At 41.9% G+C, this 68,595-nt stretch overlaps 8 protein-coding genes across 11 annotated transcripts; 3 read left to right on the top strand and 5 right to left on the bottom strand.

Moving 5' to 3' along the window:
* Positions 1–3,915: 3,915 nt before the first annotated feature.
* mylpfb (myosin light chain, phosphorylatable, fast skeletal muscle b) lies at positions 3,916–6,944 on the bottom strand. The gene is made up of 6 exons (XM_071546896.1): positions 6,899–6,944; positions 6,113–6,211; positions 4,660–4,840; positions 4,321–4,399; positions 4,164–4,212; positions 3,916–4,050 (listed from the first exon to the last, which is right to left on the bottom strand). Exons 1-6 carry the CDS (start codon positions 6,899–6,901, stop codon positions 3,949–3,951), a joined length of 513 nt encoding a protein of 170 aa, XP_071402997.1. The 5' UTR covers positions 6,902–6,944; the 3' UTR covers positions 3,916–3,948.
* A 2,167-nt stretch (positions 6,945–9,111) lies between these two features.
* Positions 9,112–12,776, bottom strand: LOC139667448 (sesquipedalian-1-like). 2 transcript variants are annotated; one of them, XM_071546905.1, is made up of 4 exons: positions 12,690–12,776; positions 12,051–12,162; positions 11,146–11,449; positions 9,112–9,737 (listed from the first exon to the last, which is right to left on the bottom strand). In XM_071546905.1, exons 2-4 carry the CDS (start codon positions 12,129–12,131, stop codon positions 9,307–9,309), a joined length of 816 nt encoding a protein of 271 aa, XP_071403006.1. In that variant the 5' UTR covers positions 12,132–12,162; positions 12,690–12,776; the 3' UTR covers positions 9,112–9,306. The 2 variants fall into 2 exon arrangements, with proteins under 2 accessions (XP_071403006.1, XP_071403005.1); XM_071546904.1 differs by lacking the exon at positions 12,690–12,776 and adding an exon at positions 12,609–12,679.
* A 505-nt stretch (positions 12,777–13,281) lies between these two features.
* Positions 13,282–22,989, bottom strand: LOC139667442 (zinc finger protein 107-like). The gene is made up of 9 exons (XM_071546898.1): positions 22,934–22,989; positions 22,366–22,571; positions 21,306–22,255; positions 17,973–18,168; positions 16,864–17,780; positions 16,045–16,070; positions 15,332–15,457; positions 15,015–15,205; positions 13,282–14,830 (listed from the first exon to the last, which is right to left on the bottom strand). The coding sequence occupies exons 1-9, from the start codon at positions 22,984–22,986 to the stop codon at positions 13,890–13,892; spliced, it is 3,606 nt and encodes a 1,201-aa protein (XP_071402999.1). The 5' UTR covers positions 22,987–22,989; the 3' UTR covers positions 13,282–13,889.
* LOC139667438 (rho-related GTP-binding protein RhoG-like) lies at positions 18,742–19,995 on the bottom strand. Its single transcript, XM_071546891.1, has 2 exons — positions 19,952–19,995; positions 18,742–19,584 (listed from the first exon to the last, which is right to left on the bottom strand). The coding sequence occupies exons 1-2, from the start codon at positions 19,965–19,967 to the stop codon at positions 18,983–18,985; spliced, it is 618 nt and encodes a 205-aa protein (XP_071402992.1). The 5' UTR covers positions 19,968–19,995; the 3' UTR covers positions 18,742–18,982.
* Positions 22,990–23,802: 813 nt separating the features above from the next.
* On the bottom strand, positions 23,803–28,003 carry pkmyt1 (protein kinase, membrane associated tyrosine/threonine 1). The gene is made up of 8 exons (XM_071546906.1): positions 27,926–28,003; positions 26,988–27,437; positions 26,208–26,445; positions 25,731–26,010; positions 25,482–25,588; positions 25,214–25,386; positions 24,790–25,010; positions 23,803–24,517 (listed from the first exon to the last, which is right to left on the bottom strand). The coding sequence occupies exons 2-8, from the start codon at positions 27,360–27,362 to the stop codon at positions 24,175–24,177; spliced, it is 1,737 nt and encodes a 578-aa protein (XP_071403007.1). The 5' UTR covers positions 27,363–27,437; positions 27,926–28,003; the 3' UTR covers positions 23,803–24,174.
* Positions 28,004–28,367: 364 nt separating this feature from the next.
* LOC139667447 (elongin-B-like) lies at positions 28,368–32,923 on the top strand. The gene is made up of 4 exons (XM_071546903.1): positions 28,368–28,454; positions 29,273–29,407; positions 29,726–29,834; positions 31,817–32,923. Exons 1-4 carry the CDS (start codon positions 28,452–28,454, stop codon positions 31,927–31,929), a joined length of 360 nt encoding a protein of 119 aa, XP_071403004.1. The 5' UTR covers positions 28,368–28,451; the 3' UTR covers positions 31,930–32,923.
* A 470-nt stretch (positions 32,924–33,393) lies between these two features.
* On the top strand, positions 33,394–45,499 carry LOC139667444 (transforming growth factor beta-1-induced transcript 1 protein-like). Of its 3 annotated transcripts, XM_071546899.1 has the most exons (12): positions 33,394–33,743; positions 36,203–36,253; positions 36,733–36,890; positions 38,185–38,246; positions 38,993–39,129; positions 39,226–39,307; positions 39,933–40,017; positions 41,161–41,343; positions 42,445–42,618; positions 42,738–42,819; positions 43,675–43,823; positions 44,551–45,499. In XM_071546899.1, the coding sequence occupies exons 1-12, from the start codon at positions 33,731–33,733 to the stop codon at positions 44,815–44,817; spliced, it is 1,443 nt and encodes a 480-aa protein (XP_071403000.1). In that variant the 5' UTR covers positions 33,394–33,730; the 3' UTR covers positions 44,818–45,499. The 3 variants fall into 3 exon arrangements, with proteins under 3 accessions (XP_071403000.1, XP_071403001.1, XP_071403002.1); XM_071546900.1 differs by lacking the exon at positions 36,203–36,253; XM_071546901.1 differs by lacking the exons at positions 33,394–33,743; positions 36,203–36,253; positions 36,733–36,890 and adding an exon at positions 37,818–37,930.
* Positions 45,500–46,113: 614 nt separating this feature from the next.
* Positions 46,114–53,667, top strand: patl2 (PAT1 homolog 2). Its single transcript, XM_071546912.1, has 19 exons — positions 46,114–46,137; positions 46,599–46,752; positions 46,835–47,106; positions 47,213–47,275; positions 47,362–47,415; positions 47,504–47,668; positions 47,784–47,858; positions 47,993–48,141; positions 49,283–49,357; positions 49,452–49,575; positions 49,769–49,886; positions 49,981–50,087; positions 50,176–50,229; positions 50,313–50,452; positions 50,690–50,846; positions 51,006–51,146; positions 51,300–51,397; positions 51,482–51,622; positions 53,634–53,667. Exons 1-19 carry the CDS (start codon positions 46,114–46,116, stop codon positions 53,665–53,667), a joined length of 2,145 nt encoding a protein of 714 aa, XP_071403013.1.
* The last annotated feature ends 14,928 nt before the right edge of the window (positions 53,668–68,595 follow it).

The raw sequence follows: 68,595 nt of genomic DNA, 5'->3' as shown, positions 1-68,595 counted from the left end.
ACTCGACAGGTTGCTCCAGTGACAACAGAGCTGAAAGAGAAAAAGAAGAAGAAAAAGTGGGTCTCTTGGCTCTGTGGCCTCTTCAGGCGCAAGAGGACATAGACAGACACACACACACATTGGACTGTTGTATTATTGTATTGTATCGTATCCCAAACATCTCTCTCTGTGACCAACTGAGAAACCTCACAGGATGAGGAGCCATGATTTGCCTCCATATAGTGCTTGGCTGTGGCATATCACCATATCACCAGTTGGATGGCTGTTTTGTGTATTTTTTACATATTATGCAGAATAAGCCTGATTTGCTGATGCTGATAATTAATGGTGAACATTGTGTTTTATTATTGTATTATTGTATTGTATAATTGTGTCGTGGTTCACTAGATTGTAAACCTACAGTGAACATTCACATCACAATATACTCCCACCTCAACATGTAAAGGTGATATGATGATTCTTCTTTTTTATATATATATAGTTTTTAACTTCAGAGCTTTATTTCTTTAAATAAAATGATGCCTGAATATCTGCTGTGCCTTGAACTTTTCTGTGATGTTTTGGTCAAATTGGACCATTTCATGTTTGCTATGTAATAACTACCACATTATTTCTCATGTTTACAAAAGGCTTCATGATAGTTTCAGCATTTTTAAACACAAAAACCCACTGTCACCATTCTTCTTGGGTTTAGAAAATAAATACGCCAGATTCCATATATACATGAGTCTCTGTCACTCAACTTTGACCCAGAACTTTTATTTGCAATGCAATAACACCAAACCCTACTCCATACATATCGCAAATGTCTGTGGTGACAAAGGGTCCCCTTGTGCCTCCTGTTAGTTTAAATACTTCAGAAAGTGTCCCGTTTACTGTAATTCTTGCATTTGGATGTTGATACATTATTTTTAACCATGCAATAAACTTTTCATGAAATCCAAATTCTTCGCACGTTTCAAATATAAATGAATGTCGAATTAGTTGACAATTTTGGTCCTCTGGCACTTTGGTTAAATCTAAAGAATTAAAATATAATTTCAGTCCATTATCATTCCTATCTGTTCCTTTATATAGATTTTGGTAATATTTCAGAAAACATGTTTGGTACTGAGTTTTCATCCTTAATTTCAGAAATTATAGTTCTCTCCTTCTGTTGTTTTTTTGTTTTTTTTAACTTAAATGCCAAGAGCTTTAATGCCTTCGGACTGCTATCATAATACATTTGTCTTGTGAAATATTTTTATCTTCTTTTTCTATTTCAATTTTTTGCTTTTGTTACTTTTTCTTTTTCAAAGCGGCATATGCTATTATTTCCCCACGTATTGTGGCTTTAGCAGTTTCCCACAATGAAATGGGTATAACCTGTCCATTGTCATTATTCTGAAAATATTGTCCCATCGCTTGCCAAATTTTTTGATTTATCCTTTAGTAAAGAGTTATTTAATCTCCTTCTCTTCCCTCTTTCAACTTCCAAATCTAGTTTCAACTTTACTGGGGCATGATCAATCATATTTATTGATTCAATTTCACATTTTTTAATATAGTACTGTGAGAAAATAAGGACAGAGTGAGTGAGGGCGCTCTGCACAGAGGAGGCCCACTCCTAACTGCTGTTGTCAAAGCTCACCAGAGGGCGACAGTGTTGGTCATGAAAAGTTGTCATTGTGTGTGTGTGTGTGTGTGTGTGTGTGTGCGTGTGTGTGTGTATACTATAAGTTCAGTAGCAGGGCAGCATGGTGTCGTGAGTAGGGAAACTCACACATTCACACCTGGCCAGTACAATAGCAATGTACTGTTGACTACTGAGCAGCCCTGCTGGAGCAATTAGATGTACAATGCCTTGCTCAAGGACGCTGCTGGAACAGCAGCTGTTGAGTCCGGGGATTCAAACTGGCGACCTCCCTGGCACAGGCCTGCTTGTCCAGCCTATAGGCTACCTATGATCCCTTGGTGTTTCTGGCTGACAAAACACTGCAAGACTACAGCTTATAAAATTGCGTAAAAATTGAACACCTCTGTGACACAGTCTCAACAAAAACTGTATGTCATGAGATTCACAAAGTTGGTATTTATGGCAGGGTTTCCATTCATAAACTGCTTATTTCCAGCTTTTATCCAGTCTGAATGCACCAAGACATATAACCTGGTGTAAGGAGTGCAAAACCTGGATCCCTGAGCAATGGAGAAAAGTGCAGAAGGAATTACGTTTGGATAAAGCCAAAGGACACCTTGAACCTACAATGTCTGTTGCCAGCTGTTCAACATGGTGGTGGATCTGTATGCTATGGACAGCTATCTACTGGGAGTCATAAGGTCTGATGATTACTTTGTATTGCTGTATTATGGCCAAGGAATATGAGGTTACTTTACAGGACCAGGTGCAAACACTGTTCCTCATCATGTTCCCATATTCTAAGATGATGATGCCTCCATACACACTGATGTACAAATTCCAGGATGAAGTGCAGCGTACAAAATAGACTTTTCACCTCCTTCACCATTCAAAGAACTGGAGTTTTTCTTCCTTCTTAAAGAACAGCCCAATATCCCGCCATAGAGTGTTCAGAACTTGTATGACAGAAATCCATGGACTGAAGCTGTTCTTTATTATTGATATTCATATATTGTTAGGTGTCTTGATTAGTTTGATTATTTTTTACTGATTACTATCTTAGACATAAAGATCCTTTTTTGGAACTTGAAATAATGGTTAGGGATGATTACAGTTCAGTCTCTTAGTGTGAATAAAATAAACCCTTGGAGAAAAAGTGATCCAAAAGTAACTGAATAAGATTATATTACTGAATGAATCATCCAATAGTTTCTATGTATTGCCACATTTGAATTGAGTAATCAGTTATTTTTAATTATATTTTGAAAGTAACCTTCCAGACCTTGATAATGCTTCACCATATGCATAGTACAGCCAGTGTGCAGTCAGTGCTCTATAGTGCTCTCCACTGTCAATACTCAAGCACAACCAGCCGTGCTGTTACCCACACCCCCACTTAAACCAGCAGACACAGTGTAGTACGAAAGATATTGGTTTTTATTTGTACTTCTTTATTTGTTACAGTGGAGACATAGACACAGTCACGGCAACAGGAGAGAAACAGCAGCGAGAGGGAGGAAGAGCGAATCGAAGCAAAGATGTTTTCCTTTTGCCTCTTTCTCTCCTGCCTCCCTCTCACCGTCTTTCGCTACCTCTTTCTCTATTTACAAGATTTACCGCTTTAAAAAAAAACAAATCATGCTTTCCTCTGTCCGCTGCAACCCTTTCTTTTATACCTATAGGTATGAGCAAGGGAGAGAGAAATTAAGAGAGAGGGGTAGGCAAACTATTGTAGTACAGTACTCCCGCTCTTTTACTTTGTTCTCCTTTCTAATACAAAGATAGGGACAAGTCCATCAAATACTCCATGTCAAGCTGAGACTAACAGACCGCCGGGGTCAAGTTGCCTACTTGTTTCAAATAAACGACTGTGCATGCACCACAGCACCCAAGAGAAGTTTTGACTGACCGCTGTGCACACTGGACTGCATATGCATACACGATGTAGGTATGATGCATGCACTGCTGGCCTCAACTCAGAGAGACAGAAGTGAGTGATGGGGGAAAAGGAGGAGGACCAAGAGGCAGGGAGAGAGATAGAGAGAGGAGCTGTTTCGATATCACAAGATTATTTTTATTGAAAATAATCCCATGTTCCCCTGTTGGTACTCACACACAAACACCCCCGCAGCCTTCCCTTTCTGTCGCTCGGTATCTCGATAAGGGAGACAAGTCTTTCGTAGTGAGCGGGCGAGGGGAGAGAGAGAGCGGGCCGGGGTGCCGGCGTGTGCAAGCAAGCCACGGAGTTGGAGAGGAGGGGGATGAGTAGATGGCAGAGGGGTGGGGGGTTGTAAGGGGGTTGGATGGAGGTAGAGATCTTGAGAGAGGTGGATTTACTCCTCCTTCTCCTCTCCGTGTGTGATAACGTAGCAGATGTTCTTGTAGTCTACGTTGCCAGCCACATCAGGGGGGAAGGCAGCCCACAGGTTGGTCATCTGCAGAGGAGAAGAGGGAGAAACAAATGAGCAACAGTCGCCACACCCAGAGATATAACTAGGATGGTGGTTACACAGCCATTGTTGAGTGAGATAGACAAGGAAAAGCTCACCTCCTCAGCGGTGAACCTGTCGCACTGGGTGGTCAGGAGCTCCTCAAGGCTGGAGAAGAAAAACAGATATGAGACAATGTGTTTCATGTTTGGACCATGCTACGATGAGTTCATAGAGTGCTGTGATAGAAGGCAAGTCAAAGGCAAAAGCCCTTACAATTCCTTCTTGATGGAGCCAGTGGCCTCGGGGTCCAGGACCTTGAAAGCGCTCACGATGACGTCCTCGGGATCAGCACCTAGGAACAAGAGGAGCGCTCTCAGTTAAGATATAAACCAACAAAGGTAAAAGAAAAGTTCACATTATATGAAGCGTGATGTGAAATGAATTGCTGTAAATACTGAATTGCAAAAGCAAAAAGGGTGTGTGAAACATTTAAGTAGTTAAATATACACCCAATATAACACCTAACATTACTAAATATTTTACAAATTAACACAAGCAGTGGTAAAGCAAAGGAAAACTGAGCTGTGTAAGTTCAGGTGCGTGTTGACCTACCCTTCAGCTTCTCGCCGAACATGGTCAGGAAGACGGTGAAGTTGATGGGGCCGCTGGCCTCCTTGACCATGGCTTCCAGCTCCTCATTCTTCACGTTCAGTTGGCCCATGGTGGCCAGCACGTCCCTGAGGTCGTCCTTGCTGATGATGCCATCTCTGTTCTGGTCAATGATTGTGAAAGCCTATCCAGGGAGAGAAGAGGGTGAGAGAAGAGGGGGGTCAATAATGCAAGAAACACACGGCTGATGGATGGTAATCAATAAGAGAATCAAACGCCTGCTCAGATGACATTCGTGAGCCCTTTCTTCCTCAAAGGATTAACTGAAATACAACTAATTAGAATTGTGGAGCTCAAGGCGCCCAGATTGTTATTGAGTCCTGGTCACAAGATTTGCTCGTGACAATCATCTGAAGGAGCTGGTCTGCATGTGTAAATGTGAAAGGGTCTTCCACCTCTCTTTGCACATAGCTGATCGCTGCACCCAGTGAAACCAAAGATGGCATTGGGAACCTTTTGGGAGTTGGCAGCTGGTGAGCCACTTGTCTTTCTAAGGTGTTAAAATGGTCTCGGAATGTGAGACAAGCCCCTTGCGACATTTAAGGAGACGGTATCGATTACAGCTGCCACCCTTCCCTCCTCCCTCTTTTTTTGCCTTGTGACTAATTCTTCTGTCCCTGTCCCTCTTCACCTCCAAAGCTCAGCCACTGTAGCTATTGTATTCTCATATATTTGCTGTTTACTGAGGTTATGCCCCAACAATACTCCTCATAGGCTACTTAATATCTGATAGTGACAACAGGTAATTTTGTAGTTGAGTGCTAAATCTAAAATGTCACAAAATACTTTCTTAGGGGCTGCAAAACATATTTTTCTTCCCAATTTATTCTCTTTTCCTTCCCTAAATAGACTTAGTGCACTCAGGTATAAGGACCTCTACTAAATTTCTATTCTTTCTCCCTTAAGCTGCTCTTTTTCCAGCTTTGATTGGCATTTGTGTCCACCAGCTGTTGGGCGGCATTCCAGTGGGGTCAGAGAGAGAGAGAGAGAGAGAGAGAGTGGTGAGAGAGAGAGGCTCAGGAGGAGATGACTGACCGACCCCCAGGGAGAGGTAACTGCTGTCATCGGTAAAGCTCAGATTTACTGTTCTCTCATGCTGATGGGGACATTTTTGCTGTCATGTTGCCAATCTGATCAGGTCACTCACATTACCTCCATAGTCAAATGATACATGGAGTCACCAGTTATATGAGCTTCACAAAATGCCCTTTCCTTTTCTCACATGATCTAGGATCTTAATTATACAGACAGTCTTATTTTTACCACAGGATTTCTGCTAAATGTCATCATGAAATTTAACTGAAGCCGCTTTCCAAAAATGAAATCCCATTGCCTCATCCCTGTTACATGGTGTGGCTGGTGTAAAGTGTGCGTGATGTGGTGGAGAAAATGTTACCTCCTTGTACTCCTGGATCTGGCTCTGCTCAAACATGGAGAACACGTTGGAGGATCCACCCTCACCCTGCTGCTGCCTCCTCTTAGCCTTCTTGGGTGCCTGGGAAAGGATGGAAAGTAAAAACACACTTTTAACATACACCAACCAAACAGATTTCACTACAAGAGGCAGTTATCCTGGCTAACTCTGTGCTAAAAAGACTGCCACAATAATCAGGAGGGATGCCCTCTGTGTGATCAAAGAATAAAAGGACACAAAGGGAGTCCCAAACTGCTGGTTTCTACATCCTCTACTTGCTCAATGTCTTGCTCATTCTGAATTAGATAAAGTACAGAGCGATGCAAAACAAATATGCCTCGAATAGCTATGCAGCTGTACTTCTGGCTGATGCCGCTTTGATAATTTGCTGAACTGAATCACACTTTCTCAACACAAAGCTTTTGTGGAGAGGAAGAGTACAAAGGTAATCTGTCCATTTTGACTCTATCACCCAAAGTAGGCTATAGTATTATGTAACAGGTTTGGGGCCTTTAACGAAGTGATCCCCAAAGATATTTAGCATCACCATTTCATCAAGATCAAGATTAAAGATGTTAGCCAATCTTTAGTTGAGGCCAACAGTCATAAGTAAGAGTGGGTCCAAATCCACAGTTTGAGAGGCTCAGCTCTACAGTTTGAGCTGTTGGTAATCCAGATTGAAAAAGTATCAATGATGCTTTCATCATATCAGTTTAGTGTAGAGAAGATCCTAGAGATTGCTCTTCCAAGGAACACGGCCACACTCACCATCTCTCAAGTTTGTGGGGTATTGGTTGGTCAAGAAGAGAAGCCTAAGCCAAGCCGATGTGACTGACATGTAAGTGTTGGACCCTTGGGGTCTTATATACTAGCCCAGGGGGGCTAACTTTAGCCACACCATCAGGTTTGGCAGGAAAAGAGAGCCGAGGGAAAGTAAGAGAAAGAGGGAGGAGCGAGGAGGTGTCCGGGCATATCGTCTTTCTGATGCTCCAAAATAGGCCCCAGGAGTCTTGGAATGAGGTGAATTCAATGCCAACACACAAGCCTGACTTTGGTGTCACCGTGGACTAATATGGACAAACTCACATGACAGCCTGGGCGACTACTGAACAGCCTCATACCCTGTTTCTCTCTTCATCACTTCATCATGACATACTCAGAGTCTTTGTTGTGGCTATTTCTGTTTCTTTTATATCATCCACTGTAAGAGGGCAAAACCAGTGCATTACAATGGGCTACTGCAATACTTACTCCCTTTATACAGACTTAACTTTGGACAGTTATCCTTCAGGCAAACTCATCAATGCTTTCCATTAATAAAAGTGCCAAGTGCCAACATGTATTTAGAGTAAACATATCCTTAAGTCATCACCTGTTAAAATGATAGGCTCAGTCTGCAGTTTGTGCTTACTACCAGATCAGTAGTGGCCAACAGGATATATAAACAGTCATGAAATGTGAAAACACTTGGCTGATGGACATTGGTTCAGGTCCAGTAATGACACACGACTACTAGTCCTCTAGAAACAGTGACCGAGCATAAACGCGAGATGTAAACAGTGCCTTGATATTGACACAGGCTGTACTAGCAAATATTTACTGGACATATGTACAACTTTTAATTTGGAAAAACAATAAGCATTAAATGTAGAATAGTGATTGCATTAAACTCAATAACAAAAATGGGGTGGTATGTTAAACCTATATAATTGTTCACCCAGACAGATTTACATAAGCAGACTGCATGTTTCATTTGAATACTGTTTTATTCTTCTTGTGCACCAGTAGTGGTGCAAAATGACACAAAGAGCCAAGAAAAAGTGCTGCTAGGAGCAATTACCAGCTTTCATGTCTCATACTGCAAAATAGTGTGGTTTCTTTCCAAGTGCTCCATTTCTATCTATAATAGCTTAATATCTACATTAGTGGTAATGAGGCCAGTGATAATGAATATTAAGGATATTGATTATGGGAAACGCCAAATGATGATTGGACTAAATGAAGCTTCCCCACCATGGAGGCACTAATTTGGGTTGCTCCTGCAGATGCCCAGTATAGTTGCTTTAGAATATGGGGACGCCGGCCCACCCACCAAACTCCATATATGAGCTCCATAGGCGGCCATCTATCACGCAAAGGTATGTATTGGGATCCAGCACAAGCGGGAACTGATACCCCCCTCTCCCCTCACAAACCCGCGCAAAGTCTCCCTCTCTTTGGCATTTGTGGGCCTACTGTTTCACATGGCAAAATATGACCTAATTTATTAATTTATTTATTTTATTTAAGGGACCAATATGTTACTTCATTTTATATTTCTGGTGTGGGCTTTTCCTACTCCAACATCCTAATACTGATTATTTACACCGGAGAAAATAGTTTGCAGAGGGTCAAACAAAACCAGACTATGTGAGGAAGGTCGCCAGCAGAAATGGAGCAACTTCAAGTATGGGCTTGAAGGACTGAGAAGAGAGAGACAGAGACAGAAAGGGACAGACAGAGAGAGAGAGAGAGAGAGAGAGAGAGAGAGAGAGAGAGAGAGAGCACAGTCAAAGACCATAAAAACAAGACAGCTGTAGAGACTGAAATAGCGCTACCCCCCCACCCCCACCCGCCCTCCATTCTCTTTCTCAGCCATTTTGACTGTCCCTTTTAAAATTCGACAGCCTTCGCCCCTTCTTGGCCTCCTTTGCCCCCATATGACTTCCATTCCTTTTTTATCCGACGGACTCGCTGGCCTGCTGTCAGGTGAAAGTGATTTACAACAAAGGAAGACACTTGTGGACAGTCAAATGGGGAACTTGAGTGATCAATAGCATCTCGTTGATTGATTCCTCATACTGTGTCCACTTTGGCGGTGGCCATATCAACTATTAGCTGTTGCAATAGTTAGTAATAACTCGTAATCAATAGTTTGTAAGTTAACTTGATAGAGGCACCATTTGTATTAACTGTAATGAGGAACAAAGGTCAGAGCAGGAGAACATGGATAATTTATTGACTCCATGATAAGTAAACATAAGGAACAATATTTTCTTGAACATTTATCTTAAATATATACAAATATATACAATAACATTTCATTTGGTTCAACCCCCCCTCTTTATATATCTTTGCATAGTAACCTTTATTCTCATAGTGTTTATAGTGAGGTACTGTATACATCTCCGCCGCTATCATCCAAAATCAATCAAATCTTCTTCCTGAACAACTTCGTCGCCTCCTCCCCTTTTTGACCAATCAGCAATCAGTTCCTTCACGTCCTTTCCGAACTCTTCATGCAATTTACTAAATTCCTCTTTGGTGCCTGTTCCAGCCGCTGACCACTCCCCCAAGGGTGGACCAGGACCATTAATAGGCACAACATTTGCATTTCGCTTGGGCCAGAGTTTGGGTGATCTCTTACTGGCTGGTTTGGAAGTGAGTGGAGCTTGAAGCCTTTGATTGGAGCTAAAACTAGGTCCCGCTCCCACACCTGGCGCTGGGTGCTGAGGTAGTGTCGAGGTGCGCGCGCTCTGCCAGGCCGCAGAGCTTGCTGCTTCTGCTGAGATGAAACTAGGCATGGTGAAACTCTTGGCCGGATCACTGGAGTACGCTTTCATGGCTTCTGAGGAACGAGCAGAGAAAGACTGAGAAACACACAACTGAAGAGCTGCAATCACATTCAGAAACTAGAGCTGACTACTGAGCATTATTTACCCCAACACAACAAAAACACATCTACTTTAAGTCTGAGAGATTTGGAAATTGATGTTAAAGATAAAACGAGGCACTTGAGCTGCCTAATCTCCCGGCATGATCACCATCATATATATTAAACATACCCACTTATGCTAATAAGTAATGAGGTTATTAATTAACCCAATTAATGCATTTATTTGCAAATATTTCTATGTAAACATACTTGTCTTTGTGTAAAACATAGGTGATATTATGAACTCATCACATATTTTAAAGCATTAAGGAGTTATAGTGGACTCAAGAAAGTACTTGTGGCAGTGTTTTTTTGTGAAATACTTCCCCATCGTTGAAACGCATGTGTTTCACCAATGGGGAAAGGGTGATTCACCCTCATAAAGGGTGAACCTACATTCAGCCTTGAGCTGTCGTTTATTTGGAAATAGCTAACTGCAGACAAAATTATATGGTTCTTAATCATCTAAAGCATAGAAATTTGGCATTACAGATTTTCCATGCTACATTTTATGCCACAGCAGCTTTGTTTGTTTTAGAGCAAAGTTGCCCTACTCATGGGAGGAAGAACCTTTTGTAACCTACATGAAAAGAGGGTCCAGTACCATTTAGGGACAGAAAGTCATGGGTCTCATGTTTCAGTTCCTGACAGTGTTCCTCACAGGTTGCATTCACAGTCCGGCTAAACTAGACTTGCCTAGTTTAACTTGTTTACTCATTAATATGCAAAACCTAATCAGATCATCTATTCGATAGGGGGAACCGGTGGTGTAAGTATGGAGTTTCTATCATGCATTGTTCTTGAGTTGTTGACTTCACAAGAATGTGTCTCTCGATCTATCACGATATGGGTCATGTATACAAAATCACACGTCAAATAATCAAATTAATGTCAACAGAATGGTGGTAAATGGTATTGCTAGGTGTGCATTACTGACATTTTTCAAATAATATTCCTTAAAATGTTTCAAACCTCATTTTGCCTGAGTTTTTGTTTTTTTTATTGCTTGTTATCATAAGTTTAGACAGCAGATTTGCGTGTCACAATATCCAAAAATCACCATATCATGATGATATGATTCTACTAAACAATATGAATTATTGCCCTGCCCTAGTCTACACAGAGACAGATAAGATGCCACCATGACTACATAACGTCCTGCAAACCATGTAGGCTACCATGGTGGAGGGACAGAACAGTGTTAGTAAGCTGATGTGAACGGTGATGCAATGCCTCTCCGGAACAAAAGCCGCTCTTATTCACCCACAGAGAAAGACTGTATCCTTCAGACAGACTATCCTCTCTCTCTTTTCTCTCTCACCTCCGTACTGTTTCTCCATGTCCATCACTAACAGGGCCAGGTAGCTGTGGTTGGCTGAGAGTAGAGCTTTGATCCAGCTCTCCTGACCGGCCTGGTCCTCGGCAGCGAACTTGTACGTGCGCAGGCCCGGCTCGCTCCACACCAGCGAGAAGGCAAACTGCTCCTCCGACTCGCACAGCTGGACGGTGCAGCCCTCCAGAACAATCGCTCCTATCAGGTCCCGGTCGGCGGGCCGGTCCTTGTAGAAGAGGAGGTTCCCCTTCAGCACAAACCAGCGCTTCTGATAGGACGTGTTTCTCTCACCCTGTGAGGACACCGTTGTGACATCTGTGGTTTACCATTTCCAAAACAAACGGCTCATTTACTCAATTTCTTACTCAACTGGTTTGATGAAAAATCAGGATAAGCAGCTTACAGGAACATGGTGCTTTATGAATTTATTGATGGAGTCATGAACAAGTTTTAATTAACGTGTGTTTAGAAATTCAAAATTTTACATGTTCATTGTGGGTTTAAATTTCAGATTGACTCTTGGGTCTCAAATCATGTGCATGGAGGGCTGAGAGTCTGCAGGTTTTCATTCCAGCCAAACACTACAGCAGCTGATTTCCCTGATTAGTTCCTCCTCTCTGGTTGAAGTTGTGCTGATCAGTGAAATCACCTGAGTAGTGTTTGATTGGAATGAAAACCTGCAGCCATGGCACATGGTTGGAGACTCCTGCAGTAACTTTGTGAGTGGTTGTTTGATTAGTTTTCACAATCATAATTCACTTGACTGATTGTTCATAAGGCAAAGAAAATAAATCTGCTCTACTAAGGGCAGGGGGACTAGGAAGAATGCACACACACACACACAAAATATTCAGACTGTAAAGTAAATTAGCCTATCGAAACAAGTCACTTACCTTCTTGTAGAGATATCCTTCTTTGTCGACAGGTGAGTTGCAAGACTGAAAATACGTGAGTATCTTTGCATGGATCTTCATTTCAACATCACAGGCCTTGCCATACCTGAACCTGCCATACCGGAACACATCGAAGACAACATAGTAATTAACTTCCATCATAGGCTATTCGTGTATGGTGCTACATATGATCTATATTGGTGTGTTTCTGGATAGGTCACTGTAGCGTGCTTTATGTAACACTTGCATGTCACTTCTTGATCTTCTGCGTTTACCGCCTTCACATCACGGAAGTATTATTGCTTCACATAGTTACTTTCTTCCCTTCAAGTGCAGTGACGCTAGGCTAAAGTAACAATTCTCTTAGTATCATTTTATATTTTGAGGAAAATACGTCAAACACACAGATTATTAATAAACAGCTCCGTACAAACTCTGGGTTGAGAGACATTATCGTCTTACCACCTTTTCCTGCTTCTGCGTTAATTATAAAAACAACAACAACAATACAATAGATGCTCGTGCATTTTATAGTTTCCATTTTGTTACTCGGCCTACTTCATTTCCTCGCGCAAGAGCAACTGCGACGCTGAAATTTGGGGTCTGTTGTAATCGTTCATTCGCTACTTCTTTACTTACCTTTCCGAAATGTAGAAATGTGTTTCACTTTCCGCACAGCATGGGTGTTGTCAAACACTTCCTGGTAGCTAAGGTGAGCAGCTCCACGTCAGCGGCACAAAGGTAGCACCGGTAGGCCAAACTACCTCAGATGTGGGCGAAGTAAACAATGCAGTCAATTCCTAAGCTGGAAATCACCCAGTTTTGTTCTACAAACTATCCAAATAGGATTTTTCGGTTGTGTATTATGTGTTTATCTTAGTGCAGAGGTTCTCAAACTCCGGCATTAGACTACAGATCCGTAAGACTTTGTTAGATATGAGGTTATAGAGAGGTACATGACTGTCTGTAGCTGGTTGGAGATAACTGGGTATAGTGAAAGTCTCTCGCCTTGTCTAATGAGTAAAATTAAACTATTTCTTAATTTGCCAAAGACCTCCTGGTGGTGTGTAGTGAATATTCCTAACTTGTAATGTGTGTCAAGGATGTAAAGTGCCTCTTGGGTGCAAGTGATAATCACACTCTGGCCTATAATATCACTTACCCTTATTAAATTAACTAAGTTGCTGCAGTAAACACACACAGCATACAGCAGGTTTCAGTCATTCTGGCAAACTTTAATAAGCATCATGCCACTCAGATAAGAATGTGCAAATAATTTCAGAGTATCAATCATTGTCTTTAGCATCCATTATTTAAAACGAGATGACACATTCTGTACATGATCAATAGTGGTGTTACATTCTAAAACGCACAGGACGAACCTTGGAGTGTTTTGACCTGCTGATCAGTTCAAGGTTCACTGGATGTAACATCATTTCATTCACAGTCCACTGGCTACTGCAAGGCATTACACTTTATTATAAGTGATTACTTACTGCAACCCCAATTAAATGTGATTAGAGGGACATGCAGGTTAGCAACATTAGCACACAACTGGCTATTTAAACCACAACATTAGCCATTTGTTTGGTTCGCTCACAAACTCTAACAGCAAGTTGCTCCCTGTAAAAATGCACAGTAAATTACAAGAAGCAAGACTTTTGATCAGTTCTGTAGCTTATAATTCAAACACCCCACAACAATTTCTTAATCTAAGGGAACAGATCAATCAACATAGCCATCCTTCACAGTTACAGCACAACGTTGGTATGCTGATTTCACTAATATGCACATAGCCTGCAATAATCGGTGAGATGAGCGGTCCAGTGCAGTTCTAGTTCACTGGTGCTCCCTCCACACTTGTTGTAACTGCAGCGTCTCTCCAATGTGGATCTTCTGATGTCTTTTCAGGTTCTCCCCGCGGCTGAAGCTCTTCCCACACTGGTTGCAGTAGTACGGTTTCTCCCCTGTGTGGACCCTCTTGTGTTTCTTCAGGTCTCCCGCCTGGCTGAAACATCTCCCACACTGCATGCAGCCGTAGGGCTTCTCTCCTGTGTGGCAACGCTGGTGGATCCTCAGGTTGCCCACCCTGCTGAACGTCTTTCCGCACACAAAACAGATGTGCGGGTCATCTCTCCTGAAGTGCTCCCTCCTGTTTTTCCTCCCGTCAAAGGCAGTCCTGTTGGTTTTCGCAAATCCATACCTCCTAGATATGGCGTTGTGATTTGAGTGGACAAAGACGAGTCCGTAAGGTCCAGCGCCAACTTGTGGCCTCTGGGTCTCAGCAGAGTCGTGACGAGAAGAGTTGCAGCTTAAATCCACACAGCCGTTATAAGGTCCTTCAGTAGCAGGTGGTTCCAATATGGCGCAATCCGCTGGCTCTGGTTCACTTTTGATGACAGCCAGGTTCACCCCAAGTGGAGCGTCAGAGTGAGAAGTGCTTGCATCGTTGAGTGAGACGGCATCGATGTCCCCCTTTTCACTGTGTGATGTGTGGACAGCCACTGCCTCCTCAATAATGTGTGCCACCTCCTCCAGTTGCACTTTGCAATGTTCCACCGGTGTTTGTGCCAAGTTGCACACAATTCGTGACTCAACTTCATCAAGTTCTTTGGATTCCTGCTTCAAGTCATGGTCAGGATTGTGGCTGCTTATTGGCTTTTGTTCTGTCTGAATGAGTTCTGAGTTTTGGTTCAGACTGAGGCTTAAATCCTGCTCTTGCTCTTGTTTCTCTGTGTCTTCTTTTTCTTCAGGCACTGGACCACCTCCAGGTAGAGAGGCTGTAAAAAAGAAAAGACCAAAAGGAAGGAGTATTAAACTTCAGTAACTTACGTTTAGTAACTTGTTATCCATGAACAAGAGATGGTTCATCCCGTGTGGGTTAGTTACACTGTTTGAATTGATAAATGCCTCAAGAATATCATAATTAGTGTTGACCAAAGGGCTCATAGTGCTTGCACCCACGTGTGCTCTCTCTTGTTATCTTGTCCTGTAGCTCCTGCAGTCGTCTCTTCAGACTCTCATTCTCTCTCTGGGTCCTGGCAGTTTTCTCCTGGTACTCTGACACCGTCTCCTTCACCACCTCCAGCACCTCATGCACTGCTACAGTCAGTAGCTTTGCCACACGGGCATTCAGACGCTCAAGTTTAGACATCCTGAAAGAACGAATTTTAGTGTTATTGAATGGCAATGCACTTCGACATACAAAACCAAATGTGGATTAGTTATACATGTTTCAAATGCCCTCTGCAATCGCAGCTGCAATTTATAGATCTGATTACCTATATTTTTTTTGCTTATCTGCTTGCTGTGTGATTAGACAACGGCAACTGGATGCAGAAATAACTTCAGTGGCCAGTTTGGTAGGTACATGTGCATGCCTCAAAAAATCCTGGGCACTCTGGAGGCTGGAAGGAGTAGTCCAACCCTATACTAGATGAGTGTCCTTAGTAATAAGCTAGTCATTAACTATATATTAAGATGTATTAAAGGGGAATACCACTCAATGTATGATTTGTATGGAAACTAGAGAGCCAATATCTGGGATCTTGTGCCAATGTACAGTCTCAAGCTGCTCCAGTTACAATGGATGGAAAACTGGCTTTAGATTCATCCTGTGTTGGTCTGAACTTTAACATCCTTTACATAATTTGCCTGCTTTCAGTCATTTTGCCAGTTCATTTTCAATGGGGCTGGACATCAGTCAGACAGATTAGCTAGTGGGCATTACAAATTCTTCTGTCGTTGCTAATCATGGCAGACAATAGTGAAATGTTTACTGCTGACCAAAGTGTCTTAGGAGTATAGGTCAGCACTTTGATGCTAGCTACAATTCAGTGGCATTCCCCTTTAACGTTGTAACGTTCAGCAATAGGCTACTTGTTAATGAACGATTAAAACTGTTTCCCCAATATTCCTTTCCATTTTAAACGCATGCTCATTGCCAACAGTCATATCACTGACAGTTAACTTGGTATGTTTGGTTTTGAAGTACCTGCAAGCCAGTAGAGAAGTTAGCAGCTACTGTAACGTGAATAGCTAGTGCCAGCTAAGTAACGTTAGCTAACTCCACCTATCACTTTCCCTTTAAACATCCCAGTGGTCCAACAAACCCGCTAGATCACTGCTGTATTAGCCGAACATTTACTTTAGATGAATGAGAAATAAACTAAACTTTGAAGCTAATTAAAGGATTTGAAAATAATGTTGGACGTCAGAAGTGAAAACGCAGCTTAGCATTTTGTGACCTCCGGATGCAGAATCTGAATTACTTCCCGTGTGAGTTGATTTTCAAAATAAAAGCCCAAAAGTTTCATACCATATTGTTATTCATTTATATTTAATTGTAGAACATGAATGATTCTTCATTTCTTCTGGCATCAACATGTCTGGTAGCAGTTCCCTATTCCTCTTATTTGACTGATTTGTTACATCCAATCGATCAATCAAACAACCAGTAAAAACTATAGCAATATGACAACAACAAAAAAGCCAAAACTAGGATGTCACTCTTTATTCAAGTAGTCACACCTCAGTGATGAAATTGCACTGCACAACAATATTTAATTGAATGTTAATTGTAACACCACTCATAACATTATATACATATTAAACTGCATGTGTAGAGGCTCATGCATACAAACGAACTGTAAAGTCTCAACAGTGACCTCAGATGCAGCACTTTTTCAGACCAGTACAACATTGTATATCATCATAAACGGCGAGAAAATCAAGTGTAGCAGAGGTGTGCAAGGAAGTTAAAAATAGAAACCACGGGTCATAATAAAAAACACTTGTTATTTCTTCACCTTACACTAGCATGCCTGCCTATATGGATTCTTTGATGTTTCTTGAGGTGACTCGACTGACTGAAAGTCTTGCCACACTGCTGGCAGCCATACGGCCTTTCACCAGTGTGGACCCTCTTGTGTTTCTGCAGGTTGCCGGCGTGACTGAAGCACTTGCCACAGTGCAGGCAGCAGTACGGCTTCTCCCCCGTATGACAGCGCTCGTGGATCCGCAGATTCCCAATCCTGTTGAAGGTCTTCCCGCACACGACGCAGCTGTGGCTCTCGTCCTGTCTGATCGCAGCACTGGGTCTCCTGATGCCCTGGACGAGCTCCGGGTGACACTCAAATGGAAACGAGTCCACAAAGGTGCTGAGGCCATCCGCGTTGATGTAGTGTACCAAGCCGGGAAGCCCCGAGTTGTCTGGGATGGGGTCAGAGATCCTGTCATTCTGTGCCGTACCACTCTCCAAATCTCCACACTGAAATAACAGATTCTGGCCCGCATGTTCATCTGAGGATGAATACTCCAGCGGCTCAGGCTCAATTTTGATCACTGGGGGAGTTGGGGAGTTCAAACTACACCCAGGCATTGTGTCGGACCGTCCCAAAGAGTGGTCTTGGTCGTTGCCAGGTACCGAGTGAGTCATGTAAACTGTCAGTGCTGCGTTGCTTACATTTCCCAAAAGCTCAGGAAGCTCTCCGTGTCCAGTCAGCCCCTGTGTGACGCTGCACTCACCCATTTCTGAGTCTGCTGTGCAGTTCAGCTCATCTGGGTTGCACTCTTCCTTCCTGGGGCCTTTCCTTTGTGTCTGGCTGAACTTCGGCTCCTGTCTCTCGTCATTTCCTGGTTCTGGTTCTGGCTCCTGCCTCAGATCATCCTGGGTCGGTTCGTCGTGCTTGGTGTTGGTCGAAGAGGCGGGGGAGAGAGCAGGCTTTTTATCTGTATGAAAACGACAGAAAATCGGAGCGTAATAGCCAGTGTAGACAACAAAACAACATCAACAATAACCTTGATCTTCAATGACTGAACTTGGCATGAATCAATCTGTAGCCATAAGCCAACACACACCACCTCTCATCTATTACTGCTTACAACAGGTAACTGTTAGATATCTACAACACTTAAGCTCACCTCCACTATCCTCCCTTATCTTGTCCTGTAGCTCCTGCAGTCTTCTCTTCAGACTGTCATTCTCTCTCTGGGTCCTGGCAGTTTTCTCCTGGTACTCCGACACCGTCTCCTTCACCACCTCCAGCACCTCATGCACAGCCACCGTCAGCAGCTTGGCCACCCGGGCACTCAGACGGTCAAGTTTGGACATGATTTGCATTCATGGATCGACGTAAAGGTGAGGCGTCTAGGAGGAAATCACCACACGACGTCGGAGAAACGGACGGTTCATCGATAGTTGGATGCTTGATGCTGCTGACTAGCGAGCAACCATGTCAGCGGGAAAACAGCGAGAGCAGACGTTAATACAAAACCACCTCCGCGAGCCGACACACAGCGAGTGCAATGTTTGTTAGTAGACGGCAATCAAAACAGGCTGTCAAACGTTAACGTTACGTGGCCGACACCCGGTCCTACTTTTTTCAAAATGTCTTAACTATACAGGCAACAAAAACATCGCACCTTCGTTTCAGATAGCCAGTTTTTGATCAAACGCCCTCAAAATCAACAAGAGGAATATTTTTCGCTTTGTGGGAGTTGACAAAATGTTCTACTCCAGCTTCCGTAGTGTCCACGCAGTGCCTGATGGATAATGGTGTTCTGTTCATTTTTGATAGAATATTGACTATATTTTAACCTTTCAAGCACAGGTGAATCGCAAAGTTTTGATAAATGAACCTGAAATAAAGATGTTTTCATGTGAAATATGACCTTTTAAAGTTTTCCACACTGAGCTTTATTGTACAGTTGGGTTCACATTGCACAACCACAATATCTTTAGAATATCAAACACTACCAGTGTACAAAACTGCCTTATACTGGCCCAATAGAAACTGAGTAAGCATTTTTGAAAAATAAAATAAAATCATAAACCAGAGCAAGATATGTGGGCTTTAACTATGTAATTAACATAAAACATAATCCACTCAAAACTGTCTTGATTCTTTGCCATCATAATGTCTCTATGATCTTTACAAAAGACTGCAGGGTTTTTTGGTGGTGGTTGGCTGATGATTGAGAAAAGCATGTGCAGCCTCATCAAACACCTCATTTAGTCCGTCTTGGTTGATAGCAGCACATTCAAGATATTTGACAGCGTTTATCTGCCTGGCCAGGGCCGCGCCCTGCTGCTGGGTCACTGCGGTCTGATTCTGCCCCCTCAGCGTCTCCAGGACCCCCTGATCAACACACAGGTCACTCTTGGTTCCCACAAGCAGAATAGGCACATTAGGGCAATGGTGTGTCACCTCTGGGTGCCACTTGTGCTTGACATTCTCATAGGATGACGGACTAGTGATGGAGAAGCAGAGGATGATGACATTGGCCTCGGGATAGAGGAGGGGGCGTAAACAGTCATACTCCTCCTTGCCAGCTGTGTCCCAAAGGTTAAGGTCAACAGTCCTGTTGTCTACACTGACCTTGGCACTGTATGTGTTGTAGAAAGCTGGTATATATTCCTTAGGGAAGGCCTTTTGGGTGTAGGTGTGGAGAAGATAGGTCTTTCCTACTCCGCTGTCCCCAACCACCACACACTTGATGCTTTGCATTACGATACCTTCACTCCCACAAACACCTGCAACACAAGCACAAAGCTTCATGTTTAAGTAAACCACTTTTTCAGACGTGGTGGAGTATTTTCTTGCATTTTCATTCACCACCTCAATTTCTGCAACCTTTCCACAGCATGTTATAAACTTTAACATCCACTCTCTTAAGAGCCTGGTTTTGACACTTCCCGACTTGTTTCAGACTCACAGTTGAAGATCCAAACTAAATTACAAAGACAGGCAGAGAGCTATAATGTCTGTGGATCAAATATTCTATCTATTCCATAACATCAGCCTCAAAAATATTTCCTTAAGGACTGCCTAAATTTGGGGATCATATCTGCAAGCAGACAGACATCAATTGACACAATAGAGGCAAAAACTTGAACTTACCTCTCAGCTCTCTCATATAACAGTCCTGTAATTGACACACTACTGAAAAGAGAAATGGCGTAAAAAGAACTGTGGAGTAGGAAGCGGCTTATTTGCGCAAGAGATCTTCCTTCAAAGGCTGCGTCACGCTGAAACAAGGGACAGCAGGTTGGGACGGAAAGAGAGCACGGTTGGAATTGGGACATTGTTTGGAAATATCTTTCTTCATCCCTGCAACAAAGTGATGTAAACAGGTGGTGTAATGTTAGAATTTCAGACATGACAGGCCATAGCTGCTACACCACTGTTTCCATTTTGACTCGTCTGGCTTGTGAAACTACAGATTTTGATGAAACTTGGAGGGATTCTACATTAGATTCTTGTTAGGCTGCTGATTGGCCCAAGGAGATGTGTTACACGTTTACATGTTTTCGCATGTTCAGCCTCTTGAAAGAGTCACAGAGTTTCAATATTTGGATTTGTGATTTCTACACCATCAATGCAGTGGTGTTGGCCTGCCATGTAGACTCTCAATTCACCCACCTGGCCTGGGTCGGTATTCCCTGGAAGCAGGATGGACTGATGTAAATTACACCGCTGTCTGACCTCGCTCACTAGCAAAAAAACACGGAGACAAAGGTGTCCTGAGGCAGGTCACCATGAAATCCCAGTTTGTGCAGCAGGATGGAAGGCAGACGGTGACACAGTTATTCCACACCCTTCATGTAAACTGAAGTATTTTAACTAATTGATCTGATCTTCCTTCTCTTACCAGTCTGTGAAACCCACCATTTGCTCAGCACTTTGGTAAAGCTAAGGTTTTCTAAAAGAACGTTCTATTTATATCACAGTACACAATTTTTTATTTGACATGCAGAATGTATTGGCCCAATGTAAAGGTACAATATTCAGTGCGGTCCCATACACAAATTTTGCCATACACATGTACCAAATATAGTTATTTGAGTTTAAATTTTAAAAAAAATAATTAAAACAACTACCAGTTCTAATACTTCAAATTTGACAGGTACTCTAAAATAACATAAGTGCCAAAAAACAAAGGACACCTATAATCAAAGAAGGCACATTTCATGGTGTGAAGTTATATTCCATGTAACATTTCTGCATACTATTTGCTTTTCTAAATGGAACTGGACTGAGGTTAAGTGAACTTCACAAAAAAGCTAAAAAAAACTAGGATAAAAACTGAGATCCCACTCTGAGAATCCAACATTTTGAAGCTTTTTATTACTCTTTGATCCTTAAATTAAATACAATATGTAGGCAGCCTTTTTTCAATTCCCATCCCTAAATATCAATAACAGCATGGTAACACAATAACCTCTCAGGGGGCAAAACACACCCGGCATCACACATGAGTAAGCTGGTGTTTCTTCAAGTTACTGGAGTGACTGAAACGTTTCCCGCACTGACTGCAGCCGTACGGCCGCTCTCCTGTGTGGTAGCGCTGGTGTATCTTCAGGTAGCCCGACTGACTGAACCGCTTCCCGCACACCGAGCAGCAGTACGGCTTCTCCCCCGTGTGCACCCTGTGGTGCTTCTTAAAGTCGCCCGCGTGTCTGAAGGTGCGGCCGCAGAGCGAGCAGCAGTAGTGTTTCTCTCTGCTGACGTGTCTCTGGGATGTTCTCAAGCCCGCCCCGCCTGACAAAGCCTTCTTGTTTGTTAGAACGGCGTGTTGTCTTTCAGCTCCGACACTGTTTGTGTGATATCTACTGGACGACAGAGACGCAGTGTTGTTGCCGACTGCCGATGGCTCTTCTGTGCCATTTTGGTTCAGACTGAAGAAGACCCTCGACCCTAAGTTGGGTCCTGAATTGGCTTGAAGAGGTTCTTGGTTTTGTGTTCCCGAGGATGTAGCGCTTGTCCCGGCAGCATCGTAAAAATAGTTTGTGGTGTATACGGCATCTTCATTCAGTTCAGGTTCTACCTTGATCTCATCTGAAGCAAGGAACAGATGAGAATCGGGGTGACAGCTGTTTTCAGAAACTCTAACGGTAGAGTTTACATGATTTGAAACCGGTAACACTGCATTATGGGTCTCTGCTTCAGGAGTTCTGGGGTTGTGTAAGTTACTAGTAGCCAAATGTCGTCCCTTCGTCCCTTTAGGGGTGAGACAAGGGATGGTTAACGATCGAGCTCTGATGGATGCTTCACAGTCAAGCTCTTCAGGTGGATCCAAGGAGATAATTACTGCAGTTTGCTCATCAGAAGGGATGAGCTCAATGTCTTCTTTCTGTTCCTGCTTGATGGGACGAAGCTCCACCTGGGCTTTCTGGGAGGCAGGAGAAACGTGCGGCACAATTCCTGCAAGACAACAAAAGTGACAAACGAGATATGATATATAATAAGTGTTTACATCTATCATATCAACATATCTTAAACATTTCTGGATCCAAGTAGTTGTTCTTTCTCACCACTGCTCTCTGTCTTCATCTTGTCCTGTAGCTCCTGCAGTCTTCTCTTCAGACTCTGGTTCTCTCTCTGGGTCCTGGCAGTTTTCTCCTGGTACTCTGACACCGTCTCCTTCACCACCTCCAGCACCTCATGCACCGCTTTGGACAGCAGCTTCGCCACCCGGGCGTTCAGACGCTCGATTTTGGACATCCTCTTGACGGACTGGCTAAAATGGAGCCAAGATGTTGATCACTACATCTTTGATAGACCTTCACAGGAGCAATATATGTTTGTCCTCTAACATCATGGCTTGTGAGGAGAATGCTTTGCTTGGCTAGAAACTGGATTATCCTTTACACTGAAGAACTATACAAATCCTATTAATTCTGTTACATCAACACACAGCCATCTTGGTAGGAAATTAACAGGTGATTATAACCAAATGACAGCCACATATACACAGTAAGGCACCGTATTTGTAGGAAATGCATATGACATCATGGGAATTAGGCTTTTATTGACACACACAATAAGGCCCTATAGGAATATTATGTTTTTTTCTTAATGAAACGCACAGCAGCATCATACCTTAAAACTGATGTAGTTCCGTGAAACACTGTTGATGTCGCGGTCGTTTGCATCTGATAAACCATTAATTGCCGAGTGGAAATAATGAATCGCGGTTTATCTTGCGGTGTTCAGATTAGAAATTTTCATTGTTTACAATATTGCATACACGTGTGCATGTATCCGCGTTAACGTTGAGGAAGTGTCATCCAAGGGCATTACAGCTAAGCTTGCAGCTACGGCTTTCCCGCAAGATAAAACGGGCCGGTGTACAAAAACTATTTGGTAAAGAGTCTTGGTATATGGTTGCTGTTTGAGCTTACATACATTACCATGAAAACATTCCCACACAGCTGCTTCTTCTTCTTGGGTTTTTAAGGCGGTTGGCATCCAGCGTCACATGCATTAGCGCCACCTAGCTACTTTGCAGGAACGTGCACCACAAAAACTTTAAATCAATGTCAGTCCCGTTCAAACCTATGATTCAAGCTTAAAAAAAAGCCTACTAGGTATACCAGCAGTTAAACATTTTTTTTTTACCTATTACTTAATTATTAAATTCCTCTTAAATAGTACCTCTTTCTGTTTATATATCTTCCAGTGAAAAGTGACATGTTCAACTGATTCCTCCTCCTGGCAATAGTCCTTTGCCCTTTGCTTCTGACTAATCATCAGCTTTACCCGCTTTTCCCAAACTTTATCACTGCTGATCTGACTCAGGTCACCCATAAAGCCGAGTACACCCACCACACATCTTCCTCACATCTTCCTAACATACATAGACAGGTTTTTAATATTTTGCCGCCATCTAGTGTGCTGGGGAGGATTGCGTCTACTCAAAACCTGTTCCAAAAGATCCCTAGATTTGAGATGATACTTGCTCTCTGTTACTCAGTTTATTTTGCTTTGTGAATCATGAGGTACACGACTCAAGAGTACACGAAGCAGGTGAGAACTTATTTCAACAAGAAATCATGACTTGCCATTACAACATCAGATTGCAGACTGCATACACGCAAACAAAGTGCTTAAAGCTTTCGTTAGAAGCGTTATATAATTCATCCTTTTTTCCATATAAATTTTTTTCAAATACATGTTAAAAGAAGTTGTTGTAGGACTGTTACAAAATGGCAAAAAAAAACACTTTTCAATACATATAGGCTAAGCCGTGAACTTACATACATGCATTCCTCGGTTCCTCGTTACCCGTCACCTAAAAATGGGAATACTTTGTTCTTGAATATAAACAGACAGTCTCATCCTCATGGCTGTCCCTCTAGTGACGTTTCCTCAAACAGACTGAGCAGGTTCTTTGGTTCAAAGTTGGGTCTGGGTAAGGCCTCCTCCGTTCGGACCCAGTTGCGGCCACGTCGCTGCGACTTGGTGGACGCAGAAAGCTGGCTCTGCGCGGAGCGTTTGGTCAGGCTGGCCGTGTGAGGCTCTGTATGGATGGGACTCAGACTGGGCGTCAGTGTGTGGAAGGAACCATTTGAGTGGATGCTGGAGGGGGAGCGAGTGGGTGTGTGGGCGGGACTGAGGTGACTGTGTGTGGGTGAACCTGGGAGAGGAGTGGAGGTGCTTTCCACAGACTGCCTGGATTTCACCCTGTTGAATATGGGAAATATAAACATTTAAGTAGGGAATTTAATAGAAGGTTGAAGTTGAAACAAAGGAAATGTCTGGTCCAGCAGCCCTTTCTTTACTTGTGTCTCTGAATTATCATTTCTACAAGAAACATATAACATAGGCTATATGAACGTGAGATAGAGCTGCATAAAACCAAGCTGTAACTTAATTTGATTTTGATATATGTCATTAATCCCTCGAGTGGGAAACTCTCTTTTCACCCTCGGGTTGGGACATGTTCTGTTCTCTACCTGTGTGAGAAGGTGGGAGAGAGCTCTGGGTCCGTGGGATCCAGCAGAAACACCGCATCGTCCTCCGGGCTGCTTGGGTCAGCATGCATGACGCTGAGGGACAGAGTTAAGTCCCTCTCCCAGCTGTCCTTAGGAGGGGTGCAGGGCGCCGGGTCGGTCCAATGAGGGAGGAACGGCAAGTGAAGGGAAGAGAGGAGCCTCCACCCAACACACACTACCAACTATGGGAAAAAACATACAATAAAAATAAGAGACCGGTAACTTTAATTTCATGTTTCACTGCAACCAAACCTTCAAGGTTGAGAAAATGATTGTAATACTCATGTTTACCTTATGTTTCATACATGTCTCTTTCAAGCAAATGTGATCTGCAAAAGTTAATGTTCAAAAGGGTGTTCCAGAAAGTTTATTAGTCTCAATTTACCTGGCAGAGGGAGGTCAGTGTGAGCATGGCCTCACTGAGGAGAAGGGAGATGCGCCTCCTCCACCTATGTCTCCGAACAGAGGGGAGAGACAGGAGCTCGGTGACAGTGGCTCTCTCAGACGGTTCTGGGGCCAGCATCATCCGCAGCACTGTCTGCAGCTCAGTCGACAGGGCTGCAGATACAGATCATAATAGCAATAACATAAGTCATGTGAATATAGAGAGAAACCTGTCAATTTCAGCAGATTTCATTGAAGCTTGATCTTACCATTGGTAAACTCTGAGGGGAGGCAGCCTTGTCTGAGCTGCTGCCAGCCCTCTCCACCGTTGGGAACCTCAATATTGCATGCGAGCTCCAGAATAGAAACACCCAAACTAAGTGAAAATGATTAGACAATATTTAGGCAAAGTCAAATCAAGTCAAATCGCTGAAATCACAAGAAGCACATAAATTATGAATTTACAATGGCCATATTGTTTACATTTCTCATTCACACTGTCTAAGAAGGATTCCTACCTGAAAACATCGGCAGCAGGTCCGTACTGCCCCCTGAGCAGCTCAGGGGCCATGTATCTGGGATCTCCCTCCTGGAGATCCTCCTTCCCCTTCCCCTCAGCGGGGTCTGTCCCCTTCTGTGGGAGCTCAAGCAGCAGCCCAAAGTCCCCCAGCTTGAGACGGCCAGAGTGAGTGAGGAAGACGTTGGCGGGCTTGAGGTCCAAATGTGCAAAACCGCGGGAGTGCAAGTGCTGCAGCGCTGAGAGAAGGTCACACAGGTGGGCCCAAGCTGCAGGCTCATCTGGATTGGAAAGTTTCAAAAGAGTGCAAAGTCAGTAACAACCTAGACACCCAGCCTGAGGATATGAGATTCAACTGTAGAAAAACGCATAGCACAGTAGGAGTATCCAAATATTAATACCAATGCAACAACATAATACATTCAATAAATAAAGTGCATCTTAATCTTAATCATTCTGTTGTCCATTTCTGATATACCTGGGCTAGCAGGCTGGTTCTCAGCATGGAGCAGCAAGCTAGTGCAACACAGCTCTGTCTGGATGTACAGGCGGCCACACTCCTCCCAGGCGGCCACAAAGCTCAGGATGTGAGGGTGGGGACACAGGCGCTCGTGGTTCCTGGCCTCCCTCACACTCCGGTCCCGCTCACTGTTGCCCCTGAAGCGATGAACAGAGCGCTTGACTGCGTACTGTCGGCCGTCCTCGTGGCTCAGCACCTAGAAAAATACAAAACATGCAGAGGTCTCCTCTTACTATTCCAGGATCTCTATAGCAATAATCTTGGTCACGGTGATAACATTGGTCTACAAAGACGTCCAAATTCATGTTTTAGGTTTCCCATTACAAAACCACAGCACAGATGTTCAAATATGCAAAAGCATGTCTGAACACCTCTATGACATGGCCCCATTTCAACCTAACCCACATATGCAGGTCTGATATAACTTCCTGCTCAGCCCATGATATAACATGGGGTGAGATCATTAAAAACTGTAAACTAATGGGATACACTTTAGAGAAAGAAAGGCAGCTAAACGTTATGGGCAGAAGGGACTGTTCAAAAATCTGTGATGGTATTATTGGTTGGAATTTTTATGTAAGCCTGTTTTCCAGGAAGTAAAAGTAATGGGATTTTGATACAAAAATACAAGAAATTACGAATTTTGTACATTTTCTGGCATTTATTGTAATTTTTCATTTAATTTGGACTTGAAACGCATCTCTTTCTCACACACACCATATCTCTTGTCATTCTCACCTTGTAGACCTCTCCGAAGGAGCCCCTCCCCAGCAGGCCCAAATTAGTGAAGCACTGACTGAAGTAGGACTGCTGCTTGCTGGGGTCATACAGAGAAGTCAGAGGGGGAGACTTGATGAGGGAGCGGGAGATGGGTGTCCAGGGGGACGGATGCTTGGGGAACACTCTGCTCAGAGGAGGGCATCCCTTGGACGGGGGGCGTGGGGGCAGAGAATGAGAGAGCCGGGCGGGGGAAGAGAAGGATGAAGTGGATGTAGAAGACGAGGAGAAAGGCAGGTGTCGCTTTTTGAGGGAGAAGGATTGCTCTGCATGAGAGAAGTGGGCAGGAAGAGGGAGAGGTGTCGTGGACACTGCAGTTTCCACTGCCAATGACATGATGTAGGGATTGTCTGATGCTTAACGGAGTTGTTTGGTCAGTAGCAGCCAGTTCTTTTCTTTGTTGGTAGTCAGCTGCAACATTTAAAAGAAAAGTATCAAAGAATGCAGTACTACCAATCTTGACTGCTGATACCTATTCAAAGTATTACTCTTAAATTATGACTGATACAGAGCACTGCTCCCATCAATGAGTTTTACTGAATAATATAAACTTAGACCATTATGTCAGACAAAGTGATTAAATAGAATTAATCTGTTAACCTCATTTGACATAGAACAAAAGTAGAGTCTGCATACTGAAAGCTGCCATCAAAGTGTATGAATTCCATTTAAAGTACAAATTAGTTATGTTAATGTCAAACGGCATTTCAATAAACAAGATAAACACCGTTCACAACTCTGGCAACTCAGTTCTAGCTACCTACATTTGCCAATCATCTAGGTGTTAAACGAAACTTCTGACCTACATTCTAAGAATGTAGGTCATCTGCCTCAACACCTTGTAAAGTTTGGTTACATTTAACAAAGTAAACTTTATCTGTAATATGAATGTCACTTACCCTGCCGGGTTGGCTTTAGTTAAGGTTATTCCAAACTCTGGCATTCAAGACTCATCCATAGCTTCTTCTGACACAAATGACAGTCACATTCACAAAAACAAATCTTTGGCTAACGTTAACTATCCACTGTTGACTACAAGCTTAACCTACCGAGCTAGCTTGTACTGGCATACAGCATACAGTCCATTTATACTGTAACTTTGGTAGTTCGACGTTGGGCAGAAGTATCACGCCGACCATAAACGTTGGTTGGTGAACGTTACATTAACGTAGTCTTCGGAAATATGATAATTCGTGTTCAGCCCCTGTGTACTGAATCCAAACCAAGAAGCGCATACACCCTTCATATGTGGACTAGCCCAGCTCGCGCCAAATTCTGAAAAATTATGCGCATTGCTGCGTACCTGTCTTTTGTGAATACACCATTCTTCTCTTGTTTGCGCAATTTGCGCAGCAGCGGCGCAGTCTGGGGTTCTGGTACACAACACAGGGCTGGCACAACTGGCTAGCTAACTGACCACTTGAAATGGTAAGTTTCGAAGAAATGTTTTTCTTAGACTCGTTTTCAGAAATAAAACTTGAATTAACATTGAGCAATTTGTTCAAAGGGTTTATAACACCAATTATGCTATCGGTTACCGAATTGTTAACGTCAGCTGATGTTTGCTAGCCAGCTAAGTTAGCTAGCTTCACTTGCCCCTCTGTAACGAGAGGTGGTAACGTTATTTAGCAAGCTAGATAGGTAGCTTGCTGGCTAACCTTGAATGTGATGTAACGTTAGTCAACTAACCTAGTCAATGACGTTAGCTACATTGATATTTACTGTCGCTTTCAGTAGTATAACGTCGATTGATTTAGCTGTCAGTTCTATTTTTAGCGACTTTAAAATCACAAGGCTGTTTCTTGTGAGCTAATTTAACGTTAGCTCAAAGCTACGTCTGCTTGCTACCGTTAGCTCGCAGTTGTTGCTAGCGTGTGGCTCAATGAACCAGTCCTTTAATGATATGGAATAGTATGTAGACGGGAAAAACTTGCCTGACAAGCAAAACAACCAACCTAAGACCTCCGCTACCTTCAAATGTCTAACAAGACATAAGTTACATAGGTTACCCAGAGTTAAGTAAATAGCTGCTATAAACAGTTGTTAGGACTTTACACAAAATTAACGACTTACCTGGGCCTACTTTAGGGTTTTTTTTAATAGAAGAAACTGGGATTATTGTCAGTAAATCTAGCTGTGAATTATTGATTGGGCCAGAGAGCTATCCTGTTCGATCTAATGTTAGACCTGAAAGTAACACTCCTCTGCCATATCATAAATTGAACTAATACCTCTCTATCTTTCAGGACGTGTTCTTAATGATCCGGCGTCAGAAGACCACAATCTTCACAGATGCCAAGGAGTCCACCACTGTCTATGAACTGAAGCGTATTGTTGAAGGAATTCTCAAGAGAGCGCCTGAAGAACAGCGGCTTTACAAAGTGAGTTAGGGCCATATATGCTGTCACTGCCACCTAATTTAATGAGTAGTTATTCCTGGTGGGTAACTGGCAACATATTTTGGAGAGATTATCTACACAACTCCTACACAACTCCGAAGAAATTGAAAAAACTGAAAATACTTTCACCATGCCTCATTTACAGCATTGGCATGTTACTTGTCTTCCTCAAGGTTGAATAAATGCCTCTTTTTGGAAAGGTCTGGCCCATGTCTACATCTCCACTGAACCAAAAGACATCATTCACTCGTGACGCTATTTTTGGTTCCTGTGACATTATTTCCAACTCTTGTTCCCCAGGATGACCAGTTGCTAGAGGACAGCAAAACCCTTGGTGACTGTGGGTTCACCAACCAGACTGCCAGACCTCAGGCCCCGGCTACAGTTGGTCTGGCTTTCCGCATCAATGGTACGTTCAGCCCATGTGATTTCGGTGCTCAGAAGGATCAGGGATATGATGTCACTATGTTAGGGTGTTTTGAGGTATTTCCTGTTTTTCTGCCTCTTCCCAACTATTTCCTGCTTTTCTGGATTGTCCTGATTGGTGATTATTCTATAGCAATCTTGTTTTTGGACTTCTGTGTTCTATTCAATTCGTGAATGCCAATATTATTTGCATGATTTATGGCAACCATTTGTGCCTTTGTGGTCCGTTCATCTTTGGGCGCTCAAGCTTTGTAATGTGGTGCTGTGGTAGATAACTATGCAAATCAAGTGATTGTGGTCTGATATGGATGCTTTTCTTATTCATCCTTAAAGAAAAAACTCCTCTTACACTGGTAAATATCATCAATCTGTGTTCAATCAATCAATGCATCCCAAGCGTTATTTTGTGATGAAATATTGTAATTTACTTTTTTCCTGTATCCACTTTATCTGAATCTGCCTCATCTATTTCTACAACATTTCCCAGAATTCCTTTCACCAACCCCTAGATAATGTGCCTTAAAGGATAAGGCTGGTGTTTTTTAATGCATTTCTTACTGTCAACAAATCCTATGAAAATAACAAAATCAGCAATGAATTTCTTTTGCTAACAAGTCTCATCCATGTAGCCGATGCCCAATAAAGCCATGTCTCAGTAGCCGTAGAACTCCATTGTATTAAAAAAACTATTAAAAACACGTCAAAGAGCCATGCCGTTGCTCTGGGCAGTATATTTCATCATTGCGATGCACCGGGCCAGCCTACTTTTTCCTCAAACAACTTAATAAGTTGACCGTAAACACATTTTCCATCTCAGGAAAGTAGTTCCATAGCACTGAAAATAGTGCTTGAAGAATTTGTTCCCATTTGAATTTGATTTGGTAATAACTACAACAGCCTGAATTTTCATGGTAACAGTTAGCGATTTTTTAAATTGAAACTATGTTAAAACTAAGGTTTTTAGCTTACAATTGGCGCCAATGACATCCGGGTTGAAGGCTAAAAAGGGAACGTGGGAAGTCGGAATGGGAGTAGAGCAAACGCATTGTTGATTTTGTTATTTTCATAGGATTTGTTGACGATAAGAAATGTATTTAAAAACACCAGCCGTATCCTTTAACTTGTTCCATTCAGCTGTGGGTTTTACTTGCAGGGGAGCGAGCTATAGTGATAGCAATCGAGATAGCGATAGTAAGAGCAATAGAGCCTTTTCCAGTTGAGAAATGTGGAAGTCGCGCCCCTTAACTCCAAATGCAACATGTCTTGTAACTGCATTGCATTCTGGTCTATTGAGGCTACTGTTGGTATAGAGAAAATGGTCTCTGCCTCTTCTACGATGGATTTATTCTTGTATGATTGTTGAATGTCAGTGCAAAGTAGTGAGTGTAGAAAGAAGCCCTTGCTCTTTGATTCTGCGGGGCTGACACAAAACCTGATGTTTACCGATGATGTTTTAGATAGATGAAAAAAATTCTATGATCAAATTCCATTGTAGCTGCACTGGAAATGTCTCGATGTGACGTCACATCATCTATGCTTGGCCATTTTCTGCATGAATAAGAAAAATACACCACCAAACAACAAAAGGGACGCAGAAATGCAAGGCACATCACCAGTACCTATCTTTCTGTAACATTGCTAAAGTGTTAATGTGTGGATTTGTCTTTTTAAGGCCATATGCCACAAAAGGTCCTTTCAAAAAAAGTCGCTGGTTCCAGAGAAACTAGTTCATGTGCCAAAATTCACCCAAAAATGACCAAACTCGGAGGTTGTTTAGTTTCCTCTTGCATCTTTTCACACCTAACCAGTCTAATGTTTTCTTTTAGCTTGTCATTCTTAAGTTCAGGCAATAACTTAGTCAGCCAGTGCTTGTCCACCCACTACACCAGCTGTGTTACACTCAAGGCCAGGTGCAGCCGTGCTGTCACGACAGAGCTAATGTTTCTCGTATCCTCTGCCCTCCAGATGAGATGTTTGAGCAGCTGCAGATCGAGGCCTTCTCCAGCCCCCCAGAGCTCCCTGATGTCATGAAGCCCCAAGACTCCGGTAGCACTACCAACGAACAGGCTGTGCAGTGATAGGAGGGAGAGGAAAGGAGCAATGGAGGGAAGGATGGCAGTGGGGGTGTGTGTGGATTAACAGCAGTGGAGAAGTAGCGGGGTGGAGGATATGTACTATAATTTCAGTTGATGGATGGGGACATTATAGGTAACCAAGCCTATCCATGTTACCTTCATGCTATCATCCCAGCATCCCCCCCAGTATGCTTCACAAGTTCTTTTTTTCTGGTAGCCCTCTATGATTTCCACATCACATGTGGCTCTGCTCCTTTACGTTGCTCTTATGCACCAACTGGTTCAAACTTTGGAAATGAGTGAGATGGTTGGTTTGGAGAGTGTGACTGTGTGTGTGCGTGTGACTTATACTATTATAATTATTATCATTATTATTTTGGAAAAGGTGAAGGGGGTAGTTGTGTGTCACAGTGCTCTGGAAGTAACATGCATGGGTAAGGAGTCCGGTGTCTGAATCAGCAAACTGCATGAACAAATTCTAGTGTAAAACGGACAAAGGCTTTATTTTCACAGAATCAGATAAACCTTCAGCCTAAATGACAAACTATATATTCTCACCTATAAATTTTTTGGTCTGGTTCCTCCAGTTTTGTTGTACATTTCTGAATTGATCTCAGTCACTTCATTTAGACCTGGAAAAAAATCAGTTATCAGTTAGTGTTCTAGCTTTTTTTGTGTCGTTTTATCTCTTCAATATGGACAAAGCAGTACATTTTCACTTTTCTGTCCTTTGTTGTATGTTTCATGCACTGAGACCAAAGGCAGGTACCTCTTGGACAAAGGAGGAATGGTTGTTTGGAGGACATTTGTCTGTGACAGATATATACAGTATATATATACAAGAGGAGATTGTCATGCTGTTAAACTTCGGTTTTGTAAAGTCATACATCGCCTCATGTCACCAACACCAATGTGGGACATTGCACCTTCCCCTAATTACATAAACATAGCCTGTAACTGTGAGCTTAATTAAAGTTTTTTTTTCCTTTTTTTTACACTGCTGGCTGTTTTTATTCTTATCAGTACGTTTGTGTCAACATTATATAAAGAATACATAATTCCAGGGGTCAATGAAAGCCTTATTTTAGTTATGGCTATTTATTAGTGCTAACAATGAAAAATGTATGTACAAAGCTCTTGTTAATATGCCAAACATGGAGTGTGGGACTGGGTAATCCTTTGAAATAACGGCAAATTAGCCTACATTATTATTACTGTATGGAGTTTGACATGTGTGGTCAAATGTTCTCTCTACAAGCTTCTTATTAAAGGGGGTGTTGTCCTCTCCATGTTAATCCTTGGGATGTATTTTCAATGAAGAACACGGCAAAAAAAAAAAAAAATTGTATATATATTTTCCCACATTCTGACACCACTTCACAAGCGCATCAGTTGCAACGCAGTCTGCAGTTTGGCAGCTTCGACACCACAAAATCCCTAATTTTCTATCCCAAATATGGACTAGGAATGTCTAGGATGACGTCGTGTGTCCGGGGAATGCGGGGTTTGTAACCACATTTATTTAACTACGCCTTCTCCGGTCTGAGGCATTACACAGGAAGAGAGTCGTAGAGGAAAAAGAAACGGGACGCCCTCCTCCTCCTCCTCCTTCTTCTCCTCCTCCTACTCCTCCTCTCTTGGCGGATAACGGTGTCCAAGAAGTTATTCAGGACCAACAGCAGACAATAGCTCCCTTACCGACACGGTCTATCCTGCGGGCTTTGATTACACCCGTTACAAGTTAATGCTGTCCACGTTCATATTACCCCGCATCAAGAGGAAAACGCTCCGCTGAGACTGTGCCATGGACGACTTGGGTATGTGTTAATACTGTTGTTCGTTTGAAGCGCTGTAACTGCATGTTGGGATATCTTGAGGGGATCTTTGGAAAGGGGTGGAGTGCCCCGGGCAGAGGAAGGGTTATAATGTTTATTCTGGCTATCATAGCGTACATTTTTGCTTCCGTCTTCAAGAGGAAATATATGGGAATGTAGCTACTATGAAGAGGAATAATGGCTCCCAACGGGCTGATTATATTAAACCTTTTAATGCCATGAAAAGCAATGACACCCATCCTTATTATCATTTTCTTTCCTGTGTTAACTACTGTTTTTTTTCCTGTAAAAACACATATTGTATACCAGGGCTTTCATTCTGGTATGACATCTTAGGATACTTAGTTAGAGCCTGGTTACAACAATAAAACAACTTACTGTCATGCTGATAATTTGCATTTTTCTATTGTGCTCCCATCCTCTGAGATAAAAAAAAAAAAAAAAAGCTTGTGTCTTACCTCATTACACACACACACATACTCCCACAGGTAACACAAGAACTGTTACTACAGTATATCTGCCACACCGGCATTGAGTGTTTCCTGCATGCACTGCAAATTCAATCAATTCTTTGTAAATTAGATCTAAAGACATCCACAGCGGGGCCCTCTCTTGTCCATTAATATTGACAAGTCAGGGATGGAGAGAAAGCCACATAATGTTCAGCTGAGTGTCTTCCATTTTGAAGGCTGGAGAACATCAAAGAGGATTGTTACTGCCACCAGGGAACATGATTGGTCCTGCCTTTCTAATACATATTGATACAGATGTGGAAGAAGGAATAATTGGTGCCTCTCCCCCCCTTTTCTTTCTTCTACGACAGTGCTGGAAGCTGGCTGTTATTTGTGTTTGGGAATAGCTCTGTTGGAAAAGCCCTGAAATAGCCCAGGGCCACACTGCTATTTCAAAAAGCCACAGAGTTCAATGAAAATAGAAGGGTTTTTTGCCCTGGGAGAGAACAAACCGTTTGCTCTCGCAGGAGCCGTTTTCTTGAAGCAGTTTGTTTCAGAACTGGGGGATTTATGCTTTGCAAGCATTATGAGGAGGAACGGCTGGATGTAGCCAAGCACATCTGGATCGGATTGCACACAGTGAGAATCAGTTGCTGGGTTACTAGCCGAGTGCTCGTCAGACAGTGGCCATGTTTGGGACACTCGGTTTATGCTGTTGTCCAACCATGTTGTAAGTTTATGTATCGGATCTGGCAAGGCTTTCGGTCAGAGAGACCACTTGTTAGAGAAGCCTTTGGCCAAGACAAACAAGTCGACAGGCAGCTCTAAATATGGTCATAATTCCCATTGAGAGAAGTTCAGCTCCTTATATGAGCAGTTCAGTCTGTACGTGTGTGTGTGTGTGCGTGTGTGTGTGTGTGTGTAAGAGAGAGAGAGAGAAGGGAGGAGGAGAGAGCATGTATATGCACAAGGTTCTCACCACATGGTCGTACCAGAAGTGTGAATCATCAGGGGCAGAAGTGACCGCAGGGATGAAGGGAGGCAGAGTCGACCAGTTATGTTTAGGTTTAATATGTCTACAACTAAACCAGCCTAACTGTGATCACCGCTGACGTGTAAAACACTGTGCAAATCCAATCCAAACAGCTGTCTACCAGAATGAAAAGTAAAACTGATGAGAAGTTCAAACATTAGGGACCAAGACAGATACTAGTATTGAATATTGGGGTGATACCAGACTGAAAATGAATAGCAGAGTTAGAGAACTTTCTCAATACTACAACCTGTTACCAAGACATGGAAATCAAAGAAAAGTGATTTGGTTTTCTATCTTTTTCATACATAAAAGGCTTTTGATCTGTCTAAGGGAGAGAAATTGACTGTATTACCGACTAATACTAATACCGATACTAACTAACGATTAGTTAGTATCAGCAGTGACAAAAGGTATCAGTGTATCCATGGTAAAAAAACAAACACACAAAATCCAACCTCAACAGCAGCTTGACTACTAAAACTAATACAGTCCTCGACTAGAAGTTCAGACATCGTCTTACATACTCTGGTTTGGTTTTTAGTCACACATTAAAGAGACTTGTCCACAATGATGTCATGCAGCTGGAAAGCCGAACACTTGAGAGAGTTTAGTTTCTGGACAGCTTCCACTTTGGCATGGCGTTAGTGATGGGGGTGGGGGGGGTGGGGGGGGGCTGGAATTTAGGTATCAGTTGCCAAACACTCTTCCTCCTCTGCTTCCTTTTCATACTGGCATGTCTGGATATTCTGGATACGAACGCAGAAATGTTTGTGCTCTAATAACTTCAACATGTTACTGTGTTATTTCTGGATTATGCCGATTCCGACTGTCCTGTCTTCTGACTGATGGGTGTCTGAGGACGCTCCTTCGCTGTCCTTCATGTTGTGTCTTGATATGTGTGGGCTGAGTTGCTGCTGCGTTATTGGTCACTGAGGCTGTCTGTCTCTCCTCAGGAGTGCCTGACCCACCTAACTACCCTCTCAGTCCTCGTATTGTTGTGTTTGGTACGTAATTGTCTGTCTGTGTGTTTGTATGTGTGTGTTTCAGTCATCTTCTTGTCTGTCCTTGTCTTGCCTACATATGTCCTGTCTATCATTCTGTCATGTGTTTTCCTCTCCATCTGTATTGCATGGTTTTCCACTCCATTCCTTGGCTTGCTTTTTTAAATATCTCATGTATCTAACAAACTGATAACACTGTCAGTGATGGGACAGAAATGTACAGTTTCATTATGGAGTAGGAAACCATCTTGAATTCCCGCCACAAACCCAACCAGAACCTAATCTTGAACCATAACTCTAAGCACACTTCCATTACTTTCATTCTGTTACATGTAATCTATTTTCCGCTTCTGTTTCTGGCCCATTTTCTCTGTGTCTGTCTGTCTGTCTGTCACTCTGTCTGTGTCTTTCACTTTCTCTCTCTCTCTCTCTCTCTCCTTCTCTCTCTCTCTCTCTCTCTCTCTGTATCTCCCGCTCTCCAGATGCCCTCCTTGCTGACCTGGAGAACACCGGCTCTCCTCTGGCCAGGTGTCCCGTCCTGCTGACCTCTGACCCTCCACCAACCGCTGATGCTACTGCTGTTCCCTCCCAGGACACTGCCCAGGCCCGGCCGCCGCCCCCCGCCTACACCCCCCAGCAGGTAGAGGATTGCCAGCCACGGATGCATCGATACCAATTTCTTCATTGCCGATGCCGATTCCGAGTATCTGCCAATTGCTTTGAGTATCTGACGATTGCTTGTACTGATACAGACTCGATTAAGCAGAGAAACAAAGACTCCACTCCCATTGAATAAGAAGAAGGGATGCAGAGCCTATAACATGAAAGAGTTTTGCCACACTACTTCCTATTATTGACTTACATTTACATAAACACTTTTTTCACAGCTTAACTTTAGCAGCATATTTGAATATATAAATTCACATCTATAGCATGAAAGCTTGATCAATTTATGTCAGTGGATCAGATAATAACTTTAATTTTTTTCCAGTATTTGATCTAGGTCAATATCATCTTGATGCTCTGTGTCTGAGCCCGTAACAGCGCCTGTTATATACAGATACAAAACAAAGATAATATCCAGTAACAAATTTGATTTAGGACTGGAACCAGCAAGATCTAATTTGTTCCCGTCTAATTCCTGGAAAGAGATTATTACCTTCCATGGAGAGTAGCTGCTGTAGATAAAGATGTGGAGCTGCTCCCTTCACAGTATCGATTGTTGCTGCGTTTCTTTAATTCTGTCATTTCATTTTGATCATCAGGTTCATGCCCCTGTTGTCTGTCTTTATGATGGCTGGGGCAGACAGACATGCTGCAGCATCAGGACTGGGAATCAAAAACCAATTCCAGTTCTGAATTAGATAGCAGTAAATGGCTGCATTTCTGCTATCACTCTGGTTATTCAGTTACATTTTTGTGGAGAATTTTATTTTTACTTTTTGAATCTATAATACATAGATCTTAAAGCTAAAAAAAAAATTGCTTTTATTTAAAAATTCTCTAAAACTTTCTTCCAAAAATGTGAATGTGAATTGATAAAATCCAGACAATAACCAAGCCTACGGAGCATGCTGAAGCAACATAACTAGAGAAATTGATGACATCATTAGTCTGGCATCATGAGTGTTTCTTGGAAGGACGACAGGTGGTGACATGCCCAAAACTCTATAGCAACAGGTGAATGAGATGTTTAGTTAGTGTAAAATCCTAATCTCTTTCAGTTTTGTGATGGTGTAAATTAAATCACTCTGAGTTATGTGACTACATCAGTAAAATCAGTTTCTCATTGTTTCTGCCTTTGGGAAACACTTAAATATCCTTAAATATCCACGTAAATATCCTCTGCGAATTCATCTTTAGGGTGGAGTCTCCTTTTAAAACCTCTTTCTCGCTGTAAAGGTTAACTCTTCATCTTCTGTTTTGTCTCTCAGACGGTTTCCTCTGCGATGAAGTCCAACGGCTCTCAGAGCTCCAACCCAGACAAACTATACAGGTAGCTGCTTCTCTGATTCTTAACCCCTATTACATGACGTCTTAGGTGTAATCAAGTCTATACTGTAGTTCTCTTTAGATGAATCAGTTAATCTCTTTATACATAGGCAGAGTGTGGTATGACCAATATAGAATTGATTTCTGTGAATATAAGAGTTTTCTTCGCATTTTAGATTAGAGAGAAATGGCCAAAGCCTCTCAGTGTGTTTGCATGGGAAAATATCTGTACAAACACACATGAAGTTGATCATCATCATCAATAGAACCAGGATCCGGACATATTGTAGGGTTTTTTCGCATTTGTCATTGAATTACACAATAACTAACGGTCTCTGTTCGGGATTTAAAGAAAGGGACCACATCTGATACCCCGGAAGTAACCAACCAAACTGTTGATTTGAGGGTTTTTGTCAGGCTGATATTGGTATTAATTTGTAATTAGAGTGGGAAATGTTCTTGAGAACTATTTCTGCATTCTGTACAAGCTGAAGATGAGAGACTGATTTTTGACTAAGGCCCATGTAAAGGGAGGTACAATAGTCTAAATGAGATGATATAAAAGTGTGAATCTTCTCCAAGTCGGCTGAGAATAATAACACCTTGATTTTTGATATAGTCCTCAACTGAAAGAAACAGGACTGTCTTAATTGTGTTAATTTTGTACATTAAGAGGTTCCTCACTGGCTCTCTGTCTGTCTGTCTGTCTGTCTGTCCGTCTGTCCGTCTGTCTGTCTGTTTGTCTTACAGCACAGTGTGTAAGCCACGCTCCCCCCGTGCAGCAGACCCTCCTCCAGCCTTCTCCTCCTCCTCGCTGTTGGGAGGAGGACTGAGTGAACTGGACCACCTGCTGCAGGAGCTGAACGCTACCCAGTTCAACATCACAGGTTGGTGTGTGTGTGTGTGTGTGTGTGTGTGTGTATCATTTCCCTATGTCTAACTGTGAGGTGAATATTTTCTGAATTACTCTTTTTTGTTGTCAGATGAGATCCTGGCCCAGTTCCCATCCACAAAGAAGGATGAGAGGGACAAGATTAAGGACAAGGCCACAACTCCATCCTCCAGGTGCCCACTCTTTGATTAATTTAGTCATAACATATAGTATTATAATTCTAGTGAACTATTTTTTCAAGCGCTGGGAAAAAAGCTGTCTCCATGTGTATCATAATTTCATTGCAATGCTCAACAACAACAAAAGGGATATGATTTTTAAAGCGTGAAGTATAATATAATGTAATATATAATAATTGTGATATATATATTGTATAATACATAGCCCTATTGACAGGTTTGCAGTAGGCTATATAGAACAACATTGTACTGCCAAAAGAAGCATTTTCTTTTAGTGACTATTACAGCTAATTTACAACAATATATCAGTGAGGAAAATTTCACAGCTCTTTTAATACATACGGTATTATTGGTATTTTACACAGAAATCTACTTATGCAGGCTTTAGATTTTCAAAGCTACACGGTTTGTAACAAATTTAAAGTTGCAGTGCACACCAACAGCTGTAAATATACAGTACATCTAAGTAACAATATCCAGAACCTGCCTAACTGGGTTCAACTCTATATTTGATTTAAGGCAGTTTTTTTTTAGGTTAGATCAGATTAAACTTTAATGATCACTGTGGGGAAATTGTGTATTTTGTGTCAAAACAAGAACTGTCTCTCTTGTATTCTAGTTCAGCGAAGCCTTCGGCGACCTCAGCGACACTGGAACTGGACAAACTCATGGCCTCTCTGTCCGACTTCAGGGTCCAGAGCACAGTAAGAGTCCACACAACTGCATGAAAATGACGCATTGTGCCGAAATCCTGTCGACTACTAAACTGATTCATACCCACAGTTGCGTTCAAGATGCGATTGCCAGAGCATAGTGTTTTTTTTTACCGTTTGTTCCCAGCTGTTGCAGGCTTCAACAGGGCTTACATCGATTCACGGTGGATTCACAAAGACATTCACTTGACCTCATGATGACAACACTGTTACTGTGCAGCCTGGCCACAGTGCATGCATGGAGGAATAAATCAGTCAGCAGATATAGCCTGAAGATGAAAATTAGTGTTGGCGCAAACAGAGATTTTCCAACAGCAAAAAATAGCTTCAGATAGCTTTAAATCAGAGCTATAGATCTACATTTGATATGCCGTATAATCTAGTAGGGTCAGTATTTGGATAGTCCAACATTGATATTCATCTTCCTATCAAGTGACTATAATGTGTCACCAAAAAGTCTGCTGAGTTTCAAGTGACACTCATAATTGTGTGAAAACTAGTCTATAGATATTCAGTGTCTGGGCTAGGGTTAATGTGTGGGTTGGGGTCAATGTTAGAAATAGGGTCAGGTTAAGGTTGGGGTTAGGCTAAATTCAGGTTTAGGGTTACATAGTCTGTAGAGATGCACCAAATAGGCAAGTGACACTATGTTGAACATCTACTTGTATCAACACTGGATTAAAGTGTTACCTCCAGTAGTTGTCCCTTTAGTTCTCTCCATTCCCTTTCCCTTAGGTTCATGGGAATGGAGTACTAAGCACCATTTAGATGCTTATAAACTTTGAGGCTGACAGTGGGCATGGTGTCAGTAAGCAGCCATTGTGCCTTTTAACTATGCCTCATTATGTATTACATGTCTCTCTCTTTCTCCCTCTCTCTGTCTCTCTCTCTCATCTTTCTCTTCCTTTCTTTCTCCTCTGTCTGCATTCTCCCACTCACCACACATTTCATCACTGTACTCCACACACCCACAAGTGTATCACACACACACACACACACTCACATCTTTACATCAAAGGCCTCACAGCCTTTGTCTTTCAGGGCGGTTCATTTCAGTCGATGTGTAAGCTCTTGGCGAATTGAAATCCCAGAGACAGATGCGTCACGTATCATCTGTTCCTCCTCTTCTCCCAGCCAGCTGCACCTGTCAGTCCAGTGGTCACCGCACCGCAGCAGCCCGCCGCACCGCCGCAAGCCTCATCTGGCGGCTCATTGGACAGCATGCTGGGGCTCCTCCAATCAGACCTGAGCAGACAAGGAGTTCAAACGTCCTCTAAGGGCAACTGCTCAGCCTGTCAGAAGCCGGTTGTAGGACAGGTGAGATTGACCTTTGTACGTCAAAATGAGTCTACAAGGCGATGCACAAGGCTCTGCAGGCTGTAGAGATGGTCTGTGTAGACAAAGAGAAACATCCGCAAAAAAAAACCATTTGTCTCACAGACAAGCTACTGACAACTCAGTGGTACAAAACCTGTTGATAAAAACTTTCTCAAGTTGCAGTTGCAATAATCATTGTTTTTGGTACTGATATGAATACCTTTTATATCCAGACAAGCAACTATATGATGGAAGTGAAATTGTTGTCATATTACATAAAATGAATGTAATATGTATTCAATTTGCCTTTGAATACTTTGCATTACAACAGTTATTGTATGAATGGCTTTATTTCAAATTGCTATACAGTATATTTGTTTTAGAAAAAAAAATTGTGGCCTGATATTTATTAAATTCCTGAATTTCCCCAAGGGGATTAATAAAGTGCTATCTTATCTTATCTTTCGGAAATGCAGATGATTATATTCTTAAATTTATTTTTTATATTTTGTAAGTATAGTTCACAAGATAGCTACTTCAAAACTATTCCTTAAAGCTGCACCAGGCAAGATTGTAATGTAAAAGTACATCTGTTTTATCATCCTCAAAGACAACGTGGGGCTGCGATAGAGAAGAGCATCCCATCCCGCCTAATTGAAACCCCATAGATTCGCCCAGTTTGCCCAAATGAAATTCTGGTGTTGGGTACAGACACTGGCGGGAAATCTTCTCTGTTAACAGGAATTGATGAATCGAAATTTAGGAGGGAAATACAAACTGTCCGTCAAGAGAAAGCTTCACTCACCAACATTAGATCTTTTGCCTCTCTCGTCTCTTTGGTATAAAGCATCACAGAGCGGCCGGAGTTGTTAAACATGAGTATGCTGTTTGTAGTTTTCAACCAGTAGTTACCTCTCGCTGCCATTTGGAGCTGCCGACATGCAAAGTTTCCTAGTGCAGCTTTAATGAGTTTCACCTTCATGTCAGCAATAATTTTACGAGAGGAAGTGTATCATCTTTCAAATGGAGAGGATATCCCACTTGGGAGGAAGCTCTTCGTACATAAACCCGCTGACTGACCTTTGACTGTTTCCCGTCCAGGTGGTGACGGCTCTGGGGCGAGTGTGGCACCCAGAGCACTTTGTGTGTACGGAGTGTGAGACGGAGCTGGGCAGCCGGAACTTCTTTGAGAAGGACGGGCGGCCATACTGCGAGTCTGACTACTTCACCCTCTACTCCCCCCACTGTGCACACTGCAACAAGCCCATACTCAATGTGAGAGCCGTGTGTGTGTGTGTGTGTGTGTGTGCTTACTTTGACTTTAACCACTCTTACAAACACCCCGACCCACCTAAAGCCATAAACCTTTTTTTTTTTTCCCTCTCATCGTTTAGAAAATGGTCACCGCTCTGGACAAGAATTGGCACCCGGAGTGTTTCTGTTGCGTCAAGTGCAGCCGAGCGTTTGGAGAGGAAGGTAATAGGCAGCACACACATCCTGTCTGGGCTACTCCAACACACACAACAGTGAAAAAAAGGCCCGCAGTGGGTCTTTGTTGCATATAGCCCTCAAAAATACCTTCCTCCCAAACATACAGATTTATATACAGAATTTTACTTGGACTCATTTTCAGCCAGTAATTAGTTATATAGTAGAGAGGAATGGTATTAATTTGCTTAATTGCGATTAATTCACAACACAACAACAGTAGATGTGGTGGGTCACTGTGCTTTAAGAGACTGCTAACCCACTTAAAGGAATTTCAGTTTAAATTTTAGTATTGCTTTCAAAGGAGTTCTACTGTCCCATGGTCTAAATTCTGTTTCAGAGGCTCTTCCACACTGCCAAAATATATGCATAAATACTAAATCCTTTTGGCATTTGTCAAATTTAAAGCTTTGGAGGCTTCAATTCAAAATGATTGTTATCTGCATCTTCTCGGGAGAGGAGAGGAGAGGGGAGGATGAGAGGAGAAGAAGACAGGAGAGGAGGAGAGGACAGGAGAGTAGAGGACAGGAGAGGAGGAGAGGACAGGAGAGGAGAGGACAGGAGAGGAGAAGAGGAGAGGACAGGAGAGAGGAGGAGAGGAGAGAACAGAACAGGAGAGGAGAGGGGAGGAGAGGAGAGGAGAGGAGGAGAGGACAGGAGAGAAGAGGAGGAAAGGAGGAGAGGACAGGACAGGAGAGGACAGGAGAGAGGAGGAGAGGAGAACAGGACAGGAGAGGAGAGGAGAGGAGGAGAGGACAGTGTACTTATGGATCGACATTGCTTAGTCCATTTAATTTTGCCCAAACTACGAACTGTGTGAAACTGTGAGCACGTCTCCTTTAGGTTTCCACGACCGCGAGGGCCAGCAGTACTGCCAGCAGTGCTTCTTGACTCTGTTCGCCTCCCGCTGTCAAGGCTGCAGCCAGCCGATCCTGGAAAACTACATCTCAGCTCTCAACTCCCTCTGGCACCCACAGTGCTTTGTATGCAGGGTGAGTGTTTGTCTGTGGGTTTGCGAGCTGTATCCGTGATAATATTGATTACGATTACCAAACATTTGCTCAGTGGTTCGCGCTGTCGAATCACCGCAAGAAGGACCAGGGTTTGATCTCTGGCGCTTTCTGTGTACAGTTTGCATGTTCTTGTGGGTTTCCTCTGGGAGCTCCAAGTCAGGTGGATTGGAGACTATAAATTGACCATAGGTACATTATGGATATGAGTGTGATTGCCTGTGTTAATCCTGCGATGGACTGGCAAGCTGTCCAGGGTGTTTTCCTGCCATCCAATGCATGCTGGGATGAGCTCCAGCCCCTGTGACTCTGAAAAGGAATAAGCGTTCACATAAAAAATGATTTTCCCTTTTCAGGTTTGGGTCATTTGATGATCAGAGGAGGCCTAGAGGCTGAAAACTATTCAGTATTTCACAAGAAAAAAACCAAAATTCGAGAAAATTTTGAAAAACCACACATGATTTTTCCTATCTCATAAATCATCTCGCGACCCCCCCAGTTTGAGAACCACTGCTGTATGCCTCATGTTTAGTACATGTTATAAAAATACTCTGGGATGATAATGTACCGTAATAACAAAACACTTCACCCAAAATGTTCTCCCATGATTAAACTTCTACTATCCTCTCACTACGTCTCTTATTATATCCCAGTTGTAGCTCTAGACTGTGACTGAATCCCACTCCCTGTCTCCTCCCTCTGTCTGCAGGAGTGCTACTGCCCCTTCGTCAACGGCAGCTTCTTCGAGCACGAGGGTCAGCCGCTGTGCGAGGCCCACTACCACCAGTCCCGCGGCAGCGTGTGCCAGGCCTGCCAGCAGCCCATCCTGGGCCGCTGCGTCACCGCCATGGGGGCCAAATTCCACCCCCACCACCTCGTGTGTCACTTCTGTCTCAAGCCGCTGAGCAAAGGCTGCTTCAAGGAGCAGGAGAACAAGCCCTACTGCCACCCGTGCTTCATCAAACTCTTCGGTTGAGGACGTTGAGCAGCTGTGTGCTCCTCATATAGGTCACCATGTGAAGCTGTATGACTCTGCGTTTTCAATCAGTCTGTGTTGCTGTGGGAGGAAGAGTGAGGGTGGAGCTGGTCTCTTTCTGGGTTTGACGAATATTAGAGTCGAGAAAGGGAGGGGAAGAAGAAGATAGTTAGACAAACCAATTTAATTCTGTTTATTTGACATGGAGATAAAAAAAGTGGACTGCATTTACACTGGCAGTAAGAAATCTAACTCCGACATCGGTTAGAATGAGAGACAAAATGAATGAAACCGTGATTTTGAAGGTTTGTAAAATTGCCAAATGATTTCATGTTGATGTATGTAAATCCTTTACATACTGTATTGATTCAAATTGAATATTGACAAGTGAATTCTTTTGCAAAAAGGTAAAAAAAAAAAAAAAAAAGAAACAGTATATTGAGGGCAAAAGTATTGTTTCAATGAAGGACTTGTACTGTGCAAGGAAATCCCCTTTAATATATTTGCTTTACATTGCAAAAAGTATAAGTGTCACTGCTATTGCATTTATATATTGTGTATTGTCTGCTATAATTATGTTTTGTGTAACAAACTAAGCTATCATATATTTGTTCAAAGATTTTGCATTATTCCTTCACCATTTCTCTATGCAATTATCTAAAAATAATTCCAAAGAATAAAATAAAACACTATTTCTCTTGCCGTTGCACGAGTGAATGAATCAAGGGTGAACACAGTAAATTTCCTGAAGAAAATGTGTGGTGTTGAAAGTAGCTGTAAGTGTGCTTATTTCATCAAGATATAAGAATATTAATCTTGAATGTGTTTACAATTTGACCACTAGATGTCACTATTCGCTGTCTGCTATTTATTTCTATCGCTAAAGTGTTAAAAAGTTGAATACATTCGCACTTTTCCCCAAGAATCTGAACTTTTTAAATATGTGAGTATGAACATGGAAATTGAAGATAGTCTATAGCTGAAAGTGTGTAGAATTAGTTGTTTGGAGAGAACAATATAATAGGCTGTACAGAAACAGTGGTAATAGCATGGATATACAACCAAATCCAAAACAGTAGGCCTAATCAAACATTCATACTGTAAAGAGGATTTGTCATAAGCGGACCGCTATGCAGGATGAACTCTCCCGAGGTTTCCACGCCTCTGCAGCACACAGGTGAGTTCATTTAAGTAGCTAATGAGCGTCGCGCGGTGTCTGACAAGAGCAAGGTAACCTAGTGGAGAGAGTCATCGCAACCCGCCGGCTTCCAGTGTAATAAATGTCCAAATTACATTATGAGTAATTCAGAACAACAACAAGTAAGTCAGCATCATTTATTTATTTATTTGAAACTTTTTTTTGTGTGTGAATCTATTTGGGATGAACGAGCCGCAGCAACTTCCTTGTCGCGAACAGCGGGCGCGTGGAGCCATGTAATTAGCATAACAATTAGCTTAACATACTGTTGCATATGGAAAACACACCAGCATGGTAGGCTTTATATGAATTAGCTTTTAAAAGACATTTGTAATCAAAATACACACGAATGCAATTAAGTTAGAATGTAACAATAGCAGTGAATATCTTTAAATAATGTTAAATATCAGGAATAGGAACTTTTTTTTTTTTTTTGATAGAAACTGTGTGCCTGCTGTTGTGGTTTCTATAATCTGCTCAGAGCCACATGGCTTATTTTCAGTCATGCCCTTAATTTAGTTATGTATTTAACTGAATATGCCCCCCACAATTGCTGATGTCACTCCTGTCTCCATCCACTGAGGAGGCTGAAAGTGTCTCTCAGCCCCCGTGGCCTGAGAATGGAGACCAGTGGAGTGATGGAGAGGATGGTGCTGACATGGACTGCGGACTTCTGCAGGCCATGGCTGAGGAGGATGAGGAGATCGACTTCTACAATGACGAAACGTTTGGAATGGGTGTGTAGAGTTGTAACTCCTAGGATAAAAAGTAATTTTGTTTGAAAGCCTTTTTTCACCCATCCTTTCACTCTTATCTTAGATCTAGATGCAGATGAGACGGCAGGGGAGCCCAGCAACACTCTCCTTCAGTTTGGAGAGCCGCCGCCAGCACCGATCCCAAAGCTGGTGCAAGCTGCCTCGCCGTCCTCCCGCTGCCCCCCCTCTCCTCCCAGGCAGAGGCCACAGTATCTGCCCCGGTTCCCCCCAGGGCAGCGGGCCAGAGGAAGGGGACAGAGGGGAGGGCAAGGCAGGGGGCAGATGTTCGAAGACCCAGCTGTGATGAGGATAGTGGAGGGGCGAGCGAGCCTTAAGGTGATCGCTTAAATCGTTTTCCAGATGTGGGTGTTTGCAGCTCATGTCGTGTGGAAGCTTGTCTTCATCTTGGTAGCTGATGCGGTTTGTTCTTTTCTGTTTTAAGAGCCTTGACAGTGCTATAGTGGACTGTGGAAACGCAATGTCCCGGGACATCTTTGATCACAACGCTGTGAGTCTCCATTTTAACAGACATTTTATTTGTAAACTAGTGTGTTTATATCCTCACTCAGCTCCCCCTTTCCCTCTTTATAGTGGATGGTACCATCTTACAGAAAGACCAGAAGAATCTCTGGATCAATACTACAGGTTAAACTCCCTCAACGAGTCTGTTGTGATCTGTATGACGGTGTGTTGATCTAAACAACCAGTTGTCATGTCTTATTCTGTTTCTTAGGACAATGCTATAGTGTGTGTGATCGATGGTCACGGGGGCAGAGGTCACCACACGACATCCAACTTCCTGGACTTCCCATATCCTGTGTCTTCCTTCAGGGGCAGGAGAGGCCTCCCCCGAGGGCCCTACTCCAGGAGGCCCTTCGGCCACAGAGGACCCCCGCAGGTGCATGCTGTTGATTATTTTACCATTTTATCTCCAGTTATTAATGTACATATAGGTGTGGTCTGCCACCTTTCCCACTGAATATAATTAGTTTCAGTGTTGCTCTTTCTTGCAGATGCATACACCCATGATACCAGGATCGCCCATCCTCTCACGTCAGCCCTTAACCCCGCGGCAGCATTACAATCAGGTTTATTCTGTGATAAATCAGACCTGTTCTGTATCTGTTACAGTTAAGCAAATGATAAATGGGTTCTAATGGTAATATTTGATTGAATCCCCTGTGTTCTTCCTGACTCATGGAGCTGTTTTGTGCTGAATCAGACAGGAGGCTTTCTGTTTCCTTTGAACCGTCCGTGCCCCTCCACTCCTCAGTCTCTGAACCCGAAGATGATGCAGCTTCGCTTCGGTGCCAACTCACCAAGACCCTCCCCTTTCTACAGCCCCTCGTCCAATCCAGTGCAGCATTTCAGGTCTGCGATTGCACTGTGTGTCTGTCAGGAATGATTGATCTGTGGTCTTAAACGTTTGTCATCAAAGTTTGAAGAGTATATTCTAGGGCTGAACGATTTTGAAAAAATATCTAATTGCGATATGATTTGCGATATTAGAGGGAATGATAATTTTGACATCATTATTCTCATTTTCATTGAAAAACATATTAAAATGATTATGGTCTGATTTTTGCGGGGATCTGTACCAAACAAAGATGTTTTTTTAAGTCTGTAGAATATTATGTATAGGCCAGGACATCTCTGCAGCACGACAATATTTAATTTAAAATGGTATTTTGACACACATTTCGCCTTTAACAAATATTGCACCTCCTGCGATTTGAAAATTGCAGTAGGCCATATTGCGATTTTGATAAAATTTCGATTAATTGTTCAGCCCTAGTATATTCATGACTTTGCGGTCTGAGTCACTTGGGATTTTGCCCATTTGCTGTATCAGCCTGTGGGATTGTTCATTCTTCGTGAGTATCTAAAGCCCTCTTCAGTGACCTCTCACACTTTCATAAATTTCCAACAAGCCTTAGAAATAAATCATTTGTTTACAAATATGTAAATATGTAATATAGTCTACCATCGGGGGATAAAAGACACAGCAGTATATCCCAACACCTGTTTCACAACTAATAGTACAAGTTTACGAGGAGGAAGTTGCATCTGATTGCTGGATCACTGTTATAGTTCCAAGTAGTAAATCTGAGCTAGTTTGAATACCCAACGTTTTTTGGCTGTCAAATTTGTGATAGAAAACGTACATTTGCAATGCATGGTGTTTCAAGCATCATGACAAATCAGTATTGCAGTATTGGCATGCTGTGAAACCCACAGTTCTCAAACTACAGGTGTGTAAAGGAAAAATTTAATTCTAGTTAAATTTGTCACCTCGGATTTCATTGATCCTCACTATCCTAAGCTAAATAAGCTGCCAATAGGGCTACATACTGTATGAGTTGCTCATTTGACAAATTCATCACGGCCACTGGAGTACGCTGGCATGACAACATGGAAAACTCAGGCAGAGGAAGCGCTCATACATCCATGGTGCTTTAGAATTGAAAGTCTGCCTCTGTTTCCTATCATTTGATCCCCATCTAACCCACAGGTACCCCGGTCCTGTGACCCAGCTCCACCCCCAACATAAACGACTACTGAGTCAAAAACGACATGCGTCACAAAGGTCGGTACTGCTTACATTTTCCACTCAATTTCTCTCATATTCAGTCATAAAAATAAGATTATCTTTTTGAATTAAAAATATGATCTGTTTGTAGAAAACCAGAGGGCTGGGATCCTTACTGTAATCTCATGACAGCCAAAGAGAAGGAGTGGATCACCAGGCTACAGATGATTCAACTGCAAAGTGAGAATCCGTACCTTGAGGACTACTATTACCAGGTAGGATGACCGAAATCAAAGCGCGATTTGGTGTCTCCCACTTTGCAGCCAAATAACTGACCTTTCCTCCTTTTTGGTATTTTCTGAGTCATTGAAGCAACTTGCTCAGTACATGACCAAAGTTAGTGAGCATTTTAAAGGATGATGTTGCACTTATCTCCTCTGTTTGCCCCCTTCTCCTGTTTCATGGTAGGAGTATTATCGGCGGATAGAAGCTAAGCTGGCTGAGGAAGAGCTGGGCATCAGGAGCAAGAGGGAGCCACCCAAGCTCACCACACCTTACATCACAAAAACAGACGCTTACACACCAGGTTTCTTTCTCATTCACCTTATCATGCTGATAGAACTGGCTATTTCCCATATGCTAGTTTTTCTAAAGTTTGGAGGGTGTTCTTGTTTTTCCAGTGGTGCACATTGAAGGCTCTCTGGGTCAAGTTGCTGTGTCGACATGTTACTCCCCTCGCCGTGCCATCAGTGCGGTCCATGCAGTTCAAGCTCAGGGTCCGCTTGAGGTAATGGTGTTATTTTTGAGCTTTTGGGCATTTAGAAGTGTATTGCTTTTCCTTCCCTGATAATCAAACTGGCATTTCTACATAACAGGAACCAAAAGACACCAGACAACAGCGATTAGCGGTCCTGAGCAAAGTTGAAAAGGTACATGGTTTGATTCAATGAGATGCCTTATTCAGCCCCTTCCTCCAACCTTGACTGTTGGTCACACCTGTTTTATCCTGCAGTTGTTCATAGTTCTGCTGGAGGTAGAGGAGGCGGACAGGATGAAGGCCACAGCCGTGGGTGAGGCAGAGGAAAGGCTCATTGAGAAGACTCAGAGGAAGGTGAAGCACATCTACTCCCAGCTGCAACACCACGACCCCCAGTGAGTTCTCCACATCGCCGTAGAAATGGACATTTCCAACATGAGATCCACTATTTTCAAGAAGCGACATGTATTATTAGAAAAAGATTGCTAGTAGAAAAGTGAAACTCATTTTCCATGATTCCAGATTATAGCTATCTTAATAGACTTGCACAATAACCTTTTTTTGGACATAGGTTTTGACCGATATGGAAACTGAGCACTGATTTTTCTCAAACAATTTTTGTTTTGCTGTAGAGATTCAGGGGGGGAGTTTCTCCCTTTTCTACTGGTCTCAAAAGGCAAGAAGCTACTTGCCCGGCTTCTCCCTTTGCTGGACCATGACTCTGCACTGAATATCCTGTGTGTGGTGACCTCTAGCCTGCCTGCGCTGATGAGCAGAGACACAGATGAGGTAGGGACACAGTAGTGTTTTTGTTTTTTTTCTCACCTGTACTGAAATTCCTCCAGCATGTTTGTGTGTCAATAAAAGGAACTTAATGCGTCTTTAAAGTGTTACAAAACTTATGTTATGGTGAATCTCATTGCTATCTTCATCAAACCCGCTTGTCAGTCCCTCCCAGTGCTCTACCCGTCTCTTCGAACTGTGATTGGAGGCCTGACCTTCAGTCAGCTCATTGGAGTCCTCAAAGATCTGACAGCGTCTGAGTCTCTAACGACATACGAGTGTCTCACACTAGCATGTCAGAACAAGGTCAGTGCTTTCTGTTGCTGCTTTGCTTTTATCCAGCTAACGGGTGAAGAACAGTCTGCAGGTAGACCAGGGATGACAGCTGTGTTGCCTCTGTGTAGCTGCTTATATTGGGTGTTTTCTTACTACTCCTGTCTCACTCTTTCCCTTTTTCAGTTTGGGCTATCCTTGCTCTATGCCCTCCTGTCCCAAGGAGAGAGGTTGCTGTCCTCAGGCGTTCCTCTGGAGCCCAGCATCGGTGACTTTGAGACCTGGTGGGAATCTTGAACCTAATTTTCAGTTTTAGCATCCTTTTGGGATCTTCAGCTTGTCAAATAAGTGGTGTTTTTCTTCTCCAGGACGGACACAATATTCCAGGTGGCAGGACAGCTCTCCCAGTGTTCGTTGGTGGAGCCGCTCCTCCTGCCCTCTAACCTGCTCACTCTCTTCTGTCGCTACCTGGACAAGCGCACCGTCCATCAGCTGAAGAGCAACATGGAGTGAGTCCTTTAGATCTTGGTTCATCAGTGTTTCTGTGTTTGATTTTAATGGAAAGTATTTGGGATATTGTAGTGTTGGGCGATAATTCAATATTATCATTTATCGTCTTTCAGTGGAATCATATCGTGATGATATGAAGATATTTTGATATTGTAACACACATTTCTGCTGTCTAAATTGATGATGACAAGCAAATTTTACTTAAACTCTCATAAAATGAGGTATGGTAGGAATATTATTTGAATATTTCTGTTTTGTTTGACATCACACCTAACATTACCATTCGGTTCAATGAGATCAACATTAATTTGATTATTTAACGTGATTTTGCATACATGAACCATATCGTTATATATATATATATATATATATATATATATATATATATATATCTATATGTGTATATATATATGTATATATATAGTTAAGCCCAAAATTATTCATACCCATGCCAAATTTTCATTTATAGTGAATTTTTATTTGATCAATAGGTTTCATCTGGCTGGAAATGACATAAACATGTGACAAAAGACGGTACATTGTGTTAGAGATGTTAATGATAAATTTTAACTATTTCTGTTTTTTTTTTACATTTTTATGAAAAATGCCATGTCCAAAATTATTCATACCCCTTGAAATGTTCACAATTTTTTGAGAAAATGCAAACTTCTATACCATTCCAAATGGTCTCGGTAATTTCCACCATGTTCTAGAGCATCAGCAACAGCTGAAGCAGTAGTTCTCTAGTCAGTTACTAGTCAATTGCAAGTCATGGCTAAAACCAAAGAGCTTAGTGAGGACCTCCGGTTGCGCATTGTGGCTGCTCACAAGACAGTGGTAGGAAGCCGAAAGTGACCCCTGTGCTGGCAAGAATGGTAGTGCGAGAGGCCAAGAAGAATCCAAGGATCACCACCAAGGCCATCCTGATGAATCTGAGCAATTCTGGTACCAACATCTCAAGGCAGACACTCCAGCAGACACTACACAAGGCTGGTCTCCATGGACGCCGACCAAGGAGGACTCCACTTCTCAAAGACAGGCACACAAAAGCTCGCCTAGCCTTTGCAAAAGCTCACCTGGACAAAGAAGAAAGCTTTTGCTCATCAATTCTGTGGTCGGATGAGACAAAAATTGAGTTGTTTGGACACAGGGACGTGGCTTTTGTTTGGCGAAAGTAAGGAGAAGCATTCAACCCCAAGAACACCATCCCCACGGTCAAGCATGGTGGTGGGAGTGTAATGCTTTGGGGCTGTTTTTCAACCAATGGGCCAGGCAACCTTGTCAAAGTAAATGGCATCATGAGAAAAGAGGACTACATTAAGATTCTGGAGGAAAACATCAGGCAGTCTGTAGAAAAACTAGACAATGATCCGAAACATACAGCCAAAGTGGTCAAGAAATGGTTAACAGACAACAATATCAACACTTTGGAGTGGCCCAGCCAGAGTCCAGACCTGAATCCCATCGAGAATCTGTGGAGGGAGCTAAAGACCAGAGTGATGGCAAGGAGGCCTTCCAACCTCAAAGACCTGGAGATCATCGCAAAAGAGGAGTGGTCCAAAATCCCAGTGGAGACATGCAGAAAGCTTGTTAGCAATTATAAGAACCGTTTGATTGCTGTTATGGCAAATAAAGGCTTTGCCATTGATTACTGAGAAAGGGTATGAATAATTTTGGACATGGCATTTTTCATAAAAATGTGGAAAAAAAACATAGAAATAGTTAAAAGTTTTCATTTATATCTCCAACACAATGTCTTACCGTCTTTTGTCACATGTTTATGTCATTTCCAGCCAGAAGAAACCTATTGATCAAATAAAAATTCACTATAAATCAAAATTTGGCATGGGTATGAATAATTTTGGGCTTAACTGTGTATATATATATTGATATCGAGAAAAATACTTATGATTATCTTGATATTGATTTCAACCATATCGCCCAGCCCTAGGATATTGTAAACAAAGAATAGATTTAATTTAATTCACTAATTAGATTTTCTTTATTTAGGTCTGCAACAGGATTCCTGGCTCTTCCGTCATAAGTTGGACAGAAGCTGAAGAGAGGTTCAGCTAATGACCAGGTTGTGGTGAGCGATAGAGTGAAAGGAGCAGAAGCACGGCCCCGAAAAACCCCTCAGCGTTCATTATAACACGAGCTATGTAATGTACTGCTTTGTGTGTGTGTTCAGAAACACATTGATTCTTATTCCTTTTGTCCCCCCTCCCTCGTCCCCTCACATTTGTGCACTGTCTCAAAACTGTTTCCCTTTTTTATTTCCTTTATCTGATCTTTTTACTTTCCTCCCTTTGGTCTCCAGTAGGCTACATCAATTCAAGTTTATTGCGAAATGACCAAATTGACTTGTTTTTTTTTTTTTTAAACCTTCAAAAACAAGTCTTGCCATTATTCCATGAAGTTGGCCATAAGCACTGCAGTTGGTAGCATGGCCAGTAGATGGAGCTCAGTTATTTCTCTGGCTTCCATCCAACTACCCATTATACGCTTCCACATATCACATTATACCTCTGGTGAATGCGCTATCATGAGGCTAACTACATTTAGGACAAGAAATATGTCAGTTATCACTTATTGTTTCTGTAAATTAAGTGTTGGATCAGATATTGGTGACCAACAGGGTTATGGAGGATTGTATAGTAATTTATGATTGTACAGCTGAACTTATACGTTCATTATAGTAATGACAAATTTCAGTAATTCATCTTGGCATGGCACATCAAAAGAGGCTGTGCAATTTTTGGGTTGTTTGCAAAAAAAAAATCATGTATTGTGTGTACACGTGTAGCGATACTAAATTTGCTGTATTTTCTGTCTTAGATGTTTCAGTTGTAAAGAGATTTTTATTTGAGTTAATTTGGAAACAGGAATAATTTAAATTGCACCCTTGTACAGCACTTGCAATATAAATAAAATTCTTAAAAAAGAAAAGCTCAGCTCATGAACTTTTTAATCTAGATTGTGGTAAGCAATATACAGAGGACTTTCATTCCTGTGCTCCTTTTGCCTTGCGGAGTGAACCTTCTTGTACATCTCTTCTTACCTTTTATAATATTCCACTTGACTTAAATTTTTCATCTTTTGTATCCGTAAGCACAAGCTGGACTCTTAAGTTTCTTCAATCATGAGTACTGGTTTATTGATAGATTAAATGGTGAGTGAAAACAAGTTCTTCATTATGGAGAAATTCTTAGTCTGGTTTGGCTGGTGCAGCAGGGCTTCACTGGCTCAAGCTCGAGGAGAGCAACTTGAATGCACAATTACATACTCGATCCACACAGACCATGGAGGTCAATTAATGTTCCCAGTTGCTGACTCAATCTTACAACATCTTTATGTATTTAAAGGGTTAAAGAAGCTGTCCAATTGAGTCCTTGACCTGGACATTAATATATCATAAGACGTTAATCTTTGTAAGGATCCATATTGAGCATCGCTGTTCATTACCTGAGGTTGTCTGAACCACTGGCTCCATGAAACGTCTCTGTTCTTGCCTGGCTGTTTGTCTGTTCGTATACCATCTGGAACAGAATCTTAAACAGAGTTACACTCGACCGCCTGACCCCCATATAACAGGATTTGTTTGTGTGGAAGGGACCTTGAGCTTTCAGACATCTTTCAACATTTCCCTTAGACCTTGATCGTTATTTCTAATTTCTAGTTACTGGTAGGTGTTGCTTTCTTTAATGTATACTCTTCACCTGCAAGTCTCAACTTGTTCCATAGCCACTTATGTTCTATATATATATATAAAATAAAAGAGCAGTAACTTTTACACATAGGAGAACTTAAAGGATAAGACCGATGTTTTTAATGCATTGCTTACAACAAATCCTATGAAAATAACAAAATCAACAATGCATTTGCTCTACTCCCCTTACTTTCTGACTTCCCACGTACCGTTTTTAGCCGTCAACCCCAGAGTCATTGGCTCCAATTGTAAGCTAAAAACCTTGAAATACAGCTCACAAAGACATAGTTTCAATTTTAAAAATCGCTAACTGTTACCATGAAAAGTCAGGCTGTTTTAGTTATTACCAAATCAAATTCAAATGGGAACAAATTCTTCATTACGCTGGGGACTATTTTCGGTGCTACGGAACTACTTTCCTGAGATCACAAACATGTTTACAGCCGGCTTATTAAGTTGTTTGAGGAAAAAGTCGGCTGGCCCGGTGCATCGTGATGATGAAATATGCTGCCCAGAGCAACAGCATGGCTCTTTGACATGTTTTTAATCATTTTTTTAATACAATGGAGTTCTATGGCTGCTGGGACATGGCTTCATTGGGCACCGGCTACATGGACGAGATTTGCTGGCAAAACAAAATCATTGCTGATTTTATTTTCATATGATTTGTTAACGGTAAGCAATGCATTAAAAAACACCGGCCTTATCCTTTAAGTTTCACAATATGGAGTAAAGAGACAACGCCATATCTGTGGTCCAGATTTCCTGCCTTTTCTGCTGAAGGCCACTGCTCTAACCAAACTGATAAGCCTGTACTGTGCAGAAACGCCACAGTGTGACATTCCTAAAGGGGGAACCTGATTGGCAGGACATGATGTGACTTTAGACCGGTAGGGAGGGAGAACGTTAAGACTAAAGTGGAATGAGTGTTTTTTTACAGACTAGATGGTTAAGGTTCCTTGGTGTCGAGTGATGCTTGAACGGCGAGGAACTGAATCGTTCAGAGTTGTTTGACTTTTAAATTGTTGTCTCTGAGACTCGCCGAAGAATGTGCCCCCCATTTCTCTCGACTACTGTAATCTCCTCCTCCCTCTTTTAATGTGTTTTGGTCTGTCTGTGACCAAACAGACAGGCTAGATAAATCCCAATGTTGCCAGACAGAGCCAATATTTTCTTATTGCCTGGGAGTGGGCTGGAATGTGGGACCAGGGGGACGAACTGTGTGTACATAATGTTTAAAAGAAATTGATATGAGAAATGTGGATTACTGGTAGTAAAGGCAGATATACTGGTGAAGCCATGAACATGGTCTGTCCCGGAGACAAAGTGATATGAGTTGGCACCAGTGCTGATCCCTCCTCCAAAAAATATATTTAGACTAATTTTCCCTGTATGTTGTAAAACCTTAGATGGTACGTCTCTGTTTTGCTGAAATGTAAATGCATGTCAGATAGTTGGCTCATCAAATATTTGAACTGAAGGCAAGCTGGATTGAAGGGGTGCAGATGGACGGTTAAGGCTGAAGTGGTTGACATTCCCAAACATGGAAGGCATTTTTATACACAGCACACATCCTGTCTTAGTGTTACTGAGGCCTCCAGGGACGCTGCTAGGGGGGGGGGGGTGGGGGGGCACTTTCATGGGGCCCTTCAGAGAGGAGAAGTACTGTACTAAATGACCTGCCTTGGGGTGGGGGGCCAGTGTGACTTCTTGTCAGGGCTCCATAGTTTAGTTTATTGTTTATTTTTCACAGCCAGTGCATGCATACATTGACAAAACATTTGCAATAGCCATCCACAACAAACAGCAACAGTACGACAGTAAATACAAGGAAAAATATAATCAGAAGAATATCAACAAAGACAGAAGATCATACCAAGATCAGGAGACAAAGAAACAAGAGCTTATATTCTCCATGGGACAGTAGTTAAGTCCTTTGATTTAACAGTTGTCACCATTTCATGTGTGGTGTTTAATGATGACAGCTATAAGTTGTGGCTGCCTCTTGCCTCTGTGTTTATTAAACCCTCTGCTATACTCCTGTCTGCATCCTTTAGAACTGTTTATCCATCATTGGCACCAAAATGCACCCTTCACTGAAAAGGCTTGTTCTTGGTTAATGGCTGTGACTTGCAATACCCCTGTTCATGAGACCATATATCAAAAATGGACACTGACTATACTGTATATCCCAAGAAGACTTACAGTATATCGAGACAAACAGGCACTGAAATTTAGGAATATTTTATAGAAATATGGTACTTTGTGTGTTTTTCAAAAGCATTGTACGAGCCAAATTCATTTTAATCTCATTGGAGGGCAATGGATGGTAAACCATGTAGTGATGTGATATTTTTGGACCATTCATCTCTAACCATTTAGTGGAAATTCTTAGAAAGTAAAATCTAAGCAAGGTGATTTTCAAACTCCTGCTCAAACCCCTCATTGTGCTTCACACCTGTCCCTCCAGGCTTGTTTGCAGTAACTTTGTCATATGAATCAGTATTTTCGATGCCAGCTAATGGACACACACTCCCAACAGTTGGCCCAGTCTGCTGGCTCTCACCCCAAGACTTGGCCAACCTGCTACTGCAGCTGCACACATCTGGGTTTGAACACACATTTAGCGGACACGGCTATCCAGAGTCAGAGAATCCTTGTCAAACAGTGGTTACACTGTGGTCTGCAGCCCAAGTTTTAGTACGGTACACAGAGCAATACACTAACATCCTGCCAGCCACCTCTAACCCCACCCCCCCTCCTCAGTACCTCCACATGCCTGTCTGGGTATCCAACATGCCTCAGAGTGTTATTGGCATCAATCTGTCACAGTTAAAGCCAGCTTCAGCATCAACAACTTCTCTTTCTTTTCTTCATGTTGCCAGTAATTTGACATTTCATCTCATTTGAGTCAGTTTGAAAGTCGTTGTTTTCTTTTCTACTCATGATATGATGCTGCAGGTAGACAAGGCAGCAGACTTTAGTGCAGAGAGGGTGTGTGTGTCTAGAAGAGAGAGAGAGAGGGAGAAATTGGCTGTGATTATTTGTCTTCACTGTGCTTGAAAACCATGCTGACAACGTGTGTGTGTATAGGTGTGTGTCACTGTGTGGGAGGTCTAGATTTGGTGTCACTTGTGTGTGTGTTCTGTAAAGATTTAGGTAAACATATAAATGGCTTGTAGCTTTTAAGCATATTGACCTTTCAACCCCTTAACCAGTTTAGCGTAGGCCTACATTTTCCACTCAACACAGCTGTCAGCTATAGGAACTACTGTACATACCTTGCTTGGAGGCAGGAAAACCCATGTAGGCTTTTTCCAGAACACATTTAAAAACTGCCTAAGTCTTGGCTGCACAAATTGTAATAAAAACCTTTTGTTTATGTGCTAACGCTGTGTAAGTGTCACTCATTCTCTTTACAAACACACAAAATTGGGTATAAACAAACAAATGAAGCACAAACACTTTTAAAACAAATTAGTACGGCCAATATTATTCTGGTAATTATGTGACTTAGTGTTGACTTTGTGTAAGAGACAGTCTGCATTACATCCTCCACAAACATACTTTTATTTAATTTACGAAGCTAAACTGACAGCTCATTAATGGTGCTGCTGGCAATGAAATTAATCTGTTAAAGCATTTTTGGCCCAAATAGATTCCTTAAATTCCCTGAATGGAGGATGATTTAAAATAGGACTACTCAAACATTTCCAAGTTAACTTTGCAAGTGTTCCCAAAGGAGATCAGGAAGCTGAAAGGTGCTGAGAGAAATCTAAAGTCAAAATTGTCACCTAATCTAAGTGGTGAAAACTTGTTCTAGACAGTGCGGTGGTCAGTGAGCTTGTTGGGAAGCCAAGTGTGTGAGAGGTCTGGGGGGGTTAGGAGGTGAGACATTAACCTCCCCTTGACCCCATAAGAAGAGGATTTGGACTTTAGGTGAGGAATCTGTGTTGAAGGTGAGATATCTTTCTCTTTTTACCCCTTTCTTTTTTTTTCTTTAAATATACAAGGGGTCACTCTCACTCACTGACAGTGTGTGCATATAAGCTGAGATCATGGAAACCTAACAGGCTAAAAGTGACATGAGTGGAGGAGATGAAGCTCGCTCACCGTTTTCCCTCTATGACTTGTTAAACTGGCTATTTTGCATCTTGAAGTGATGTAATTTCTGACAAGGAATCCACTGAGAAACAAGGCTGGGTATAGTCAGGAAACAGGTTGAGCTAAATGTGGAATACAGACAATAATTGTATTGGTTTCAATCTACAGAAGCATTTGCCTGTTTGATGTTCTGATTTTTTTTTTTTTTTTAAAGTGAAGGTTAATATTAATATTCACCTGTTAAACCCATTCTTAGTACCAAACATTGCACTAATAAGCTGTAGAGAATCCATGTACAGTGTGTTTTGTTTTTTTGTGTGTGTTTCTAAACCACAAGAACATTTATGAAAGTGTGGTGCAGTTGTTTGAGTGATTTATTTCTGTTGGTTTTTAGCTTATGCTTAACTTAGTCTGTGTCTGAATATATGTCTTTCCATAGTTGGACAGCTTAAATGAGTCCAGTACCTGTTCAACTGTGTTTATGTTTTACAGTGAGTTTCTGCACTGTATTTATGTTTCAATGTGAGTGACTTGTGTTGTCTGCTACACACTATATTTGACTTAATTACAAAGTCCATTTAAATAATTTAAAGAGCACCTGGTTTGCAGTGCAAGACATTTATTTGCAGCATTACATGACATGAGGTGTGAGCCAACATCTCAGTGTTTCCCTCCTGGAGACACAACACCTTGCTCAAAATTAGCACTGCATGTTTTTATTAGCTGTATGAACTATCTAAAGGATATATAGAGTCAAGTATCTGTAAAATAGTGATCATAGCCAATATTTAAATACAATTAAGACAGTTTAACCAATGCTAATGCATCACAAATCAGTGCTAAGCAACTATTGACAACTTTCTTCCTTTCACACACCATTTGGAGTTCATCAGTCAATGTCCAATCTGGTGAACTCCCTCTCTTTGCTTCCCTATCTCTCTCTTAAGTGTTAATGTACTTTAAGTGCCCAATTATTCAGTGAGTGTGTGTGTCTCTCTTCACAAGGGAGGAGCATCTGGAGGACGGGAACATCCACAGCCAGAGGTGGCGAGAGGAGGAGCGCCTCAGACGAGAGTGTATATCAGACCCTCACTCACAGGGTGTGCGCCCACTCTGGACCGGCTGCGTTCCCCTCCTCAGTCTCCCGGTGTGTCTTGAACATTTTGGGCTTTTCCTTCAGGTCCACCATGTTGGGACGACTACTTCTTCAGAGTACAGTGATCCTTTGGCTGGTGCAGACGGCGCACACAGGGGGTGAGTGTCTGAAGTGCAGATGTGAAGGCCGTTATACCTGAAATCATGTGATAACTAATAGCTCAGTGGTAAAATAGTGACAAAAAAACAAAACAACTATTGATATTTTACAGTGGATGTTTAATGGCTGTGGGATGCAGTGTAAAATAAACACATGAAATGCTCAGGCTGTGAATCAGTCATATCAATTTGAGCCAATTGCCTTGCCTTAAAGACATGCAATGACATATTTTATTGAAATAAATGCTAATATGTATGTAAAAGCAGCTCATTTCATATTTAGGATGTAATGAGCTACCTTGTAGTTATACAATTGAGTATTTCTTGAAGAAATGCTGCCTTGTAGTGTATTATGGGGAACAAAATGTGTGTCCTGTGACAGATGCAGTGTTTCAGTGTGGTGAGTTGTTTATGTATCTGCGGTCTGGTATGAGGAGAAGGTGAAACATTTCATGATGCACAGCTTGTGAGTTATGAGCAGACATGACATGTGGCCAGCTGTCATGATGCTGTGGTCCATTGGCAGCCAGCACTGAGAGGAGCTGCTGTCTGTTTAGAAGTGTGTTATCCCCCCTTTTCATCCACTGGAGGTTATTCATAGGTTAACCCTTGCAGGATTTTCCCTGAATTCCTCATTGACAGTGATCTGGGATAATTACCATCAACACTACCTTCCCTCTGAGCTCCTTATTTCATGATTTCCCCTCTTACTGTTCTTGATTAAAATCAATTTAGAAAAAGTATAGACTACAGAATATTTAACCCTGAGAACTTGTTTTTCCTGCTAGCACTGGAATCTGTCATCACAACTAATTTAATGGCAATATTCTAAGAAACCTGCATGCACTAACTGTAAGATGTGTTTCTGAGTTTTACTGAGCAGTGCTATTGTATTTAATTGCGTGAACATGCAGGTCAATAGTGTCGTCAATAACTGACCATACATTACTGAATGTGCTCTCAGGCATCAATATCTGCACTATACTTGCACTAGATCCCTGTTACTTGAGTCCTGTGAGGGTGCATTTGCATGCATTTTAAAATATTGAAATAAGGATTTGTATCATTAGTTTTTGATTGGTTTTAAATTAAACAAGGCTGGCTGCTGCGTTTATACTCGGTGAGACCAAGAATAAAAAGCACCATTGTCTAGTTGGATACACAAAGATGTCTAATAATGGAGAGAGATCTGAATAATGCAAGTTGAGGGCTGGATCTGTTTAAGATATACAATAGTCAGATTTTAATTACTTTATTTACTTTTTTTAATTTAGTTTTTCAACTGATCTCCATAAGAGGAATTAGAACTTAAAGGAGCTCTTTTAAGCAAAAATATAAACTACACAAGTACAGTGTGATTTTATTTTCCTTGGCAAAAGAAATAGATTAATGTTGCATACTGTTGCCTTTCTTGTATTCATCTAAGACTCAAAATGTTGAAATTGCAGCCTCAGAAATCTCCCTGATTTCCTGTGGCAGTGAAGCAGTTCTTCTTCCTGAATGAAGAAGAAAGAGATGAGAGAAATGTCTTGCAGACGCTTGTGTTTGCTTGTCAAATTTCAGACGATCATGTCAAATTAAAACAACAGAAAAATCTTAGCAACGCTTGCTGTGTAACTCTTAAGTATTTGGCCATCTTCCAAGTTTTCTTGTGATGATGCGAAACAACCATATATTCCCTTTTCCCTTTTCCGCCAGTTCCCTTTGGTGAAATCAAAGGCAGCTGAGCTTTGGTGGCAGTAGCAGTCTAAATTTGACATCCCACTGTGAGAAGGGAGGTTTTACTACTTGTACACAGTCGCTCCATTGAGTTCTCCATCCCTCTGTCTAAACTGGCCACTTCCCTAAATGTTCCTCAGAATGCTGACTCACAAGGAGAATGGATTGTATAAAATTTGATGAATAATCATAATCAGTAAGCACAGGATTGCAGGTTTCTTGATGAGTTATGAGCATTATTGTCAGTCTATCACTAACGTAAGAAGAAAATTTGTTAGACTGATGGCAGATGTGGATTAAACCTCCTGCAATGCCTGCCAGAATAAGACTGTAAAAGATGAACAACACAAATACTGCATATTTCAAACTGTCCTTTATTCATACTCAACTGTTTGGTGCCCAGAGATACTTGAAGCAGTTGTATTGAATGAGAGCAGGACTTTGTGTAAGAACAACAACAACAAATATTGGAGGACTTTAGAAAGCTTTTTGACAAGTGCAACTGTTAATTGTGACCTTTTGTTTCAAATAAGCTGAGGTCAAATTTGTTCAGATTTGTGCAATGTGTCCATTTCAGATGTGCTCATGTTTGCTTAAAACTACTGCTTAAGATTTACCATCAGTGTAGTGACCCACAGAGAACAGTGCAAATCTTGGTAATGAATATTTCCAAGCTTGTGAAAAAGTTATGTACGTTTTTTTTCATCTGACAAATAAATGGCAGGAGTAGCTGTGATGTTTTTGAAATGGTGGATATCTTATTTTGGGAGGAAACTCCTCAGTTGTGTTTCTGTGTGTGAACTGACTGCTATCTATTAGCTCTATTATGTTCATCATGTTTCAACTTTGATCCTTATTGTAGGATATGGGCCAGCTCATGGTGCGTCCAATGGATATGGTGCGAAGCCAAATGGTAAATTTGTTATGCAACATTATAGTGAACGAAGCATATTATAATGTACAGATGTACAGTAAATCTTAACATAAATGTGCTGTGTTCAAGGTTATGGTGCGGCTTCTGGTGTATCCAATGGACAAGGACCACAACCCAATGGTGAATCCCCCACAGCCTCTACACTTTTCTGTGTTTCTTTATAAAAGATAGAAATATTTGTGATCTTGGATTGGTGTAATCTGCACACAAGCCAATCACTTCAAAAGTGTTTACAGTTGTCATGGCTTCTGTTCTAGGGATGAAACCTCAAAATGGCGGGGGGATTGGAAGAATGCTGATGCCTTCAAAAGGTAAATTACTGTTTACATTTCTCCATTCATTCATTTCTCTGTTCCTGAGAACAAGTTTAATATATTTTGTTTTCCAAGGTGTGGGTCAGGCAATGGGCATGCAGAACGGATATGGAGGATACCCGACAAAAGGAGTAGGTTAGTGATTGGAAAATGTTAACTCATCGTCTGTCTCATTTGAGAGTGTCCTTCCAAGTCAAAATGGAGCAAAATCTAATGGTAAACCTGTTTTCACACCATCATGTGGATACTTAAAACTGATAGGTAAAACATAATATGAGCTTATTGTCACTATATCATATCTAATCTATTTAAGGCTATGGTGCAGCAGCTGGTGCAACCAATGGAGCAGGTACGAAAGGTAAATTCACCTTGTATCTGTAGTCACTCTAGTAACACTATAGCTCATCAATCTGTTGAAAAATCTGTTGAAAGATACAAGAAATGCTCTGGACCTCTTGGCTCAGTTTTCCCATCTTATTTTTAAGGCTACGGCGCAGCAGCTGGTGTGTCAAACGGACAAGGCGGCAAACCAAATGGTTAGTATTCAAATTTGGGTCGACTCCAGCTTGCAGAAAAAAACACTTGGCAAGATTTTGATGGTGACTGAGAACCTCAAAGTGGGAAGGCTTGGTAGAGCTTGAGGTGAAACCAATTTGTGTGCAGGACTTGCCCACATTAGCAGATAAATAAGACAAAGGAGATCTATCTTACAGCTATTTTCAACATTTCACTAGTTCCATATGCCTCACACCTCTTTAAAGAGCCATCAGTTTGTTGGCATATTTGTTTACATGGACTTTTTCAATTTATCTCCCTGCTGTAATGCAGCCTACTGTTTTCAGAGCTGTCTACTTATTATTGTCATTAGGACTGTGCTATAACTTTTGGAACAAATAATGAATCACTTGGAAAAAGGAAATAGGCTACTTTTGAAAGGAATTACAATCTAAAATGCAATTACAAAAAACTGACCAATCCCTGTGATTATGATAGTGACTTTATGTAATGATCAGTGAATGGGGCGGTCACAGTTGAAAAAGTGGTCTTCCAAAATTAAATGTTTAAATGTTTTCCAATAACATCAACCTATGCAGTTAAGATGCCTCAAGTGTAGCTAATTTGACTCTATGCATTATGTGTTTCTTCTCTAGGAGGAAATCCAGCAGCAGTACCCAATGGAAATGGTGCTACATCCAATGGTAGATACTGTATAGCACATGCATCTTTCTGTGCAGTCTCACTGTCTATATTGAGTACATAAACACTGACATTATTACACATTTTTTCTCTCTCACATATATGCATACAAACTGTGAATCACACTATGATTTCTATTGCAGGGTATGGTGCTCAAGCTGGCCCGACCATTGGACAAGGAATCAAAGGCAATGGTATGTTATATTGTCAGTGAACTATTGCCTTTTGGTTGGATGTTACACAAATCAAAGAAAAGTGCATATGAGACAAGAGCCAATGGGTGCTTACATGTGGACACACAGCCACATATATGCAAACACACAAACATACACTCAAACTATGCATAACCCAACACATAACACATTTTCAATTCAATTTAAATTACAGGGTATGGAGCTCAAGCTGGCCCATCAAATGGACAAGGGACTAAAGGCAATGATAGATCATATTGTTTTGATCAGATGTTCATTATGCAATGTCACTGTCTGTACTGTACATACACTCACTCACACACACACACACACACACACACACACACACACACACTCAAACTGTGCATAAACACTAACACATAACACATTTTCAATTTGATTTCAATTACAGGCTATGGAGCTCAAGCTGGCCCAGTCAATGGACAAGGAACTAAAGGCAATGGTAGATCATATTGTTTTGATTGGATGCTCATTATGCAATGCTACTGTCTGTATTGTACTGTACTGTACTGTACTGTACTGTACACACACACACACACACACACACACACACACACACACACGTGCAAACTGTACATAACACTAACACACAATGCATTTTCAATTTCAGGCTATGGAGCTCAAGCTGGCCCAGTCAATGGACAAGGAACTAAAGGCAATGGTAGATCATATTGTTTTGAATGGATGCTCATTATGCAATGCCACTGTCTGTACTGTACACACACACACACACACACACACACACACACACACACACACAAACACACACACAATTTTGTAACACTATGATTTCAATTACAGGCTATGGAGCTCAAGCTGGCCCAGTCAATGGACAAGGAACTAAAGGCAATGGTAAAGCATATTGTTTTGATTGGATGCTCATATGCAGCATCTCTGTCTGTACTGTACACACACACACACACACACACACACACACAAACTGTACATAACACTAACACACAACACATATTTTATTACAGGCTATGGAGCTCAAGCTGGACCATCAAATGGACAAGGAACTAAAGGCAATGGTAGATCATATTGTTTTGATTGGATGCTCATTATCCAGCATAACTGTCTGTACTGTGCACACACATACACACACACACACAATTTTGTAACACTATGATTTTAATTACAGGCTATGGCGCTCAAGCTGGCCCAGTCAATGGACAAGGAACTAAAGGCAACGGTAGATCATATTGTTTTGATTGGTTGCTCATTATGCAGTGTCACTGTCTGTACTGTACTGTATACACACACACACACACAATTTTCTAACATTATGATTTCAATTACAGGCTATGGAGCTCATGCTGGCCCAGTCAATGGACAAGGAATTAAAGGAAATGGTATGGTAGATTTGCTCCTGTGCTACATGCTGAGATGAGCTTGCATTTAAACTCATATACAGTGTAGTAATAGTGGCTCACATCGCAAAGGTTTTTCCCATAAATCGCCATGTTTGTGTATTTGAATCAACATCACAGGTTACGGTGCTGCAGCAGCTGGGCCCAATGGACAGGGAACTAAAGGCAATGGTATAGTAGATTCTTATATTGATGTTGGAGATGCAGTATATTTCCATTGAAAACTACAGCAAAGCATATGAAGTAAATATCACTGAACATTCCTCTGGTTGGCTGCTAGGTTATGGTGCTGCAGCTGCTTCACTTCATGGAAATGGTGGCCATTTGAATGGTAAGTCTGCGGTTTCTTTGCGTTTATCCACCCAGCCAATCCGCCATACAGTCAGACCTACATCTGATTACATTACATTACATCTGACCAGAGTGACACAAATTATGCATCTCAGTTGACTTGGTATTGCCCAGTGCTCTCATAACTATTAACATATGAGTGGATGGACATTATGCATAGACACACCCATACACACGTACGTACACACACACACACACACACAGACACAAACATGCACACAATCTATGGACCTACATCATGACGTTTGTGATGTGCTTGTTTTTGTTTATCTGTTTTTGTCCCCTCCATCTCCATAAAGCACTTTGTGATGACCATGTTTGTTAAAAGCTCTTTGTAAATAAAGAAATCTGACTTCACTTGAATCGATATTGCAGGTTACGGTGCTGCAGCAGCTGGGCCCAATGGACAGGGAACTAAAGGCAATGGTATAGTAGATTCTCACTCTAATGTTGGACATGCAGCATATTTTCAGTGAATTCTATATATTAGAGTTAATTCTACAGGAAGGCTGCATATTCCAAAAACTACAGCAAAGCAAATTAATTTAGTTTCACTTTACGTTCCTCTGGTTGGCTCCTATAGGTTATGGTGCTGCGGCTGGTGTCCTGAGTGGAAATGGAGCTAAACCCAACGGTGAATGACCATTGATAATGCTTATAGATTATGACATTGATAAAAAAATATAGCCCTTTCATTTGCTTCAAAATCCAATATAGCCAAGGATTTACATGAGATAGGCCTCTATTTGATACAAGCGTTTTGATGCCACAACTGAATTCAGTGTGAAATAAAAAACATACATTTGTGGGAATTATTTTATACTTTAAAAATATGTTATATCTGTGCACTAAGTCTTATTTCAGCATTAAAACCAATAGTACCTTTGGAAACAGATTAAAGTGATAATATCATGGCTGTATAATGTGCATTTTAATAGTTGAGCAGTTTTAGCACCAAACCAGGCCATTGTAGAGAGAGGCTATTAGTTGAGACCAGGCATTTATTAGATATAGCTTTACATCTAACCTTATGAATTATGATGAAAACATTTTCTGAGTGTTATGTCTGTTGGCAGGTAACGGTGCTCCACACAATGGACACGGAACAAAAGGCAATGGTATGGTAGTTCCTACATTGTTGTTTTTAAATGTTCAGTGAATAGTGTATCAATTGGATGATCATTATGCAATCTGGCTGTGTATAATGAATGTGTACACACAAACACACACACACACAGACACACAAACTGTACATAACACTAACACACAACATATTTTTTATTACAGGCTATGGAGCTCAAGCTGGACCAACAAATGGACAAGGAACTAAAGGCAATGGTAGAGCATATTGTTTTGATTGGATGCTCATTATGCAATGTCACTGTCTGTACTGTACTGTGCACACACACACACACACACACACACACACACACACACACACACACACACATACACACACAATTTTGTAACCCCATGATTTCAATTACAGGCTATGGAGCTCAAGCTGGCCCAGTCAATGGACAAGGAACTAAAGGCAATGGTAGAGCATATTGTTTTGATTGGATGCTCATATGCAACGTCACTGTCTGTGCTGTGCACTCACTGACACACACACACACACACACACACACACACACACACAATTTTGCAATTTTGTAACCCCATGATTTAAATTACAGGGTATGGAGCTCAAGCTGGCCCAGTCAATGGACAAGGAACTAAAGGCAATGGTAGAGCATATTGTTTTGATTGGATGCTCATTATGCAATGTCACTGTCTGTACTGTACACACACAATTTTCTAACCCC

Source organism: Centroberyx affinis, unplaced genomic scaffold, assembly GCF_046629955.1.
Source record: "Centroberyx affinis isolate AG114_WGS23_722 - 3 ecotype Tasmania unplaced genomic scaffold, CSIRO-AGI_Caff_v1 ptg005539l_1, whole genome shotgun sequence".
Taxonomy (NCBI): Eukaryota; Metazoa; Chordata; class Actinopteri; order Beryciformes; family Berycidae; genus Centroberyx; species Centroberyx affinis.
This window is presented reverse-complemented; position numbering and strand designations above follow the sequence as displayed.

What these genes read in the sequence shown, in the direction of transcription:
- mylpfb (XM_071546896.1), bottom strand. An exon ending in GGCTCCATCAAGAAGGAATT is followed by an intron (nt 4,213 to 4,320) that starts GTAAGGGCTTTT and finishes TTTCTTCTCCAG; the next exon opens with CCTTGAGGAGCTCCTGACCA. An exon ending in ACAGGTTCACCGCTGAGGAG is followed by an intron (nt 4,051 to 4,163) that starts GTGAGCTTTTCC and finishes TCTCCTCTGCAG; the next exon opens with ATGACCAACCTGTGGGCTGC.
- LOC139667448 (XM_071546904.1), bottom strand. Translation starts at nt 12,670, where the DNA reads ATGAACGATTACAACAGACCCCAAATTTCAGCGTCGCAGTTGCTCTTG. An exon ending in CTCTTGCGCGAGGAAATGAA is followed by an intron (nt 12,163 to 12,608) that starts GTAGGCCGAGTA and finishes CCGGTATGGCAG; the next exon opens with GTTCAGGTATGGCAAGGCCT. An exon ending in CATGGAGAAACAGTACGGAG is followed by an intron (nt 9,738 to 11,145) that starts GTGAGAGAGAAA and finishes CTCGTTCCTCAG; the next exon opens with AAGCCATGAAAGCGTACTCC.
- LOC139667442 (XM_071546898.1), bottom strand. Translation starts at nt 22,986, where the DNA reads ATGCAAACGACCGCGACATCAACAGTGTTTCACGGAACTACATCAGTT. An exon ending in GATGAAGACAGAGAGCAGTG is followed by an intron (nt 22,256 to 22,365) that starts GTGAGAAAGAAC and finishes GTTGTCTTGCAG; the next exon opens with GAATTGTGCCGCACGTTTCT. An exon ending in ACTTCTCTACTGGCTTGCAG is followed by an intron (nt 15,458 to 16,044) that starts GTACTTCAAAAC and finishes TACTCCTTCCAG; the next exon opens with CCTCCAGAGTGCCCAGGATT.
- pkmyt1 (XM_071546906.1), bottom strand. Translation starts at nt 27,362, where the DNA reads ATGTCATTGGCAGTGGAAACTGCAGTGTCCACGACACCTCTCCCTCTT. An exon ending in CCTGCTGCCGATGTTTTCAG is followed by an intron (nt 25,589 to 25,730) that starts GTAGGAATCCTT and finishes ATTTTCACTTAG; the next exon opens with TTTGGGTGTTTCTATTCTGG. An exon ending in CCCCTCAGAGTTTACCAATG is followed by an intron (nt 25,387 to 25,481) that starts GTAAGATCAAGC and finishes CTGTATCTGCAG; the next exon opens with CCCTGTCGACTGAGCTGCAG.
- LOC139667447 (XM_071546903.1), top strand. An exon ending in AAGAACAGCGGCTTTACAAA is followed by an intron (nt 29,408 to 29,725) that starts GTGAGTTAGGGC and finishes CTTGTTCCCCAG; the next exon opens with GATGACCAGTTGCTAGAGGA. An exon ending in TCTGGCTTTCCGCATCAATG is followed by an intron (nt 29,835 to 31,816) that starts GTACGTTCAGCC and finishes TCTGCCCTCCAG; the next exon opens with ATGAGATGTTTGAGCAGCTG.
- LOC139667444 (XM_071546899.1), top strand. An exon ending in AACCCAGACAAACTATACAG is followed by an intron (nt 38,247 to 38,992) that starts GTAGCTGCTTCT and finishes TTTGTCTTACAG; the next exon opens with CACAGTGTGTAAGCCACGCT. An exon ending in GCAACAAGCCCATACTCAAT is followed by an intron (nt 42,619 to 42,737) that starts GTGAGAGCCGTG and finishes CTCATCGTTTAG; the next exon opens with AAAATGGTCACCGCTCTGGA.
- patl2 (XM_071546912.1), top strand. Translation starts at nt 46,114, where the DNA reads ATGAGTAATTCAGAACAACAACAA. An exon ending in TGACGAAACGTTTGGAATGG is followed by an intron (nt 46,753 to 46,834) that starts GTGTGTAGAGTT and finishes CTCTTATCTTAG; the next exon opens with ATCTAGATGCAGATGAGACG. An exon ending in AGGGGCGAGCGAGCCTTAAG is followed by an intron (nt 47,107 to 47,212) that starts GTGATCGCTTAA and finishes TTCTGTTTTAAG; the next exon opens with AGCCTTGACAGTGCTATAGT.